General features: G+C 38.1%; 2 protein-coding genes, 1 non-coding gene and 3 pseudogenes across 3 annotated transcripts; 3 read left to right on the forward strand and 3 right to left on the reverse strand.

Annotated features, from left to right (window-relative positions):
* Positions 1-10,096: 10,096 nt before the first annotated feature.
* Positions 10,097-10,699, reverse strand: LOC149851443 (uncharacterized). The gene has a single exon (XM_090008401.1). It carries the CDS (start codon positions 10,697-10,699, stop codon positions 10,097-10,099), a length of 603 nt encoding a protein of 200 aa, XP_089864527.1.
* Positions 10,700-18,738: 8,039 nt separating this feature from the next.
* On the reverse strand, positions 18,739-20,151 carry LOC149851444 (HVA22-like protein e; annotated as a pseudogene).
* Positions 20,152-28,071: 7,920 nt separating this feature from the next.
* On the forward strand, positions 28,072-33,635 carry LOC149851445 (putative metal-nicotianamine transporter YSL6). Its single transcript, XM_090000760.1, has 7 exons — positions 28,072-28,519; positions 29,238-29,410; positions 29,568-29,665; positions 30,181-30,318; positions 30,975-31,164; positions 31,942-32,074; positions 32,539-33,635. The coding sequence occupies exons 1-7, from the start codon at positions 28,156-28,158 to the stop codon at positions 33,471-33,473; spliced, it is 2,031 nt and encodes a 676-aa protein (XP_089856886.1). The 5' UTR covers positions 28,072-28,155; the 3' UTR covers positions 33,474-33,635.
* Positions 33,636-35,656: 2,021 nt separating this feature from the next.
* Positions 35,657-43,754, forward strand: LOC149851446 (11-beta-hydroxysteroid dehydrogenase-like; annotated as a pseudogene).
* Positions 39,140-39,246, reverse strand: LOC149851447 (U6 spliceosomal RNA). The gene has a single exon (XR_016425947.1). It is a non-coding gene; the product is annotated as a U6 spliceosomal RNA (small nuclear RNA).
* Positions 43,542-43,999, forward strand: LOC149851448 (11-beta-hydroxysteroid dehydrogenase A pseudogene; annotated as a pseudogene).
* The last annotated feature ends 28,090 nt before the right edge of the window (positions 44,000-72,089 follow it).

Genomic DNA, 72,089 nt, shown 5'->3' on the forward strand with positions numbered 1-72,089 from the left:
GCAAACATAAAGCAGAAAGAGTTTTGTGCACATACTTTTGGTTAAGGGTGTCAACAGGTCGGGTTTGGTTCAGATCCAGGTGGAACCAGACCTGCAGGCCCTGAATTTTAGGTATGATATCGGTCCTAACCAGGTCTAATCAGACCCACCATAAGAGAAACCATACCCGGACCCGATAAGAACTACATGAACTAGACCCGGGCCAATCTTTCATATTGTGAAATCCACACAGAGAGAAAATTAAAATAAAACATGTTGAAATCCACATGATTATCAGTCCCCTAAGTAGGCCAAGATGATCAATTGCATGATACTAATGCTCCTCATGTGGTATGCCATATTGCTGAAGGAGTGTGGAGCCAGTTCCTACCAGAATATAAATTCATAATTTCTGCTGATCCAATTTTACAGGAAGTTGGTAGGAGTTGCAGAGAGAATCGACCCCATGACCCATGTGTTGGACATTTTGGGTTTTACGGGTCCAACCCGCAGTCTGACCCGGTTTGACACAGCCATTAGTGGGTCATGTAACTGGCCAAGTAATGGAGATAGTGGGTGGGAGTTACGTGAATGTGGAGAGACCACATTCACGTAACTGCCTAATCTCCCATTACAAATAAGGGGTTAGGGGCTACTGGGATGATGAGTGACTTGTAGCTGTTTCCCTGCCCAAATTCTGCTCCGCATTCGGACGCTGCGGAAAGGGTCCTGCTCACCGTCGACATAAGGCCTGGGCTCATTGTGGGCGTCGACCGGCTGAGGAGAACGCCGAATCACCTACACGATAATGGCGAATCCAGGTACGCACCCTGTCTATTTGTTTTCACAGGGATTTCGTCAAACAATGGGTTATGGGCCCACGGTACCACGCATTCCCGCTGCGCATGGCCGTGTAGGCTGAAACGGCGTTTTGGCGTCGATGGAGTCGCCGTGGAGCGACAACCATCGATTAGCCAAAGACTGTCGCTGTGAGGCGACAGTCATCACCGTCAAATGTCACCGGAAAAAGGCGACTTAATATTCCCGGTTCAGGCAAACAAAAAAAAAATCATTTTATACCTGTGGTCGTTGGGCTGCAGAGAGGGTTTGCCATCGCCGGGTTTCATTTGCCGGAGATATTGCCGGGGTTGAACGCCGGATGGCCGGCGTCAGGGGCTTTTACCGGAAAACAGCAGAACTGCCACTGCAGTCTTGCCGGCGCCCTGGTTTTCCCACCTCATCGCCGGAGTTACCTGTAAACCGGCGACAATAAAAAAAAAATAAAATATTTAAACCCTTACCTGTCGCCGGGGAGGGGGTGGGTTTTCGCCGGGGCTGTCGCCGGATTGGACCATCGCCGTAGGGCGATATGCCGGCTGAATCTTCCGCCGTTCGCCGGCGATCTTGCCGGCACTGTATTTCCGGCCGTGCCCTTCAGCCATCGGTCGGCTCCGCCTCAAATCGTCGCAGTGGGGCGACGTCTTCTGTCGGGGATGACGCCGGACCGGCGTCACCGTGGGGTGACGCAGGTCGCCGGCAGTTGCGCCGGTCGCCGTGACGGCGACGTGGGTCGCCGTGACGGCGACGTGGGTCGCCGTGAAATCGGTATAGGGGGAAACCGAAAACCTTTTTTTCCTAAAACCGAAACAGAAACCATCGGGTTTCTGTTTTAGGTTTTTAAAATAAGACCGGATCGGGTCCGGCGAGCTGACCCGTGGACAAACCCGATCCAAACCCTTTTGGGTGGATCGGGTCTGCTCTTTTCTTTTGGATCTGACCCGGACCCATAAAGGTACCGGGTCTGGGTCTGATCCGGAAAGGATCGGGTCCGATCTAGAACCATTAAGGACCGGGTCGGACCCGGATCCGGTTTTGTCCGGATCATACCCGGGTCCATGTTGGACCGGGTCGAACCCGGTATTTGGTTTGAACCGGGTCATACCCGGGTCCATGTTGGACCGGGTCGAACCCGGTATCCGGTCTGGACCGGGCCGTACCCGGGTCCATGATGGACCGGGTCTAACCCGGTATCTGTTTTGGACCGGGTCCGACCCGGTCCTGTTTCGGACCGGGTCTAACCTGGTTTTTGGTTCGGGCCGGGTCCGACCCGTATTAAGTATGGGTCGGGTCAGACCCGGATCCCATTTGAAACTGGGTTGGATCCATAAAAACAGGATCCAAACACTATTGAGACTGAATCGGATCAGGAACTTGATCTGACCCCTTCCGGAACCGGTTCGGAGCCATTTTTGACCGGTTCTTTCTAGTTTTTCACCGGTTCCGGGACGCTGAGACCCTGTTTTCATAGATTTAAAGAAATATAGGGATTTTGGCATATGGTTATAGGGTTTTATGAACTTTTGTTCATATTATGTATCGGTTTATAAGGTTCAGAACCAGTTCGGACCCTTAGATGACCGGTTCGGGGCGGTTTCGGACCGGTTCAGAGTGTTTTTAGACCGGTTCCTACATATGGACCCTGGGTTTTACCCATATGAGCATGCTTTTGTTATTTTTTATGCTTTATAAAGTATTTATTTTGAATAATGCATGACTTATGCATGTTAATTCATGTATTTAGCGTTGGTTAAGTTATGCATGATGATTTTAAACATGAATTATGACTAAATTTATGATAATTAGTTTATGCATTTTTGTTATAGTATAAACTAATATTATGTCATGAATATACATGCATTAAAATGTGTGCATGGGTGTGCTCCATAATACGAATAAATTTTTCGGTAAAAGATTTTGATTAACCGATTCATGTAATCACCAAAGTGATCTGAGTCGTGTTAATTGAGGATTCTTTGAACCGTATTAAGATTCGTAATTATGATTGTGTGTGAATTTATGAAACATCGATTCTACCCAAAGGTAGGTCGTTGTGTTCCAAATTTACACAGGGTGTGATAGTAGATATGCATTCCAGCCCATGAAGCATGTTCGTACCCAAAGGTACAGTGCTGAATTGCCTCTGGATTCATGATCTACTAGTTTCACCAATTGAAGTCAATTCCTTGGGAATTGAAGAGACGGAGCAATCATGAGTATTATCGTTTTCACCAAAGTGAAACGATAATGGCTCAACTATGCTTGTCTCAGAAAAGGTGAAAATAAAGGGTCTCACTTTTACCTTTTCAACACGAGTCTCGTTTGAGCAATAATAGTAACATCTTTCTGTTTTTCGTTCATTTTATCAGGTTCCTTCCATATCGACGGTTCTAGTAGTATCCCTATCTTAGACGGATCGAATTTTTCTGATTGGAAAGAAATTGTGTTGTTCACTTTGGGCTATATGGATTTAGATCTGGCCCTTAGAATTGACGAACCTCCCACTCTTACAGAGCAGAGTACAGCTGATCAGAAAGCTGCCTCTGAGAAGTGGGAGCGCTCAAACAGACTTAGCCTGTTGCTTTTGCAATCTCGGGTGGCTAAGAACATTCGAGGTGCAATTCCTCATTGTAGGACTGTGAAGGAATTTCTGGGAGCCATTGAGGCTCAATTCGTCACTTCTAATAAGGCAAGGGCCAGTACCCTTATGTCCAAATTAGTGTCTATGAAATATGCTGGTGACAGTCACATCCGACAGCACATTTTGGAATTGAGGAATATTGCGACTCAACTGAATGACATGAAGTTCGCCATCTCTGACTCATTTTTAGTCCATTTGATCTTAACCTCGTTACCTACTGAGTATGGACCCTTTAAAATCTCCTACAACACACATAATGATGAGTGGTCTTTTAATGACCTCTTGAGTAAGTGTGTTGAGGAAGAGGAGAGGTTGAAGGGTGAGAGGGTGCCAAGTGCACATATGGCCTCTCATAAGGATAAACAGAGGTCGAGGCCAAAGAAAAGCTCTTTCAAAAAGAAGAATCAGAAGAGAGCCACTGGGGAGAGTTCAAACTCTCAGGCGAAAGCCAAATCCCAGTTTGGTGGCCCTTCTATAAAGTGTTTCTTTTGCAAAAAGAAAGGGCATAAGAAGGTGGACTGTTTGAAGTTCAAGAAGTGGCTCGAAAATAAAGGTAATAAGTCATTCGTTTCTCATGAGTGCAATTTAATTCATGTTCCATTGCATAGTTGGTGGATTGATTCTGGTGCCACGGTGCACATTGCCAACTCTTTGCAGGCATTTCTGAACAAAAGGCAACCAACGGAGCATGAAAGAAGCATCTTCTCAGGAAATAAGATGCGTTCACATGTCAAGAGCGTTGGGACCTGCAGAATTGTGTTGGAGTCGGGATTCATGTTGGATTTGGTCGATACATTTTATGTTCCATCTTATAGTCGGAGCCTAATTTCAATTTTAAAACTTGATAAGTTTGATTTTATATTTAAATTTGAAAAATCTGAACTTATTATTATGAAAAATTCAATGAATATAGGTTCTGCATATATGTGTGATGGTTTGTATCGATTAAGAACCAAACTCCAAATTCAGGAATCTCACTCCATTGAGAACACAATGATTGGCAATAAACGTGGTCTAAAGGATGATCAATCCTATTTGCTTTGGCATCGGAGGTTAGGACATATCTCGAAAGAGAGAGTCCAAAGACTCGTAAAAGAGGGAATCCTTGGATCCCTTGATTTTACGAATATAGAGCCATGTGTTGACTGCATAAAGGCTAAGCAGTCTAACACATATAAGAAAGATGCCAAACGCAGCAATGGAAAGTTAGAAATAGTGCATACGGATGTCTGCGGCCCTTTTTCACCGTGTTATACGGGTGAAAAGTATTTTGTCACCTTTATAGACGATTACTCACGGTATATGTATCTCTACTTATTATCTGAAAAATCAGAAGTCTTTCAGGTTTTTAAGGACTTCAAGAAAGAAGTAGAGAAACAAACCGGTGAAGTTATTAAGGTTGTCAGGTCAGATAGAGGTGGCGAATATTATGGTCGTTTCACTGAGATGGGACAAAAGGAAGGTCCATTAGCACGGTTTCTAAAAGAGGAAGGCATTGTACCTCAGTATACCATGCCTGGTAGTGCTTATCAGAATGGTGTAGCTGAGAGAAGAAACCGTACGCTTAAAGAAATGGTTCGAGCGATGTTGAATCACTCAAACCTTCCTTTAACCTTGTGGGGTGAAGCTCTTAGGACTGCAGTGCATATTTTGAATAAGGTTCCTACGAAAGTTGTTCAAAAGACTCCTTATGAGTTATGGACAGGTAGAAAACCTTCTTTGTCATATATGCACATATGGGGATGTCCAGCAGAAGCTAAATTGTATAACCCACATATAAAAGCTTTTGATCCTAGGACAACTAGTGGTTTCTTCATTGGTTATCCAGAAAGATCAAAAGGCTTTAGGTTTTATTGTCCATCTCATACACCACAGATAGTGGAAACAGATAAAGCAAGATTTCTTGAAAATGGTTATGTTGGGATAGATGCATCTCAAAATATTAATTTTGAGGAAATGCAGGATTCAGGTTTCTCACCTGCTAAGGATAATGACCCGACTTTCTCTATCATTGTTCCTTCGAGTAATGTAAGAAAAAGTACAGTCAATGAACATCAATCCCAACTAGATCCGGTTGTTGATGAGGATATACAACAACAACAAGATACAGAGGTTCATTTTGATCCACCTATAGCACCTGTATGGAGGTCCACCAGAATTAGGAAATCTGCTATCCATCCGGACTATGTGATGTATTTACAAGAGTCAAATGATTTCATAGACATTGATGAAGATCCCTTCACATTTGCAGAAGCCATTGAAAGTGAAAGATCAACACATTGGATTAATGCCATGAAAGAAGAGCTTGACTCTATGGCAAAGAACCAAGTGTGGGATCTTGTACCTCGACCTGATGGAGTTAGACATGTTGGTTGCAAATGGGTTTACAAAACCAAAACAGACTCTAAAGGTCATGTGGAGAGGTACAAGGCTAGGCTTGTTGCAAAAGGTTTCACACAGATAGAGGGCATTGATTATAATGAGACTTTTTCTCCTGTCTCAACTAAAGATTCATTAAGAATAATCATGGCCCTTGTAGCTCATTTTGATTTAGAGCTGCATCAGATGGATGTGAAAACCGCCTTCCTAAATGGGGATCTGGATGAGGAGGTATACATGCAACAACCTCCTGGTTTCAGTATAGATGACTCAAATAACTTAGTTTGCAAATTGAATAAGTCAATTTATGGACTTAAACAAGCCTCCCGCCAGTGGTATAAGAAGTTCAATCAGGTTATAATGAACTTTGGATTCACTGAAAACATTGTTGATCAGTGTATTTACATTAAGACTAGTGGGAGTAAGTTCATAATTTTGGTTTTATATGTTGACGATATTCTTCTTGCAACTGATGATTTGAGTCTTTTACATGAAACAAAAGATTTTCTTTCCTCTCATTTCGATATGAAAGACATGGGTGAGGCTACTTATGTCCTTGGAATTGAGATCCGTCGTAATAGAACTAAAGGTGTCCTTGGCTTATCTCAGAAATCCTATATCCTTAAGGTTCTTAAAAGATATGGGATGGAGAATTGTTCTCCTAGTTCGGCACCTATAGTGAAAGGGGATAAATTGAGCTTGAAGGATTGTCCTCAGGATGATATTGTGAAGGCTCAGATGGATGCTGTCCCATATGCTTCAGCAGTTGGGAGTTTACAGTACGCGCAGACCTGCACTCGACCTGATATAGCATTTGCTGTGGGAATGCTTGGTAGATATCAGTCAAATCCAGGCATTGCGCACTGGAAGGCAGCGAAGAAGGTCATGCGCTATTTACAAGGAACGAAAGACTATATGTTGATCTACAGGAAAGCTGACCACCTAGAGGTCGTTGGATACTCTGATGCGGACTTAGGAGGGTGTATTGACAGTAGAAAATCCACTACTAGATACATTTTCCTTCTAGCGGGTGGTGTTGTCTCATGGAGAAGCGGAAAGCAGTCTACCACTGCTGCTCATACCATGGAGGCGGAATTTATTGCTCTATACGAGACTTCGTCACAGGCCATTTGGATAAGAAACTTCATTATGGGTCTTGGTATAGTGGACTCTATTGAGAGACCACTAAAGATCTTTTGTGATAATGAAGCAGCCGTGTCTTTTTCAAATAACAACAAGAGCTCAACATCGTGTCGGCACATGGAGTTAAAATATTTTGTTGTTAAAGAAAGGACTGAGAATCATCTGGTATGTATTGATACAATTGGGACGAAGGAAATGACTGCGGATCCCCTTACTAAAGGGCTAGCACCGGGATTGTATTCCCAACATGTAAAGGGGATGGGTCTTTTTGATTCCTTCTGATGTATGACAATACATTATGTAATCACATTTGTGTTTATGTTTTGATTCTCTAAAGTTTTGTGTTATTGTTGATTTTGCATAAAGAATCTCTCATATGTGTTAGAGAGAATAGCAGAATAACAATATAAAAGGACCAATAGAATAGGTGAGAGACCAACCTATTCATAAAGGTAATTACTTTACATGCCTAAGCACTGAAGGTGAATTGTAGTGTAGTACAAGAAAATATGACATTTCATAAAGGGGTGTTCATATCCTTGACTCATACGATTTATCCTTGTGATAAAGGGTGGCATGTGAACCCACATGAAGAATTAAATCGAGATAACGGTATACACCTCGATTTAGTACACTTTTGGTGTCAATGGGTCAAGTGGGAGAATGTTGAACATTTTGGGTTTTACGGGTCCAACCCGCAGTCTGACCCGGTTTGACACAGCCATTAGTGGGTCATGTAACTGGCCAAGTAATGGAGATAGTGGGTGGGAGTTACGTGAATGTGGAGAGACCACATTCACGTAACTGCCTAATCTCCCATTACAAATAAGGGGTTAGGGGCTACTGGGATGATGAGTGACTTGTAGTTGTTTCCCTGCCCAAATTCTGCTCCGCATTCGGACGCTGCGGAAAGGGTCCTGCTCACCGTCGACATAAGGCCTGGGCTCATTGTGGGCGTCGACCGGCTGAGAAGAACGCCGAATCACCTACACGATAATGGCGAATCCAGGTACGCACCCTGTCTATTTGTTTTCACAGGGATTTCGTCAAACACCATGCTCATGAGGTAGGGGTTGGGCAGGGGCGTAGCTAGGGGGGGGCAGGACTGGGCTACAGCCCAGTCCTGCCTCCCCAAACAGTTAAATTATATATTTTTTTTAAAAGCCCAGTCCTGGCCCTGCCCTGATTCCATATGAAATAGATTTTTATCCATTTTTCAGCCCAGCCCTGACTGCAGCAAATAGTTTGATTTGTCCATATGAAATAGATTTTTATTAATAATTGTAGCCATTTTTATTTTATCTCAAAAAAAAAAATTTCGGGGCCGCTGCCCCCGAACCCCCGACTATCACACAAATAAATTTTTTTTTGCTACACCCCTCTTTGCCCCTCCCCCCCCCCCCTCACATGAATCCTAGCTACGCCCTTGGGGTTGGGGATGATTTTTTTTTTAAGGTAGTTATGTAATTTTATCCTAAACTCTTTATTTTATCCAACAATGTAAAATTCTTAGACTCCTATTTAAGGAGGCATCCTCTTTTACATTGTGTATTGCAATAAAAAGAAAGAAAGCTTAATGTGATAATAAATGTAGGCAATTATTGCCGAAGCATGTAAAATCTTTGTTTTACTGATTTTTCTCTTTCTATTTTTTTATACTTTATTTATTTGATCCATCGATAGGTCGAAGCTTTGTTCCCTAACAATTGTTACCTCCAAGAACACCCTGTTACACAGTTATACATATGATGGCATCTTAGATGAACTACTTATCAATGAGCCAATCCGTCAGTTGATCCCAACCAAGTCATCCCAAGACTGTTGGTGTCCATGTGGGGGCATGACTGAGTCCTACGATTAGCCATGCCAATCAAAGCCTGTGTAATCCCTTTCACCAAACCATGAAACAAACTGCATAACATATATATTGTGCTATGCAGCCCAAGACCATGCATGGCACATGCAGCATTATAACAAAACCTTGTCTTAATCCATTGATAATTACTGTAATTTTATTATGTCAAAACCTTGTCTTAATCCATGGATAATAATTACTGTAATTTTGTAGTGAAAAAAGAGCAGGGAAGATACAAGCATACAAGTGCTTCTTTTCTAAAAGAAGGTTTGCAATTCCCACTAGTAAAAGTTGAGAAAAGCTTTCCGAACATGACTTTTCAGGCCCTTGAGTGGTGTCCAAAGCTGAGAACAATTACACCATCCCAAACAGTAAAACCTCAAATCTTAAGGAACTTAACGTTCAAAAAATTCAAATAGTGGATTTATCTAACAGGTACATCCCATTGTTCTGGTGCACCCAACATTCAAAAACACCCAAAAAAAAAAAAAGAATCTTCTGCATAGTGCTAAAAGTTGGATATCTTTTCTAGCCTCCACTGACTGTTTACCTTAGCAATCAAGGCTTCTGCCCTTCTGTTCAGTTCCTCAATTGGAAAAGTTCCTGTATCTTCTTTCATATCATGGTGCATTGGCTTTGCAATACTTTCTTTACACTCAATCTCCAAATTCCAACCAATTTCATTTCTGCAATCTATCAAAGCTTTTGTGGTCAAGTCACACCTAGGTGATTGTTGACAGTAAAGACTAAATTGAATCCGAAGAAACATAACAATGATAACAGAGATACACAACATGAAACTGGGCTTAGTGAAAGAGCTATATTCATGATGAAAGATAGTCTGAATTCTGAGATTGAACAAGGGGGACAACTTAGTCACAGAAACCAAAATCCCCACAAGTCCAGAGAGGAAGATGATGGATTTGATGATTGTAGAGAAGGCATCCTTGTTCTCTGTTACTCTGACCATGTTTAGTAAGGTAACAAGGCAAATCTGGAAGATGCGTTTTTCGCTTACCAAGAATTAATGGTCTTTGGAGAAGTTAATGGAACAGAACCCACTATTTAGGCAAGTTATATACTTGATCACCAAAATAGTAAGTGCTTCTTCTTATCTAGATTTGCACTACAAAATATAAAGTTACATCAGGTTTATGTACATAACAAGAAGGTCGAAGAAGAAGAAAACTACAATCCTTCTAATCTTGCTCAATCAATGTCAAACCTTCCTCCATGTACTTACCTTGTCTATTGGTTATTTCTTATCCTGTACAGATCAGCAGTTTGGCTTCAACCCTCCTCTGTTGGTTAACTCTAGCAATAAAATCTTCAACCCTTCTATTCAACTCATCAACAGGAAATCCACACTCTTCCTCCTCTTCCTCCATACCCTTCTTAGTTTGTATCTCCTCATCATCTTTATCTTCATTCCCCTCCTCCTCCTCCTCCTCATTTTTCTCCTGGTCTCCCTTACTTCTGATTTTTACCACAGACTCCTCAATCACAGCATTCTCTTCATAACAGTGAACTCCTTTCTCTGCTGCAGCAGGAACAGAGAGCCTCTGGTAGCCCTTCTTTCTCTTAACATACACATCATAGATGTCTGCTGGTTTCGAATTTGAAGTGCTCAAGTACTTGGATTCACCAAGAAGAATGACCACAATGAGATTGGAGACAACAAACAGGAATTTTGGACGAAGGATGCAATCAACTATGTTGGGGATTGAAACAAAGAGAAAGGACTTGATGAACAAGCAGAGGGGAGGAAGCCACAGTGGGCTTGACAAAAATAAGCCCAGCATAATGGTTGAGAGTGTGTATATGGCTACCTTATTCAGGAAATGAGTCTTCTTGTACTTTACCATAGCTCTGAATTTCTCTACTTTTATGGGGTCCATAATTCAAGATAGTAAGGGTTAATTGGTAAAAGAGAGAGAGAGAGACTCAAAATTAGAGGAAATTTTGACAGAGTAGGATTGGAAAATATTGAGTGGACTGTATAAGAATTAGAGAAGAACAAGGAGGATTTCCATCCGAATGAAAATACAGCAGTGCAGGGGAAGGCTTATATAGGATGAGAAAGGTGGTGTTGGTGGTTTGGCCTCACTACATTCTGCTTTTCTCAGAGAGAGAGGAGAGAGAGACTTTATTGAAAAAAGCAGTGGTTGATTGGTGTGATTTTTTCTCTCCCCTGCCTTTTTATTTGCTTTCCAGTTTCCACTATTGTGGTTGATGGTTTTTAATGGGGCCACTTGTGGGCATTCACCAGCCAACCTTGGGGAGTTGGGGTTAAACCAAACTCAATTATGAAGGCCTTTTTTCTTTTTCTTTTTCTTTTTTTCCTTTTTTTTTTTAATGAAGGCCTTTTTTTCACTCAAGTAGGGAAACGTGGAAGACCAATTATCTAGCAAAGTTATATTTTAGTTTTATTAGCTTTTATTTGGTTTCTATATTCCCATTGAAAAAGCACAATTATTGCATCCAATTTTGCCTTTTCCTTTTTTTTGGCTTTGAGGAGAGATGGGGTCAGGTATTATTTGGCCATTAGGAAAATGAGAGGCTTATTGTGGGACTAAGAGGGGTTTCAGTGCTGTACAAAAACTTGTGTAACAGGGACACGCCATTCAGTGCTAATAAAAAGATATGTGTCACAAGGACACGCCATTTGGATGGTGTGTCCCTAGTGAGAAGAGTCAGACACGCTTTGACATGATGACACGAACTTGATACATCCAGACACTATTTTAATTCTATTTTCATATTTTTAATAATTGAATAAGATATATTTTATTTGTTAAAATATAAAATATAGTTGTTTTATATACTAAAAATACTGAAAACTCGTGTCCAGGTGTGTTATATTGATGAGATTGTGGGGACTAAAGCAACTACTTAAGTTTGTGTGCGTTCTTTGAAGCCGGCGCCCTCTGAATTCTTCAAAAGATGGCGACTTCTCCTCCTGTTGTGGGATTCCTTCACAGTAACAGGATGCCTCTTCTGGGTCAATACTAATACAGAATGGTAAAAAGGCTTTGATTTAAGGGAAAGATCAAGAATCTCTTTGAAGGACACCCTAAAGGTACACTATGCAATTTTAGAGAGAGAGAGAGAGGGAGAGTATTGCATAAGCCATGATGATGTAAAAAATGGAATTGGTGCTGTGGCACAAAGAAGTTGCTTAGAGGCTAAGGTTCCCTTATTGGAAATAAAAATTTCATGCACATGCGCGTGCTCTCTCTCTCTCTCTCTCTCTCTCTCTATATATATATATATATATATAGAGAGAGAGAGAGAGAGAGAGTATATATATATATATAATATATAATATACTCTCTCTCTCTCTATATATATATATATAGAGAGAGAGAGAGACTAGAATATGAACTTAAATATGAAAACTAGATTATGAGAACTAGAAATATGGGCATTTATAACACTTTTTTGCCAATTCCAAATAAGTGAATGTGCTTGGCATTGTGAATTTGCTACTCTCTCTCTCTCTATATATATATATATATATATATATAGAGAGAGAGAGTATATATATATAATATATAATATACTCTCTCTCTATATATATATATATAGAGAGAGAGAGACTAGAATATGAACTTAAATATGAAAACTAGATTATGAGAACTAGAAATATGGGCATTTATAACACTTTTTTGCCAATTCCAATTAAGTGAATGTGCTTGGCATTGTGAATTTGCTAGGAAACAACCATTGGATCGTGTTGAATGCTTGAATATTTATGAAGATTATGAGCCATTGATTTTAAGACCTTAAAAAAATCCAGTTTATGCATCAAAACCAGATGATTCAAGAACGGATTCTTATAAAACCAAGCACTTAGATCACATCCGTATGGTTATATTCAAGAGAAAAGAACAAAAATTCATAAAAATTGTGTCTACAAGTGAAGAACTTAAATATGAGAACTAAAAATATGGGCGTTTTCAACACTTTCTTTGGTAAATCCAACCATGCGGATGTGCTTGGCATAGTGAATTTGCTAGAAATCAATCATTGAATCATGTATTTTTGATGAAAAAATGTGATATTTTAATGATTGAATATTTATGAAGATTATGAGTTGTTGATTTTAAAGCCTTAAAAAAATCTTATTTATGCATCAAAATTGGATGATTCAAGAGTGGGTTCTTATAAAACCAAACATGTAGATGAGATTCAAAAGTAAAGAAAAAAAATCATGAAAATCTTGGTTCTCAGATTAGTTCTCATATTCTAGTGACTATATATATATATATATATATATATATATATATATATATATATATATATATATATATATATATATGATCTATGTTATTTGATTTGATAGGGATCAGCTCTTGAAGTATTCGATTCCGACACATGGGTGGGTTTTTATAAATTTCAAAAAATCAATGGTTCAAAATTTTTGTAAATTTTTGAAGCTCCAAATATCATTTTTGTCATTGAAAATATATGATTCAGGTGTGGATTTCTCATAAATCGACCATGCCAACACATTTATGGGGTTGAAACTGCAAAAAAAACACCAGAAGGGTAGAAAAACCCATTTAGCAAGTATCAATTTTGCACCTAACTACCTATATATATATATATATATATATATATATATATATATATATATGTGTGTGTGTGTGTGTGTGTGTGAATTAATCTAACTAGTTATTTTTAACATTAGCTATATTCAGCCATATTAAAATGACTAAAATAACTTAAAAGAATAGAGAGGCACACACATTATAGGCTGAACTTTACAGTATCATACTCTCCAATAAAAACCACTTGTTTTTCTCACGTTTTCTTCATTATTTCTGCATCATACCCCACATATATTTACAGTTTATTCACCACGCTTTTTTAAGAGCTTCAAAAACCAATAATGAAATTTCACAATTAAAAAAATCATGTTCCTTGGCAGAAACCGCTCGATCTAAACAGAACCTTAAATGAACCATGTCAAACTCATGTTTTGGATTAGATTGCTTGGATAAAGCTTGTACCCACGAGCTTCTGCTAGTGTGTGATTAGACTAATTGGATAAAGTGAGTTTCTAACTTCTTTCATAAAAAAAAAGTGGAGTTTCCACTATGAATTATGATTGGTCGAGTGTAGGCAATATTCACACACAACATGCATGCTCGCACACACACACACACACACACACACACACACACATATATATATATATATATATATATATATATATATATATATATATATATAAACTTATTACCCTGATCTTTTGTCTCATTCACTGTCATTTTTTTTTATTTTGAGAGGGGAGATGAAACATTTTAGCAATTCTCACTCTCATAACAATGCCTTCTCTAGCTAGTTATCCTCATAAATGTTGGAGCATTTATATATTCCGAATATAGTAAAGAAAACTTCTGATCTGCGTGGCTCAAAACCAAGTTTAGTTATGATGCAGCCTTGATTGTAGGCATAAACAACAAAATATTCAAAATGGCAGCCAAACTCTCACGAGAATATGAATTTTTATGTTTTTTGTTTTTGGCAAAATATTGGCAAAACAAATAGACAAAAAATAGGAAACGAATGTGTACAGATGAATACAGATTTCAAATACATACAACAAAAAGACTACTTCTGAGATATAGACAATATAAATTAATGTAAATATATTTGTTGCAGATAAGCAGTAATAGTGCTGTATTTTGAAAATATAGCAGGTTTTTCATTTTCTAAGTTTTCACAATATCTCAAAAGTATCCAAAGGGTAAGTTGCTAAAATGGTTCTATTATTAAAGTGAAAAAACAAGGCAGTGCATGAAACAAAAGAGGGCCAACACCTTTCAAGTGGAAACTGCATGGCTCTACCGGTGGAATAGGTTAGGATTTCTCTTGAACAAATTGAGGTTACACCAGTTTGGTTCATTTATCAGTACTAGGGATGCACACGAGCAGAGTTTGAGCCGAGCTTGGGCTGTTCAAATTTGGCTCGCTTCAAAATGCATTTCAGGCTCGGCTCGGTCCTGAGCTAGAGCCGAGCCGAGCTTGACCGTTATTCAAAAAAATTTGCCAGAATAAACAGGTTTTGATCCCCCAATCTCTTAGGATGGAGCACAAACACACCATTAAGCCAGACTTTATTTAGAGAATAATATGGCCCAAAAATTATACATACAGTAAAAACGTGCTAGATTGTTGAAGAGTGAAAATTTTTCAAGAAGTGAAGTTCAAAGTCAAAGCCTCTTAGAAAAGAGACCAACACCCTAACCTAGGGAAACAACTACCTTCCAAAATTAATTTGCAAATATGTTGTATATATACTCTAATGCGACCCTTATCGAGCTCAACAACTTGATCAAACTCGGCTCGTTTATTTTTTGAACGAGCTCGAACCAAGCTTAAACGGGTCTAGCCCGAGCTAGCTCGGCTCGTTGTGCATCCCTAAGACTCAGCACCAAATAGCAGCATTATTCGTTCATCCTTAGTGAACAAAATCAATGGGTTTGCTTGTTGTTGGTTGTGATTATTTCTTTAAAAGTATTGAATGAGCCTCACCAAAACCCAATGGTTGTCAGTGAAGTCAGAAATTTGAACCAACTTTTTTGAGTGCCTATCAGGTGAGCAAGCTCTAACATTTGTCTATATTTCAAAAATTGGTCGTGTCATGGGTCGTGTCCTAACCATTTCTTTGTGACACGGGTACAATCTTTTATATTACAAGGTTCGGCTGGAGAGACACCAACTAAACCTCTACTAGAAAATGTTGACACCCCATTGATGAGATTGTGGAGACTAAAGGAACTACACCCTCTGAATTCTTCAAAAGATGGTGATTTCTCCTGTTCTGCGATTCCTTCACAGTAACAGGATGCCTCTTCTGGGTCAATACTAATACAGAATAGTAAAAAGGCTTTGATTTAAGGGAAAGATCAAGGATCTCTTTGAAGGACACCCTAAATACCATATGGTACACTATGCAATTTTAGAGAGAGAATATTACATAAGCCATGATGATGTAAATAATGGATTTGGTGCTGCGGTACAAAGAAGTTGCTTAGAGGCTAAGGTTTCCTTAATGGAAATAAAAATTTCATACACATGAGCGTGCTCTCTCTCTCTATATATATAGAGAGAGACTAGAATATAAACTGAGATATGAAAACTATAGGATATGAGAACTAGAAATACGGGCATTTCCAACACTTTTACCAAATCCAAATCCAAATCCAACTATGTGGATGTGCTTGGCATTGTGAATTTGCCACGAATCAACCATCTGATCGTGTATTTTTTATGAAAAAATAAGATATTTGAATGTTTGAATATTTATGAAGATTACGAGGAAAGTACTACAATGGGAGGAGGAAGCATACAAACCATCAGAAACCGTTTTGAAGTAGGTACCTCAATCGTATAGACTCAAAAAGATATTTTATGTGCATAGAGTTTTTAAAAAATACTATTTTTTTTCAAAAACTATGTTCATTTCATTGTTTTTACCAAAAAATGGTTTTGAGAAAATAGTGTAGTTTTACACGCTAGATGCAAATCAATTTTGGATATGTGTATTTATTGTTTTGTAGAAATGTTTACATGATGCTAATTATGATGTGCATAATGGTTTGATAGATATAGAAATTCGATTTTATTAAATCTTAAGTTTATGAGTGAAAAACATGTTTTTCTAAAGACGTAGTTTTGAGATCTTGGCAAAATCATGTGTTATTGGTGATATAAATGCATGTACTGATTTTTTTTTTCAAGTTACATGATTGATTGATTGTGTATATCATTTTTGAAAAATCATGACAGATGTATTTGTGCATGTGTTTTCATATAAAGCATGAAATACAGAATATGTTTATATATTATTTGTGATTTTCCTACCACAATCGCGGTAGAAAAATTATAATGTCTAAACCACAAAGAGTCTAACTATATCCTTTCTTGTAGAGCTTCTAGAGACCTAAGAGGATACTAGAAAAATAAAAGTGAGCTTAGTGGTGGCATGGATATGAGATTTGATCCATAAAATATTCATTAAATTGGTTTTATGAATTTTTGATATGTTGTATTAGACATCTTGTATACCCAATGAAAATAATAAAAAAATCGAAACTCTTGTTTAAAGTTTGTAAAATTCTAGTTTTTATAGAAAAAGAGGGGATTGACATGGGTCTGGTCCATAAAATGTTTGAAATGAATTTTCTTCTCCAATAATAGATTCCTTTGAAATTTGACGTGCAAGGCTACCTCCAAAAAAAATGGAAAATTGATACGCCTTCGGTAAAGTTGTAGAATCAGTGCTTCTTTTAGAAGCAAAATTTTACACTCGTGTTACATCAAAAAAACTTTCAGTATAAAAATGAAAATGACTGATAAAAGTATAATGAATTTTCTAGATCCGTAAAGATGTTAGGAGACACATGTAGGTGTTAACTGCAATTTTTGTGAAACACGCGTGCAAAGTTGAAAAAAAAATGTATTTTCTACAATATATTATTTTTACAAATTGTGTTGTAAACCTACTATATGTGATACATGTGAACGAAAGATATGACATTGCAAAATAATGTATAACATGAAAATTGTGTGCAAATATTATGTCAGCATCATATGTCAGGCTTCTAAGAGCTGCTTCCATGTTTGTGTTGCATTGTGAGGCATGCAGAAATGGCACGGGCGCCTATACATTTTTGCGGAAAACCCTCCTTCCTGAAGGCTAAGAGCCCCTTTTTTTCCTAAAGCTTATGTGTTCTCGATTTGAGGAATAAGTCTCTCTCTCTCTCTCTCTCTCTCTCTCTCTCTCTCTCTCTCTCTCTCTCTCTCTCTCTCTCTCTCTTTCAAAGGTAAGCGTCACTTGATTGGTTGGCGTTCGGTGGTACTACCTCGGCGTATGGGTGGTTTAGGCATTCCGGTGCCCAGACTGCGAAGCATTGTTCTTGTCACCAAGCAATGTTGGTTGGCCCACCAACCGGATAACCCTTGTGCTAGTTTTCTCTTGCTAAATATGGGGATCCAACTCTTATTCTGGTTCGTATGGGAACCCGAGGTTTGGCGCTCTCGCACTTGCGTAAATCGTGGTTGAGGGCTTTAGCCTGTTTTAGAGACCATTTTGAGGTCTCCAAAAATTTTGGTCAGTGGTTGCAGTGGGCGTTAGCACCAAGCGGAGAGTTTCTCACCAAAAAAGTCTATAGATCGTTGCTACCGCCATAGGCTGATTGGTTGCCCGAGGATGTGCTTTGGGCGAAGGGTCCTTCCCCCTGTTCTCGGGTCCTGACTTGGTTAATTTTGCATGATAGGATCCAAACCCACAGTAATTTAAAGAAGTGGGGCATTCAACTCCCGAGTTGGTGCATGCTTTGTCAAGCTGCAGAAGAATCTACGTTTCACTTGTTCTGGTCTTGCCCAATATTTATGAAAATCTTTAAGACCTGGAGGCATCCGAAAGTATTTGTTAAGGAGGAGTCCTTTGCGCTAGATCTGATCTTGGGGCCGGTTTGTATTAGGCACAGCAAGAGGTGGAGGTTCATCTGGCGGACGTGGTTGCTTACTTCTTGGTGGTTTGTTTGGATGGCGCGAAACGATGCTCATTTTCGTCATATTCGAGTTAACATTTAAAACCTGGTGCATAAAATCTTGGTAGATGTTTATGCGATGTTGCGTATGCATCTTAGTGATCTTCCACTCCCTCATGCTGATGCTACCTATCCTTTGTCGCAATCTGGGCAAGCGGCTCCGACGTGAGCCCATTTTATCTGTCTAATGTTCTTTTCTCTTGTGCTTTCTTTATTTGTTTTGGCTTTTGTTCTTGTTCAGTTCATGGGTTCAACATTTTGTTCCATCATAACTTCATAAGCCACCAAATAAAAAAACAAGAAAAGAGTACTTATGCGAACTACGAGATACCATTCTCTTCGTTCCAATGATCCCATTTACAAACATCAAGAGGAAAAGCACACAGAGCAACATAAACAGCCACACATTTTTATAAACTTCAACATCTCCTCAGTAGGCCTCGTGCTCCCCCTGATAAAATTTTTACACTTCATTAAATTAGCCCAGTTGTTCACAATTTGTCCACAATAAACAAACCAAGGTCGTAAATAAGAAAAAAAAAACTTTGTATAGAATTTTATCTAAGGAATAAACTTACAGTCTTTGGTGCAAGCAACTCTGTAAATTTGTTCTTGTGAGGAGAAGAGTGAGAGTGGTGATCCTTCCCCACTGTCCCACAGTACTTCCTCAGCTGCTCCCTTACGAATTTCTCATATATGAAGGATGCCCCCTGAATTGGGGCAACACCAACCACGCCACAAACAAGATCTTCACTTGCTGCCATATGGGTATCCTAAAGATCCAACAAAGTTTTTTGTCAAATCAATAGAAAGAAATTGTTTGGTATTCTCGAAATGTTCTACTTGGTTTGGGATCTATTGGATTACCACTGCAGTATAGGTGCTGCCACCATCTCCATCAGAGTAAAAAATGAATACAAGATCCAATATGCAAGCCACTGTTCATCATCGAGCTTAGATGGGCTCTCGATTGCTCTAACGGACGCAAATCTGAAGTCATTCAACAAATTACACACACATGAGAATATGAGAGAAAGAGAGAGAGGCTGAGGGAATGAGTAAGCCTTGTTTAATCTTGCAAAAAAGTACCCTTGAATCCATTTGATTCCTCTTTTATCTCCTAAACTGTCTTAAATGATTTGGAAGCGAAAGTTTTATGTTTTCTCTTAAGATATGCACTTTTGCAACTTATTTATCAGAAAACATGCATTAGATTAGGCATTTTTCATGTTTAGATGTGTTTTTAGCCAATTTTTTAGTAGATAAACAAAAATAAACGCATCTAAAGAATTGGATTGGGTTAATTAAAAAAAACTGCAACCATGTTTTCTAGCAGTGTTCAATATATTTAGACAAAATTGTTTGGGTTATTCTAATTTTCTTATATATATATATATATATATATATATATATATATATATATATATATATATATATATAGAGAGAGAGAGAGAGAGAGAGATTGGTTGTCACCATCAAGAGTCTTATGATTGATGAAAATCAAATCAATAATAGAAGGGAGGATTTCATGTAAAACAAGTCAAAGAGTGAGAAACGAGAATCATGCTTACAATGGATACAGAAGCATCACGGTTGGCCTGTATTCACAACAATAACAAAAAACCAAAAAAGGGGGAAAATAACACAGTCAAAAACAGTTTCTTATATAAATATATACAAGACAAAGAGGGTTTTTGAAGTTACCCTGCTAGGGAATGAAGGTAGGTCATCAAGGTCCAAAAATGCCCCATTCTTTTCCTTCTCCCTTCAGACAAAAACAAATAACAGGATTGAAGAGAAGGGCTGATGTTGAAAGGGTTGGTTATTCCAATAGGTTGGTAGGCTTTAGTATCTATAGAAGAAACAGAGATAGAGTTAGAAGAGATGCAGACTATCCTCTGGAAGAGGAGGGATATGAAGGGTAGTGATTTATAAAGGGAGGAAAGAAACTGTCGAGGTCAGGTTGACACGTGGACATTCCGGAAGCGTGTGATCCGGTAAGGATGGTAGGGCAGGTGGCGTACTTTCAGTAAGCATCGGATGCTGCCTTAGACGTGGCACCTTACGTTTAGCACCGACCTATCTGGCTGGCCGGCTCCCTTTTTCCCTAAGCATTAATTTTGAGGTTCTCTTAGGAAAATGAGTTCTCTTAGGAAAATGAGTGCCTGACTACGACCTCATGTATGAGAAAAAGCTACATTAATTATACTTTGCCACGTAAAATGTTCATTATGTATTCTCGGTTTGATTGTATATGTGGCAGAAAGTTGGCAATCGCCTTGACATATAAAAGATTTTCATGTTAAATCATGTTTTTTTTTGTATGATTCCATACAGAGACTTTCTTAGGGATGTCAATGGCTTAGAATCTGACACAAAGTTACTGGTTTATACATGTTTGATGAAAAATGGCAGTTCCTCAATCTCTCTCTCTCTCAACCAAATCCTTCTCATGGGCGTGGTTGAAATTGTCAGAAGATGAAAATTAGGTGAATAGTGTGAGTTCAGGGGTTAAAAAAAGTCTTTTTTTTTTCATTAACCAATCTTAAATTATGGTTAACCAGACTGAGGTACACTGAGGCACCAATTTGTTTTTGTAAAGCATCACACCCTGAGCAGTTAAATGTGATTATTCAAAATATGGGATCATGGGTGTGTTTTAAGCAGAAGGTAAAGCAAGTTTAAGCTATGTTTGGGAGCAGGGTATAGGAGGAGTTGAGAGGGCATTCAAAAGGATTTGGATTGTTATTTGGGAGAAGGGGGTGGAGGGAAGTGTGAATATCGGCCGAGATCAGCCAACTTTGAATACTAAAAATTTCAAATTTCAACTCATCTCATAAAAGAAGAAGGTATTTGCAACTTCTTGAATGACAAGGATTCTAGTGGGTTAGTGAGGGTATGTTTTTATTGTTTGTCCAAAATTGAATGGAACAATAGAACATAACAGATTGGTCTGGACTACGTTCGACATTTGTTTAGATTGTGCTAAAAACTGTGTTGTGTTGTTTTTGGAGTTTGATTTTTATGTTATGCTTCAACTTGACACATATGGATAATGGGTTGGATAACTTTATTTTGAATTGTACGACTCGATCTGTCTCACTATATGAGTGTTTCAACATGTTTATTATAGATTTTGGCCTCGGATATGGATCTCAGAATGGATGTAAATACAAAAAAATATCTAAATTTTAGGTAGATTGAAAAAAAAGATAAGAATTGATATATATATATATATATATATATATATATATATATATATATATATATATATATATGCTTGAATCGGTGTTATATTATATCTAATTATGAAAGTTTATCAAAAAGTTTATGAATTTTAGTCTTGAATATGAATATCAAATTGGATTCAAGTACCAAAAAATTTATAAAATTTGGATAATTTGAGAAAAATAGGAATTCATATTTTTTATATACAAATACAAAAACTATAAATAAATCATCAAACCCTAAAATACAAGAAAATAAATCATAAATAAACCAAAAATCCTTAAACTACAAGAAAAATAAAGCGCTTTAATTCAAACCTTAATAAAAGAAAAAACATGAGATTTTATTAGTGCTTGTTTTATTAACATGAGATTTATTAGTGCTTGTTTTATTAGGCTTTGAAAACCATACTATAGGTAGTTTAACCCCTAATAAACTACCTATAGTATGAAGCTTGAAATGAGATTTATTTTGGAAGCAATTGTTAAAGCGTGTGATAAAAAAAATGAAATAATGTAAGAAATGAGGGGGAAAGCCCATGAAAAGGACAAAGGAATACTATTAACATGAAAAGTATAACCAAGAGATGAATAAGATAAGAATAGAGTGGGAAGCCAGAAAGAAACGATTTGAGAAGTGGGTGAAAATTATGCTTTCTATAATATAAGAAGCCTGCTTCCCACAAATGGCATGGGAAGCAAGTTTCCTCTTGTTTTGTTTTTAGAGAGAGAAAGCTGGGGTTAGGCAGATATACAACCATACAATTGAATTTCGAACTTGCAACGTCCTAACACAAGGTGACTAGAACTAACTGCTCCTGCCAAATAAGCGGAACCCTTCCTGTTGGTGAAGCGAGTTTCCTCATGTTTTCTCTTTGGAAGTGCACTTCTCCCCTAGAGAAGGTTTTTTTTTTTTAAGGCAAGCTGGGGTTAGGCAGACCCCCACCAGTTACTATTCAATCATACCAATGAGGTTTTGAACCCGCAACATTCCACCACAGGGAGACGTGCACTGATAGCTCCTACCAACCATGCGGAGCTCCCATTGGTTCATGCATGTGTTTTTTTTACAGCAACGCTAAGACATCTGGCTCATTAGCGAGCAAAGAGGCACCTGACAAGTTTTACTTGCTTGAAAGCTGAGGGCAGATCCTGTGTAATCACATTGCATACCAAAAGTGTGTCTTCTGCACATGTATAGGCATCACTTCTAAATCCGATATTTTTCAATAACTATAAAATTATAAAAATACAAAAAAATATTTTTTAATATTTTAATATTATTTTAATGGTTTTAACATGTGTTAGTAATACTTTTTTTATTATTTTTTGGCTGATACAAAACGATTCACTTGAGTATCGGTATCGCCCCGGGATACAGCTGAATCGCCAAAAGATTTAGGGCCGAACCAATACTGACAACATTGGTATAAACTATCAGCTAGGGGGAAGCATATCAGGTCATGCTGAACATGAGCGTTTTTTCTCATGCCGACATCGTGGCGATCCGATTTGCATTTTAAAAAGCTCAAAAGTCAACAAAACCGCGTGGCATTCATCCGAAATGCAAATAGACGGCCACGATGTCGGCACGAGCAAAAATGCTCATGTTCAGCATGACCTGATCTGCTTCCGACATTCCCAGCTGTGGGGCTCAACAGTGAGATGGTAATGTGATTGCATCTGATCCACCCTCAAGTGAGTCATATGGCATGGTGTACTATTATATACTACTTACAAAAGAGGAATGTGAGGCATTAGGGAGTCAAAAGTTAGTTATAACATTTTAAAAATGTCAAACCAAATGTATTAGGTTGAATGTCACTTATTAAATGATTATCTTTTTTTTTTTGTTTTTGTAAGAAATACTCACCTCACATTACATTTTTGCAAAATGGCATGTTGAGTGGTGTGTTTTTTATGATTATTAAATTAATTGTGGTTAAATATATTTAAATAGAAAATAAAATTGCCCCAAAGGGGTTTGGCATAGTAGGATGAGCCCTTTCCTCGGCGAAAGGGGTAAGCCCACGGAGTTTTATGCTGCCAAGATAGTGACCGTAAATACCGCAGGTAAAGCCAACACGGCTAAGTCTCTGTTCCTCGGGGCAATTTCTCTATGTAAATATTAAAAATAAATAAAAAGATAAATTATAAAAACTATCCTATGGGAGGAAGAGATTAGAAAAGTTATTTAAAGAATCCTATTTTTGAGAGATAAAGAGAGATTTATTGGATTAGGAAGGTTAACTATATAAGGATCTTATAGGAGAGAGCAGGTTACCAACATGGAGACTATGGGTGTAACTGGATCAGGTTCGGTTAGAATTCGGGTTGGGTATTTTAGATATGTTTCTTGAATCAGGTCAAACAATTAGACCCAAATTTGACCTACTTTTATTTGGGTTTAGGTGTGGCTAAATTTGAAGACCCGTATGGGTTAATGAGTTTAGGAGTACATCAATTCGGGTCTTAAGTAGGCCCGTTTCTTAATCAGGTCTAAAAGATAAACCAAACCCCACACAGTTTGATTTGGGTCTAAATTCGGGTTCGAGTACGGATTCTGAGTTTGGATTGTGACTGAAAATTATGAACTTATGTGTGTTAAGATATTTAATTTAAAAATTTAAGTTGGTTCCAATTTCCAAATGGATCAGGTATTAATATTCCTGAGATGCAGACTTGTAATAGCTAATCAGTCCAGGTATAAATTAGGTTGAATATAAATGGGTGTGTTTGTTTTAATACAAGTAAGTTCTATTAGGATTTTTAAACTTTTCGAGTCAAAAAAGTTGCTATCATAAAGGAAACCTATTGGATTAAATTGGCATATAGTTGGGATCCAAAATGGGTCTAGTGTAAAACTGTTTTGGGTACATAATGGGTTCAAGGTTCGGATATAAAACCCGATATGTATTTTACATACCTAGAGCCAATTTAAACGGTTCCAAATTGTAGACCTGACCAATGTTGTCAGAAATTAGAATCTTTTTGGACCCTGAATCAATTTTCAAAACGATTCATGGAATCGGCTGAGTCCAATTCTGAACCTCGGCCAATTTTTAACCAGAAGATGACACTTGTCATAAAATATTAAAATAATATTTTAAATAGTAAAATAATATCTAAAATAAATAATATTTATGATATTTGAAATAATTTTAGCTATTTATAAAAATATTTAAAAATAAGTTGAATTAGTTTGAATTGGTATTGATTTTTGGCAATATGATAGCCAATTCAGGCTGATTCACAATGATATTGACAACATTGGATCCAACCTGAACCCATGGATCTATCAAATCAGGTCAGTTAGGGACATGGGTTCAGTTCAGGTACACCTGACTCAGTTACATCTCTAATGGTGACTAGGGATGTCAATGGGTCAGGTTTGGTTCGGACCAGGTGAAACCATACTTGGACCATATTTTCGGGTATGATATCAGGTCCAGACCTAGGTCTAATCGAGTCCACTATAAGAAAAATCATACCCGGTAAAACCATATATTTTATCATTTTTATATTGAAAAATTGCAAGTCTTCATCGAAACTCGGGTTGGGTTTGGGTCTAGTATAAAATTTCATAAACTATACCCGAGTCCATGCATTAATCAGACCTCTGGGTTCGAACTCGAGTCTTCCTATTTATCACCATACCCGGACTCTATAGGGTCTGGTTCGGGTCTAATTAAGTTCGGGTAAACCAGGCCCATTGACACCCCTAATGGTGAGAGTTAAATTTTATTATCTCTCTCTTTTCTCTTAAACATATATTAATTATTTATAAAAGTTATCTAAATTATAAATAAATTTTCAAATTACCATTAGCTTTTTTTTTATATTTTAAGTATCTCGCTTGGACGTTTGCAAGAATGAAACTCAAAGGAATTGATAGGGACCCACACAAGCTATGAAGCATGTGATTTAATTCGATGAAAAGAGAAAAGCCTTAGCAGGGCTTGATCATCATGTTGGATTAGTGTAAGTGTTTATTCACCATGTTTGACTTTTGTGTAACCAGGGTTCATTGTATTATTTATTTATTTATTTATTTTACAAAGAAAGCTGGAGTTAGGCCGAACCCTATCCGTTATACAACTAATATCATGTCGTGGATGGACAGTCTTAGTCAATGTTGTGCCCATACGTATCGGTATCCTATACGCTTTACTTTTGAATCAGTTATTTTTTTAACAAATATAAATAATTATATTATTTTAATAACTTTAACATGTGTCACATTTTGATTGACATGTAATATTTTTTAATTATTTTTTAACCGATCCAGAATGATTTACTTGAGTATAGGGTGTCATCTCACACCAAATCCTATAGTGTTTGGGCATGGTGATAAATATTAAGACCCGATTAAGACCCGGGTTGGGAATCAAAGGTTCGATTAATACATAGATCCTGATATAGTTTATGAAATTTTATATCAGACTCAGTTTCAAGGTCTGGGTTTTGTTCATGTAATTTTTATCTGATGCGCGTTTGGTTTCTCTTATAGTAGACCTGATTAGACCTGGGTCTAAACCCAATACCATACCCAAAAACTAGGTGCAAGTTTGGTTCTACCTGGGTTAGAACCAAACCCTACCCGTTGACACCCCTACTTGAGTATCGTTACCGGCCAATTCACCTGAATCGTTGGCAATCTTATTCAAAGTTTGCCATGCAATCAGCTCAATGATAACCATGACATGGGTCAAAACGTCACACTTGGTTTGGTGCTGCTGACGACTTATTTACTAGATAACTTGCAAGAGTTTGCACTAGGGGTATCATTGGGTTTGGTTAGGTTAGGACTCAGGTAAAATCAGACTTGGATCAGATTTTTGGGTAGGGTATGGATCCAAACCCGAGTCTAATTGGGTCTACTATAAGAGAAATCATACCCAGACCCGATAAGAACTACATGAACCAAACTTGGACCATACCTGATAAAATAATATTTTTATCATTTTTACATTGAAAAATTATGGGTCTTAATCGAAACTTGGTCAGGCCCGGGTGTGGTATAAAATTTCACAAACTATACCCAGGTCCATGTATTAATCGTAACCTTCGGTTCCGCACCCAAGGCTTCTTATTTGTCACCATACCCAGACCCTATAAGGTTTGGTCCGGGTAAACCCGACCCGCTGATACCCCTAGTTTGTACTTGAGAGTTGGGCTTGGAAGACTAGTTGGAAAACCACACACTGGTCCAATCATGACTTAAGCAGGGCTTTTATAAGACCAGTTTTTGACCCATTTGCATCCCTACAAGAGAGGCCAAGTATGAACCAAGCGAGTCACAGCTTGGTCAAATAAAAAAAACTTATGCTTTACTTGAATTAGCTTATCTTGTGGAGCCCCTACTCATTCATAACAAGGTCTATCTAAATTGAGTCAACCGACTCAGGATTGGATTATCAACTGTTCCACCAAGTCAATCCGAGTCATGTTAGATCAAGGCTCAGCAGATCTCAGCATGAAACTTATACATACCCTAAAAACTTCAGTTCTTACGAACCTACCATGTTGACAATCTGTGACTCGGACTGATCCGAGTCTCTTGAGCTTGAATGCCCTACAAACTTAGTCTTAATCTACGAGCAAAGGGAAATTCATTAAAAAGCAAAGGTATGCAGTTTACATAAACAAATTACTACCATTTCTTTCAAGTTTAGTTTGCATAACAATTTCATACACCTTTATTTATATATATATATATAGAGAGAGAGAGAGAAAGAGAGAGAGAAATTCAACATTACCACTCATGAAGATCAACAAAATGTTGAACCCATGAACTGGACAAGAACAAAAGCCAAAACAAATAAAGAAATCAGAAAAGAAAAAGAACATCAGACATATAAAACGGGCTCACACCGGAGTCGCTTGCTAAGATTGCGGCAAAAGAGAGGCAGCTTCAACAGGAGAGAGAGAGAGAGAGAGCAATTTCTTATACATTTTTATAGAGGACACTTTCTTGTACATTTTAAAGATGGTGAGGAAGGAAGTAGGGATGACAGTGGACCTGGGTGGAGGCAGTAGGGACAAGGTCTTCGCTCCCACCCCGTTTCAAAATTTTGCTTTTCATCCTCGCACAAGTTTTGATTTTAACCTACATCCCCGCTTTCATCCCGGTTTCATGTCCTCCACCTAGGGTTCAAAAGGGGGTGGTGAGATGGGGCTAGACTCATTTTTTTTTTAGATCCACTGCCATCTCTAAAGATATTTTAGTTATTTTACTAACAGGGATCAGGAATAAGGCAAGCAAGATGAGGCAGGAGAAAGCATAAGTTCATCCCTACAAGAGTTTTTATTTTTGACTTTCATCTCCGACTCCATCTCGGTTTCATGTCCTTGCTTCTCGGTTCAAACAAAATGAGACGGTTGGTTGGACGAGAGAGCAATTTTGGTATACATTGTAGAGATAATAGAGTACACATTAAACATATTAGAGAGAGAACAATTTCGTGTACATTTTAGAGAGAGAAGGGTGGGGGAAGGCAATTGGTTGGACGAGAGAGAGAGAGAGATATGGGCACAGGGACCGGCAAGGAGACGGAGATATCGGAGCCGTTGTTGGGGGGGTCTCAGAAGATCGGTGAAGAGTTCGAGGTGGTGGAGAGGATTCCACCATGGAGGGAGCAGATCACGGCCAGAGGGCTCCTCGTGAGCGCCCTGCTGGGCGCCCTATTCTGCATCATCACCCACAAGCTCAACCTCACCGTCGGCATCATCCCCTCCCTCAACGTCGCTGCGGGGTTGCTGGGCTTCTTCTTCATCAAGACGTGGACGGGGTTCGTCACCAATCTGGGTTTCTGGACGACCCCTTTCACCAGGCAGGAGAACACCGTCATCCAGACGTGCGTCGTCGCCTGCTATGGCCTCGCCTTCAGCGGTTTGTGTTTCCAATTGCATTTTTCATTCACACTCTTCGGTTTCTCGATTCGATCCTTTGGAGTTATCGTTTTGGTTTTTATTTTTTTTCTGTGTGGATTTCATTGGTTTTTCACGATTTGTAGTGTTTCTTCCATTTTTCTTTTTCTCGTGATTGAAAGCCTCGAGGAAATTAAGGAATTGTTCCGTCTAGTTATTTGATCCATTAAATCGATGATAAATTGTGTCGGCCATCATGTCCACTCTTTGCCTTTTTCAAGTCTGTGTTGGTTGAGTTTGATTCCATTAAGGAATTGTTCCGTCTAGTTATTTGATCCATTAAATCGATGATAAATTGTGTCGGCCATCATGTCCACTCTTTGCCTTTTTCAAGTCTGTGTTGGTTGAGTTTGATTCCATTACGAATCTACCTTTTCTTTTTTCTTTGTTTCAGTCAATGCATGAATACCAATATCTTGGATTTCTGTTTCAGATTTGGGATTTGATTGGTTGGTCATATGATTGAATACCTCTCTCATACATGTAATGATTAATTGGTCGCTCTCACTATGTAATAGGAAGTTTGATCCTGTAGCATATACTTGGAACAATCATGTAACCCTATGCTATAATACTGTTCCTACTATGATTTGAATTTGATATTATTTGTGGACAAAATGATTAGCGATTGTGAATCATCGAATTGTATGTTTGATCTCATTTACGTCTCTCAATAACAGGGGGTTTTGGTTCGTATCTGATTGCAATGGATAAAAGGACATACGAATTGATTGGAGATGACAATCCTGGTAACAGAGTGGAAGACATAAAGAACCCATCGTTGGGCTGGATGATTGGCTTTCTGTTTGTTGTTAGTTTTCTTGGGCTGTTCAGTCTTGTCCCATTGCGCAAGGTGCAATTTTTTTTTCTTATTTTGTGGACATTTTGTTTAAGTCTTTTGTGTATATGGTAATGTAGTTGCTGAGGTAGATCTTTTGGTTATATATGCATGGTTTTTTTTATTGATTTTCAAAATTGTTATTGGCTGTTTTTTGAATTGATGATCACAGATAATGGTATTGGATTACAAGCTCACATACCCCAGTGGGACAGCCACAGCCTTGTTGATAAATAGCTTTCACACAAATACAGGAGCTGAACTTGCAAGGTAGCCTATGTAATTAATGGCATCATGTATATTGTCCATCATGATCATCATGATATTCTAGCCGTATATGTTGGGTTGTCTACTTGATAATTCAGATTCTCACTTTAATATGTTGCAGACTTTTGTAATTGTCAAATAAAGGCAAGGTTTTTTTCTTATGTCAATGTCTTGCATTTTGCCCTTGTTGCTTGGCTGAAAGTCTTGACGCTATAGTGGAGATAAAACTTTTACTCCCTAGAAATGTGCATTATGGCAGAATACTTCACTTTCTTGTACAACTCAAACCTGATTCTTTCAGGCACTACATGTAGGGTTAGGAAAAATTATATTTTAAAAAGGACACCTTTTTGTTTTGGGGCTCAAGATATGTTGGAATTGTAAGGCATGATAATCATCAAATGTGGAAGTTAACACATGCTAATCAAATTCATTTTTCAATTTTTCAGTAAATTCTTCTTCTTTGTCATATTCTCCTAATAATGCATATTATTTGACTTTGATCCATTTGGTTGCAGGAAACAAGTTCAGTGTCTTGGAAAATATCTTGGTATAAGCTTGTTCTGGAGCTTTTTCAAGTGGTTCTTCAGTGGTATTGGAGATTCTTGTGGTTTTGACAACTTTCCAAGCCTTGGTTTGCTAGCATATAAGAACACGTAAGTGATTTGGTTGATTTCTTCTGCTTAATATATCAGCAATTTTTCTTCCTTTTCCTCCCTACATTTAAAGATTGTCACTAAATAAGTTGTGTCCAATTAGCTGTTCTATTGAACATGTGTTTCAACTTTTTGGCAGTATAACCATTTATTTGTGTCTCTGTTCTGTTTGCTTCGTAATTTAACCTCCTATGACACTCCATCGTTGGGTAGAACAGATGCACAATGAATGTTGATGGGTAAGATAAAATTTGTTTTTTGTGTAGTTCTAGAAGTTGACAAAGTGGAAGATTTTGTACATATTTTCAGCTGGGAAAAAAAGAAATCATTTACATGTGTGCCCTTTCTTTTCCATATAGATGTCTCAGTTGTGAAAGGGGTTGCAACTGTTTCTTTGACCTTATCAAGGACAAGGTTTTGACCATGTCTGACACATTTTTGTCTGTATTCATGTCGTCATTTGTGTGTCCTAACTCCTGTGTCATGTACGGTGTTGTGTCGTGTCAACATGAGACACATATTCTGTGTGAAGTGAGGGCTCATTTCACATTCTTACTGAAAAAGGCAATCTTTTTGACAATTCTTGTAGTCTAAAAGGCACATTTTTCTAAATCCTGTTTATAGCTTTCCTTTTTTTATTTCATTTGTCTTGGCAGGTTCTATTTTGATTTCAGCCCAACTTACATTGGATGTGGACTTATTTGCCCCCACATTGTTAATTGTTCTGTTCTTCTTGGGGCAATTATCTCCTGGGGCATTTTGTGGCCATCTATTACCAGACATGCTGGTGACTGGTACCCGGAGGGTCTTGGCAGCAACGATTTCAAAGGTCTATATGGATACAAGGTATAGAATGACTGATTTCCAAACATCCAAATGGAGGTTGCCAATTTCTTATCATAGTTCTGGATTTCTCATGCACAAAGTTATATATCGATTTCTTTTCGCACTCTCTTCAAATCTGATAGCTAGCAGTGCTGAGTGTTGTGATGTTTCCTTTTTAGCTTTCTTCCAGGCTGATAATGGGGACTAGGTTGACCGACTTACCCTTTCAATTCATGAGTACCATCCCTTATAGATATGAAATGTAAACCAGTTAGAGGTTTATAAGTTTATGCAGTTAAAAGCGAGTTCTAGATATTGTGCTATAAACCTTAGACTAACATTTTTAAGAGCTAATATGAGCTATTAAGGCCGGGATGTGTGTACAGATACTTGTTTTGGCGCCAGTGTTGCTAGTAAATTACTCTTGTTGTATGTTGAACCTCATTGATATAGATATAGGCCCGGACACCTAAATTGTCTGCTTTCTTTGACTAAACTGTATTTTTACTTGGATTTCTTAGCCTTCTCTTATTTCATCTACACTTGTGTCTTCAGTTGACCATAGGAACTTTAGTGCAGGATTAGTGTATTTTTCCTCCCACCTTATGATGGCAGTATAGTGACAGTGATTCTTTGGTTAGTTTATCTTCTTTAAATTTTCAAGAACTGTGCAGCTAATAAGTTGTTTTTTCTTCCATCATGATGGATGCTCATGTTAATGCTGCTAGTTCAAGGAACAGCTTATGGTCCTATGACAAATTGCATGCCTGAAAAGTGCATTTGTTTTTCATATCTCAGGTTTTTATAGCAATTTCTCTCATTCTTGGTGATGGTGTCTACAATTTGATTAAGATACTCATCATAACAGCAAGAGAAATGTTTGCTCAAAAGTCAAAACAAGACCAGATTCCTCTCACAAATAAATTACAAGGTAATCAAACCTTTCTATGTGAAGCATCTTGAGTGTCCATAATTACATTTGATGTGCATTAGATTATTTATACAATGAACATTTCTAGGGTGTGCATGACTTTTTTTTATTTGCAGTAAGGATATCTTATCATACATTTGCAGGGTTTTTGCCTAGTGAATATATGTAGTGTCATTAGCCCTGTGAATTTGACAGGCTTGAACATCCATACTTTTTTTAGAACTGTTTTGGAAAGCTGCAATAATTTGCTAAGTTTCTTTGTGAACTACAAATAGCTGAACTGTCAGAAGAAACAGAGACTGGCTTGTAAAAATATGGCAAAAAGTCCTAGCAAACAAAAAAGAAGAAAAAAAATAATCTCATTCTGATCTGAATGGAAAAGGAAAAAGAAAGATGACTAGTTTAGGGGATTTTTGATGTCTTTTATTTTGTGCAAAATGAGTCGTTTATCACTGTTGTAGCAGATGCTGAGACCACGAAGCTATCCATGGAAGAGAGAAGGAGAGATGAGACATTCTTAATAGACAAGATCCCCACTTGGATTGCAGCCTCTGGTTATGTTGTCCTAGCTGGTATCTCTACAGCAACCATGCCTCTCATCTTCCCACCACTTAAATGGTATTTCGTTCTTGTTTGCTACATTGTTGCCCCAGCCCTTGCGTTCTGCAATTCGTATGGCACAGGACTGACTGACTGGAGTCTGGCTTCTACCTATGGAAAGCTTGGGCTATTCATATTCGCTTCATGTGTCGGTAGCAATGGTGGTGTCATTGCTGGACTAGCAGCATGTGGAGTGATGATGTCTATCGTCTCCACAGCTGCTGATCTTATGCAGGACTTTAAAACTGGTTATCTTACATTCTCATCACCAAGATCAATGTTTGTTAGCCAACTAGTGGGCACTGCAATGGGCTGCGTCATTGCACCACTTACTTTCTGGTTATTCTGGAATGCTTTTGATATTGGGGCACCTGATGGACCATACAAGGCTCCATATGCAGTAATATTCCGGGAGATGGCAATTCTTGGGGTTGAGGGCTTCTCAGCTCTGCCAAAACACTGCTTAGAGATAAGTTGTGGCTTCTTTGTTGCAGCACTGATTATAAACTTGCTAAGGGATGTCACTCCTAAGAAGGTGTCAAGATTCATCCCAATTCCAATGGCTATGGGGATCCCTTTCTATATAGGGTCATACTTTGCTATTGACATGTTTGTGGGGACTGTGATCCTGTATGTTTGGGAGAGGATAGACAGAAAGGACTCCGAGGTGTATGCTGGTGCGCTTGCATCTGGTTTGATATGTGGAGATGGGATATGGACAATACCATCAGCTATTCTCTCCATTTTTAAGATCAATCCACCCATTTGCATGTCTTTTGGACCATCTGGAAGCAGCTGAAGAAGGATGGTGATGCTCTCTCCTCGTGTGAAAACTATGGAGGACCCTGTGTATAAAACCTCCCTGCATTTTCTTGTAAAATTTACCAACTCTGTGTATGTTGTGCTGCATGCCATGGTTTAATTTCATTTGCTGTTCAAAAATATGATACAGCTTGGTTAACTGTTGCATGTTATTCTTCTTAGAAGTATATCCATCAGTAGTGAAAGGCATTTGTTAACTTTTTAGATAATTATTGTCAAAGCCTACAATTCTTAATAAAAAACCTTCCTGTTTTGGCACCGTTTTTTTTTTCCATGAGGAATTTGGAAACCCACTTCCGGGATCAGAAACTTAGAGACCTAGGAGTCGCTTTGCTTCAGCACGAGCCCATGGGAATGGAACCCTGACCACCTAAGGCCCCACTTTCACTACGACAGCCTCTTGGGGCTTGCCTTGGCACCGGTTCAATGTGATAAATTCATAATGTAAATCCAATGATTTGACTATCTCTGCTGGACCCAATTAAAGATTAGTAAAGACCCAGCTGTCATGAGATTGGCCATGTTTTTTTCTCAATCTTCTTTGCGTCACCAAGATACGGATATGACTTAACCAAGCGACTCAAGTCCCCCAATTTTTTTTGGGGAAAACAGGACACGAGGGCACTGATTTTTTTATTTTTTAGTTAATAAAAAACTTTTTTGGAATTTAATATATAATTTTTTTTAATAAAGATTATTAATATGCATTAAAAACAATTAAAAAATTTTAAAACAATGTTTGGTATATGTATGTGTGTTTTAACGTGTTAGATTCGTGTCTATCATTACACGCTCCCTAAATGTTGTGTCTCGGTGTCAAGGAGGCTCTATGTCCCGTGCGTGCACTTCCAAAAGCTACCGAGAAGCAACGCCAACAGAGCAAGGGGCCAGCACCACCGACTACTCCCGTCTTCTCACCAAGTACACAACGTGTCCCTTAGGTACACTTTCCACTCCATCGCTGTCTGTCTAACCTTAGTCAGACATGTTCTTTCAATTATTTCAAAAAATTTCATGTCTATACTTGTGATGCTTGTGAGAGTAGAGAAGTAGCTGACGTGCTTGCTGGCAGGTTTTGTATGGTCTGGGTGTCAACTCAAGGGTAAGCGTCACTTGATTGGTTGACGTTTGGTGGTCTTATCTCGGCGTATGGCTGATTTAGGCATTCTTGTGCCCAGACTGCGGAGCATTGTTCTTGTCGTCAGATAATGTTGGTTGGCCCACCAACCGGATAACCCTTGTACTCGTTTGCTTCTTTCTAAATGTGGGGCTCCTGCTCTTATCCCGGTTCGTCTGGAAACCCGGGGTTTGGCGCTCTCGCACTTGCGTAAATCGTGGTTGAGGGCTTTAGCCTGCTTTAAAGACCATTTTGAGGACTCCAAAAATTTTGGCCAGTGGTTCCAGTGGGCGCTGGCTTCAAGCGAAGAGTTTCTCACCTCAAAAGTCTATAGATCGTTGCTCCTCCTAGGGGTTGATTGGTTGCCCGAGAATGTGTTTCGGGCGAAGGGTCCTTCTCCCTGTTCTCAAGTCCTGGCTTGGTTAATTCTGCAAGATAGGATCCAGACCCACAGTAATTTAAAGAAGTGGGACATTCAGCTCTCGAGATGGTGCATGCTTTGTCAAGCTGCAAAAGAATCTACGTTTCACTTGTTCTGGTCTTGCCCAATATTTGTGGAACTCTTTAGCAAGATTCAGAGGCATCCAAAAGTGTTTGTTAAGGAGGAGTCATTTGCGCTAGATTTGATCTTGGGCTCGGTTTGTATTAGGCATAGCACGAGGTGGAGGTTCATCTGGTGGACGTGTATGGTTGCTTACTTCTTGGTGGTTTGTTTGGATGGTGTGAAACGATGCTCATTTTTGTCAAATTTTGTTTAACATTCAAAACCTGGTGCATAAAATCTTGGTAGATGTTTATGCGATCTTGCGTATGCATGTTAGTGATCTTTTTTCGCTCCCCTGCTGACACTACCTCTTTTTTGCCGTAATCTGGGCAAGCGGCTCCTACGTGAGCCCGCATGTTCTTTTTCTCTTCTCCTTTTTTATTTGTTTTGGCATTTTCTCTTGTTCAGTTCATGGGTTCAACATTTTGTTGATCTTCATGAGTGGTAATGTTGAATTTCTTTCGGCTCTCTCTCTCTCCACCAATATATACACACAGACATGGAGTTAGTGAACAAATTCATGGACGTTGTTTAGCCCTCTTCTTCCTCACCTTCTTCGCTCCATCTTACCTCCTCTTCAAGTCTCTTGGCTGCTCCTTCTTACACTTTTTTCAAGCGAGAGCGTGCGGGGCAAGGTCGTTCTCATCACTAGTGCTTCCTTTGGCATTGGAGAGGTCTCATGCATTCACTTCTTCTTCTTTAGTATGCTTCTCATTATACGAGTAACTTTTGCTCTCTCCCCCCTCCGTATTTTCTTGTGACACAAGTTGCTTATCAGTACGCCAGGAGGGGAGCATCCCTGGCTTTGGTTGCGAGGAGGGAGCAGAGCCTCAATGAAGTAGCAGAGAAGGCTCGTGGTTTGGGTTCACCCGATGTTCTTGCGATTCCCGCAGACGTTTCTTGAGCAGATGAATGCAAAAGGTTCGTGGATGAAGCCATCAACCACTTTGGGAGATGTAAGTCATGGAAAACTACTTCTAAACCATATATATCAAAAGCTTTTTGTTACATGAGGAAGTTTGTTACTCACCCAAGAAAACCTCTTTCCTTTGAAAGAGCCACTTTGGAGGGAAAATGATTCCTTAGAGGGAGGCATGAACCCATTTTGACAGAAAAAACTTTCCTCTCTTTCTAGGAAAGAACATGAAACAAACGCCCCCTTAAAGGAGAAGCTTTGGTAAAGCCTCGTTCCAAATAAGAAAAACTTTGAAGCCCGTTTTCTCTTCATTTCTCAAATCAATTTCATTTCTCCTTTTTAACGGTGCTCTCTTCATTTCTAGGTCTTCGTGGGATGAAGCATTGGACGGTGAAGATGTCAAATCACTTTCCTAAAGTGATTTAACAGATCAACTGATCTGCTCTCAGATGCCCACCACGCATCGTTCATTTCGTTTCCTGGTAACTATGTTGTAGATGGTATTTGCTTAAATCTTGTTTTTTTTTATCTCGCTTCCGATTTCATACTACGTATCTTAACACACACTTCCCCACTTCCTCGTCACTCATCGGTTCTTGTGTTTCATTTCATTTCCTGATAACTATGCAGTAGATGGTAGTTGCTTAAATCTTGCTTTTTATTTCCTATTTGCTGTGTGTGCAGTGGACCATCGTGTGAACAATGCTGGGATCTTGTGCATCAGCATGTTTGAGGAAGCAGCAGACATCACCACTTTTGCACCGGTCATGGTAATAATTCCTACAGAGTCTTTGTTTGTTATGGTTCACCGTGGAAGGTTGCGGAGGAAGAGTTCTAATTGTGGTGCTTGGATCTCAGGATATCAAGTTTTGGGGATCCATATATCCCACCTACCACGTCCTACCTCACCTCAAAAGGAGCCGAGGGAAGATTGTTGTTAACGCAGCTGCTGGTGCTATTTTGGCAATGCCCAGAATGAGCTTATATAATGTAAGCTATGAAGGTTTCATGGACATGTTATTTTAGGGCGCCTCACCTAAATATTAGGTTTGTCTCTTTCAAAAACAAAAGATCCAGTCGTTTGATACTATTTTGCCTCTAGAGGGAGCTTTTCCAAAATACAAGTTCTGTATCATAAGAAAAATTGGTCCTATCATGCACAACATATGTTTTTTTATATATATTAGTCCTTTTTTTTAGAATAATATAGATTAGTGCTATTGAAGGCACCAAATTATATGGAGCTATTGAGCTGAAAATCCTAGATTTTAGTTTTTTTTAGTAAATTAAATCTTATGGATGTGATCTACAATATTTGTAATGTTTGTTTAGTGGGAAATGAATATTGAATCATATGATTATGACATAACCAGGTTTCTTAAGGGCTTAAAAAAAATGGTTCACTATGCACTAAAATTTCATGACAGTAGATCATATTGTTGGATTGAAATAACACAGATCCAAGGTTTGATCTTTAGCAAACCTTCCTAAACACATCTATGTGGTCAGATTGAGATGATAAAGCTTGAATCTATGATTTTCAGCTTTGTAGTTTCACATGATTTGGTGTGTTCAATAGCACCAAATATTAATCACCAAATATATATATATATATATGGTATTTTTTTCAAAATTTTATTTTTATAGGAATCAGTTTTCCAAGCATTTGATTCCTGGATATGTTTTTATAAGTTTCAAAATCAATGGTGTACAATTTTCATAAATTATTTATGAGGCTTCAAATACCATTTTTCCATCTAATATTCATGATCCAAATTGTATTTATAGTAAATCAATCAATATAAATACCAAAAAATTCATTGAAAAGGTTTGTGAGGGTCTCTATTGGGGAGGTTTTCATTCCTTTTATATATATATATATATATATATATATATATATATATATATATATATATATATATATATATATATATATATATATATATATATATACTGATTAACTTGGATTTTTTAATAACTTCTTTTGTAGGCAAGCAAGGCTGCATTGATAAGCTTCTATGGGACATTGAGGGTGGAGGTTGGTCCTGAAATAAAGATCACAATAGCAACCCATAGCGTGATAGAATCAGAGATGACACAAGGGAAGTTCCTTGACAAGAGTGGCCAAATGCAAGTAGACCACGATGTTAGAAATGTAAGGCATACATACATTCTTTCACCATGCTGCACACAGCTCATCAGACCAAAGCTTCAATTAATGATCTGATAGTCTTGAAGCAGAAATTTCACCAATTCTCTCTTTTTTTTAACCAAAATGCTGTAATGGGCAGGTGGAGATTGGGCCGGTTCCTGTTGCTTTTGCTGAGGAATGTGTTTATGCAGAGGTAAGAGAGGTGTAACGGTTCCTTCCTGGTTTAGGGTTCTTTTCCTTTACAGGCTTCTTCTTCCTGAAGTTTTAGAGTGGTGCTACCGGATGCTCTATGTCAAAAGACCATGGTCCTCCCTAAAGCACCCCACTAATAAGGTCATCTTGGACACTACAGGGGCCAAACAGGTCTTATTCCCCCAGTTCATTCAGACAGATGAGGTAAAGACTTTAAAAGAGATGGGTAGATTGCTATAGAAAGAGAGAACCGAAACAAGATTTTAACATAGCCACAAAAAGGGTCAACCCAAAGAGAACAAAACAAACAGGCAAAACAAACAAAAAACAAGCGGGCAAAACCAAAAATGTCTGGGGGAGCGGAGCAACACCAACAGGAAAAGTAAGATTGGGAAAATGAATAGGCAGAATCACGTAAACGTCCATTAGGATTTTGTGCGCAAGAAGATTAATGTGAACCGGAGATTCTCAAAAAATGCCATCGTTGCGCGTCATCCAAATGAACCACCAAGTGGTAAACAACCATGACCTCCAGATTAACAGCCATAGCATACTGTAGGCAGACCGGACCCAAGATGAGGTCGAGCGCAAAGGACTACTCCATAACCAGGACCTCTGGTTGCTTTCAAGCCCTATGAAAGATCTCCACAAAAGTAGGGCAAGACCAGAAGAGGTGGAAAGAAGATTCTTCGGCAGCCTGACAAAGCATACAGCAGCTGAAAAAAAAAGTAGACCATTTCTCGATTTGTGTGTGTCATCCTTGCGCAGGGGTCATGCTAATCTTCTTTGTACCGTTTCAATTTTATCAGATGTCTCCTAAGAGAGAGACCCACAGTGATGGCTTCTAAAGAGTTTTGCTTTGTTCAACTCTTCAGTGGATTGTTTGTGGTCATGCTGAGTTCAAAATTGTCTCAACTATAGTAGTAAGGAGCATTCATGAGAGTATTTTATGGCTGATTAAGGGCTGTGACAAGACCAAATATGTCTTAAGGGATGGAATTTGTTTCGTGACACAATGGCTGGAAAATGGTATCTAGGGCAGTTAAGTACGGAATCTGTTCCTATATATATATATATATATATATATATATATATATATAGAGAGAGAGAGAGAGAGAGAGAGAGAGAGTGGCTTCTTCCAACAGTAGGAGGGCGTGGATGGTCAATTTTTTATTTTTTTCAACACTTTTTGAAATCTGACCTTACACGTGATCTACATTAGTTTAGTAAAAATAAGCTTTTGAATCATTTAAATATGACGTGAGTAGGATTTTATAAGAATTAAAAAATCCAGGGCTCAAAATTTTATAAATTTTAAAGCTCATAAAAATTGTCAAAAAGATATTATCCAACAATTTATTTTTAGCAAATTGAATTAGATTTATCGAACATGGCCTGAAACATCAAAACCATCATCCTCAAGGTTATTGGTAGTTGCTCAGACGTTAGGTGTTCAATGAACGTGCTTAATGGTTTTTTCAGTTTTTTTAACTTTATTTATAAATCCTGTCCGTACAGATCTTATAGGGATCAGCTCTTAAGCGTCGATCCTTGGGTGGGTTTTTTATTAGGTTCGAAAAATCAACAAACTAAAAACTTTGTAAAATTTTGAAGCTTTAAACATCATTTTTTTAATAAAAACACATGATTTAGGTGTGGATTCTTAGTAAATTGATCATGCCCAACACATTTATAGGCCCGAAACCCCTTAAAAAGCATAGAAAAAGCCAAAAAACCCATCGGGCATCTAACGTTTGAGCTATATAGTGCCTTTGAAGCAAATTATGTGTAACTATTGAGCTAAAAATCAGAGGTTAAAGATTTTTTTTTTTTATTTAATCTTATGGTTGTGATCTACAATGTTTGTTTTTGTGAAAAATGAGCAGGTTTTTTAAGGGTTTTAAAAATAAACAGTGTACAATGCATTAAAATTTTATGTCTCAAAAATCATATCAAAGTCTTTAAAGCAATTTACAAAACGTCAGATGGTTTATCAGTAATTAAGAAAAACAAACGATCACTTAGCATTTTGGGTTTATTACATTTAAGAATGTAAACAATTTGGATTCAGGTGGGATGTGACCAATATCAGATCCCACCAATCCGATATTGACTAATGGCTGAACAGATTTAGATTCGAATTCGGATTCTGCTGAAGAAAAGCTCATACTGAAACCCATTTTTTACATGTAACTGAATTCAGCAAAAAACAAAAACTAAATCCACATCAGATTATAATCATGTGGCTTTAAACAGGTCTGTTTCCATTGGATGACCGATCAAATCTGATTAAACTGGGGTTGGGGGTTGGTTGGATGTACGATAAATCCTTAAGATTTACATTTACCTCTGCTTTTTATAGGGCTGGCAATCGGGTCGGGTTGGCAGGTTGGCGTGTCAGCATACCTCAACCCGAACCCGACCTGTTTATTAAACGGGTCGGCTGTGGCAAACACGAACCCGACCCGTTTAATAAACGGGTAACCCGACACGACCCGCCAACCCATTTAATAAATGGGTTGGGTCGGGTAAACAGGTTTTCAGGTTCGCAGGTCAGGTTCGCGGGTCGGGTTGGCGGGTTGACGGATCGGGTTGGCAGGTAGGCAGGTTGGTGGGTCGGGTTGACGGGTCGGGTTGGCGGGTTGACAGGTCGGGCAGACGGGTTGGCGGGTTGACCCACCCGCCTAACCCGTTTATTAAACGGGTCAGCCGGGTTGGCGGGTTGGCATACCCCCAACCCGAACCCGACCTGTTTAATAAACGGGTTACGCGGGTCAACCCGTTTATTAAACGGGTTGGCTTAAGCCCAACCCGAACCCGCCTAAGAGGCGGGTTGGCGGGTCGTGTCAGAAATTGCCACCCCTAGCTTTTTATAATATAAGTTGCAGACAGGCTCGGTCTTAAAATCAACAAACCAAACTGCTCTTATGGTTGATTTGTTTATTGAAAGACCATAAGATGGATGATATGAAATGAGCTCTTTTGCAGAGAGACAAAAATATCACTTTATACATTACGGTAGGGCAACTAAAAACGAAGATGGTTGAATGGAATAATGCAAACGGTGGTCAGTTTTATGTTTGCTAGTCATTTGTATGTGCAAACGGCCTCACAAATGAGGCAAAACTTTTTTATTTCACTGAACGCCATATATTTGATCTACAGGTTTTGTTTAGATCACCAAAATCTGACATGTATACAAGTTTTTCCAGTGATTCAAAAATCAATCGCTATGAAAGCATTGAAAAAACATGATCAAAGAATAGATTCCTACTAAATCGAGGCATGCTGAACACATCTACGAGATTAGGCTGTGCCAAAACAACTAGCATCGTAAGATTCAAACTAGATTGGAGGTACAATCGTTTATACCAAACATAACCCCACTTTTTAATTACTCAAGTATCCTGTTCTTAGAAAAGTGAGCAAGAGCCACGTGACCTGGCCCGACCAGCCCAGCCCAATCTGGACCAGCGTTGTCCCATAGTGACCTGTTTTTTTCGCAAAATCTCGTTTTTCAAAAACTCATGAGAAATTTAAATTTTTTCGTAAATCTAGTGTTTTTCCGGCAAAATCTCAGCAATAAAAAAATACAAAAAATAATTTTTATAAGAAAATATTACTAAAATTTATTTAAAAATAAAAATACACAGTTTTTCACAATAAATAGCCGTTTAAAACGTAAATATGGCATTTAAATTGAAGCATTTATGTTTTTTCATAAATCTCGCGATATTTTGAAAATCTCGCAAGAAATTACCGTTTTAAACTTTTCAGGCAATTTCTCGTGACATTATCACAAGATTTTCATAAATCTTGCGATATTTATCACTATCCAGCCGTCAAGTCGGTGCGACACCCCGTCATCCGAACTCTTGTAACTGTGAGACCCATTATTGCAGAAGAACGTATGAGGGTAAGTCACAGAAAGCCGATTGAAATGTACTATCAGTCTTACAACCTTTCAGTTTTTGGCTACCAACCTTGCATGGCCAACTTGTCTCTATGGTACGTGTTGATGCCTCATCACAAGCCCACCGCAGAACACGAGTTAATAGGAATCACATAATGGACAGAGCCTCCTGCAAAAGTTCTTGTCGCCTTCATCTTCTTCTTCAACGTCCGAGTGACTTTTTCAACCTGAACTTGGTGGCTCCCCCTGCTGCCCTCCTCTTCCCTCTGCCTCTTCTCAACACCCTACTCCCTGTTGAAGCTTCTCTGCTCCTTCCGCCTCCTTTTCAGTGAGGACGGCGCTTCCTCCGGCATCGGCGAGGTCTACTTCACTGCCCTTCATGTCCTTATTTCTTTGCCCCACTTTCTTTTATCAGTAGTAAACTTAGTTGGATTCGGATTACTTGCTTACCAATATGCGAAGAGAGGATCATCCATGGCTCTGGTCGCCTGGAGGAGTGCCTCCATAAAGTGGCAGAGATGGCTCAGGTTCGAATCGCCAGGCGTTCAGGTCATTGCAGCGGATGTTTCTCAAGTGGAGGACTGCGAACGATTTGTTGAAGAAGCCATCAACCATTTTCGGATATGTAAGCAAGCAAGAATTCATCTACAAAATGAACGGTATTTCCGACATATTTTCTTCTTTTTTTATGGTCGTTTCTCTTACTGGGCAGTCGATCATCTTGTGAATAATGCTGGGATCACCTGCGTCTGCATGTTGGAGGAAGCAACAGACATCGCCACCTTAGGACCACTCATGGTAACGACAGATTATCGTTCTTTTTTTTTCTTCACTGATAATCGATTCAGCAGCTTCTGATTCTGTTTGTCTCAGGATATCAACTTCTGGGGATCCATATACCCCACCTACTATGCCATTACCTCATCTAAAAAGACACCCAGGGAAGATCGTTGTGAATTCCTCTGCAGCTGGGTGGTTGCCAATGCCCAGAATGAGCTTATACAATGTAAATTCAAACAACCTGAAACCAACAATTCCAGACTGCAAGAGAAACTTGATTTTTTTCTCCGACAGGCAAACAAACCTGCACTTATAAGCTTCTGTGAGACGTTGAGGGTGGAGCTTGGGCCTGATATATTCATAACAATAGCAACACCAGGTTGGATAGAATCAGAGATGACACAAGGAAGTTCCTGAACAGGAGCGGTGAAATGCAAGTAGACCAAGAAGTTAGAGACGTAAGACAGCACTTCTTAACTTGTCTAGTAGACTTGAGACAGGAACCCATCCTTTTTTTCACCGACCTTGCGATGTGCAGGTTCAGGCCGGGCAGTTTCCCGTCGGGTACATACAGGGATGTGTGAAAGCCGTGTGCAGAGGGGAGAGATCCGTGACATGGCTGTTCTGGTTCAAGGTCATTTTCCTGTACAAGCTCCTTGCTCCTGAGGTTTTAGAATGGCGCTACCGGATGCTCTATGTTAAAAAGCCAGGGTCTTCGCAGCAACCTACCAGTAAGGTGATTCTGGACGGTACTGGAGCCAAAAGCGTCATGTACCCTGAGTCGATCAAATCAGAGGAGCCAAAGTCGGACTATAGAAGGGTATTCATGCTATCAAGAAGAAAATTTAAGTACAGTGGTATGGCTTGCGAGAAAGACCTGTCAATCTAATAAACAATGTAAATAAATAATGTCAAGTTTTAGGCAGTTTCGAATTTACTGGTATCAGTGTGGTGTATTGGTGTACTTAGTTGTAATTTTGGTAATACTTCGAAGTAAAGAGTGTTGGTTGAAAATACTTGTTCGTGCGAGCTTGTTATTAAACGGCTGATATGAAGTTCAAGGTGAGATGTTGATGGGGCTTGGACGGCACTCTAGACTTCTTGGGGCGGTGTACAGTTTTAATCTTCTGAGCAGCATCCATGCATCGGACGATGGACAACCTTGGTTCATCTCCAATGCTACAGGCACGGGGGTGGTTTCGTTTATCTCCATCAGCATGGTACCCTGAAAAAAAGTATTTTGATTTAAGCCAAAAACATTCGAAATATGAACCTGATGCCTAATGTTTATCGTTTCTACTTCTGTTTAAAGTCCCACATCTTGATGCCTGCGAGCTAAATTCATCTGGTTATAATGTATCAGAAAGTTCTTCTAAACATCGTTCTCAACAGAAAGCTGATTGCTCTATTTTTCAAAGTACCTCGAACTTGGCCAAGAAACTCTGAAATCTCCTCATGACGTCTTTCATTTTGGCTACCTTATCCTTGTCTGGAGAAGAAAGGGCAGCAGTCACCTCCAGTGTGGAGTAACCTATTCCATTCTGCACGACCTGATTGAGCCACAAGGATCATGCACCATTGATTGAAAGCAGGTTTGTATGTGAAAGAACAATAACCATCATAACTAATAAAGCATAGAGCAGTGACACGACGACTCAAAGTAGAAGGCCCAATTCATGAGGCACTGCTGCCAATTGTGGAGGTCAGAAGAATCTCTGGAATCAACAAATAATAGATACAGAATTTTGAAGAGAAAAGCCAGTGAGTTATACAAAAGACAGGAGAGTCATTTTTCTCATGCACAGCTATTGGGCCTGAGAAAACATTTTCTAGAGAAATGTACTGTGGCATGAATGTTGGTTATATACAACTCACATTGTGATCGATTAGGACTTCGGAAATGAGGCTGCCATCATCAACATAAACACGCAGCTCAAACTGGTTCCTACCCTTGAACTGAAACCCTTTCACCCCGGTCAAGAAGCACTGAGAACATAGTTCATACGATAAATTAATCACATAGAGATCACAATGAGCACAGCCTCTGGAAACGGTCAGCAAAGAAGATTAATACAAGCATACCTTAATGTTCCCTTGTGTCATCAGCTGGTGCTCCTAATTCATCATATATTTCAGTCAGTTACACACCATAATAGTAATAATGGCAAGAAAAGTTCAAACAGAGTCGTTTGATACGTTTCGAGATTACCTTCGTTATTCCTTGCGCTTTCTTCAGGGCATGTTTTGCTTGCAAACAAGCCATATATGTGAATGGGATCTCCTTCTCCCCACTTAATATGTGGGGATGTGCCACCTCATCGGTCAATTTGACACCAGTGTCAAAGGTGTCAAAGTACATGGGAGCATCCAAGGTTGATTTTGAATCTACAACCGCCATGCGACTGGTATCGACATGGGCCTTTGAAGACGATCCAAAGTCCTTGTTTGTGACAAACGCAGATCTCGTGGATTTTGCACTAGTGCTATTTCTACTGGGAATGGTATTTGAGGGTCCGTTGCACAGCTTGTTGCCAGTTAAATGTCCAACAGCTGAATCAGCAGCAGCGCGTTCTTCACCATCCGTACACGTTCTCGCTGATGCCAAAGCTGCAAGAGTATAACATAAAATATTAGATCTGCATGGAAATAACAGGAGGGTTTCATCATGCAGAATCTGTTGGAAGATAAACAATTCAATCGAATTTCATAGAATGCTAAAAGTGTCACTGCCATTAACCATGAGCGTGTGGGGATGTCAATTTCGGAAAGGTATCCAAGGGGTCCATAATGCACGTCTAATGGTAAACCATCACAACCGTGACTCAAATAACCATGGAGCACCTGAAATTTTTATTTTGATTCATTCAACTTATATTCCCAACACATAACATAACAAATAAAACGTGCTTGGCTTCTTGGAATTGAGAAATACCCATCATCAATATCCATCCACTGATGGATGGCAGGGAGAGGGAACATTGGCAATGCAAAAAAAGTCATAGGAGAGACTCACGCATCTGGAAGGATAGTAACAAACCACCACTTTTCATTACTTTTTTTGCTGTCAAATACAATAAGCTTATACAGGCTGTGGGAGTTCAAAAGAACTCATAACAGGATGATCTGTCATGCGTTTAAGTCAAGATGAACTGCACAAAATTATGAGAATCAAACCTGGACAATGCAAATTAATCAAAGATTATGTTGCTTGCATGAAAACAATGTATCTTTGGCAACATTTTTATGCTGTTACTGGGTCCATGCAGAATATCCCAGCGTTTGTTGAGATGCTACACAGCCACTGAGATCAATAATACATGCTCATGCTATAGATATTGTTGGGGCAGAATGGGCTAAGCCCAGGGTGAGTATGCTGTAGAAGGAATTCAACAAACTATCTAAACAGTCCTAAACATTATATCTACTAAAATGGCACCCAAATTTAAATTTATGGCAGCAGAATTAAATCATGCAAGACCATAGCCAGCCAGAGTGGACCAGACACAGAAATGGTTTCAAAAGGCTAACTAGTGGGAACAAAAATAAGATCAGCACAGAAAGAACCTGGAAGAAACAGTTTTGATGAGTACAGATCACCTTGGTCCAGCCGTCGTTGTGGTAGCGATGAGTCCAAGCTGTCTAGAGACTGACAAGGAAGGTGAGCTTGTTTAGCCAAATGATCAGCCACTTGTAATCTCTGTTTTCTGTATTAAATAAAACACTGATTCTATAAATAAAAGAAAATAAGACAAGTCAAATCCCATTACAATTCAAAGCACGCTTCTCCAAAGCTTAGAGATAACATACATCTGAGATTGACTCGTTTCATTAGCTGAGTGAGGATCATCAACAGTGGCAATGATATTTGAGGCAGTTTCAGAGACCCTGTTGCTAGTGACCCTTCTGGAAGAAAATTCATCTATGACCGTTTCTTCATTGTTCCTATTAGGTGTGACCAAAGAAGTACCTGTATGCACATGCAGTTACCAAATATTAACCAGACAGACCAATAACAGTAATGATAGCATCATCATGAACCAACTCACAAGGCAATGGCATAATGCAGTAAAAGGTGCACAGCAGAGGAGCATAGAGAAATTCAGATACTGTGGGTGCATAATTCTGTAGACACAAGAAATCATCCAAATCATCTTTCTGAAGAAAACATGAAGGATGCAAATTGTGTAAGTTAAACAAGCCATACATATTCAAAAGAATGTGTGGTTGCTAATTTGGATGTGCTAGGAGTCTAGATGTCATTCCAAACTAATATCACACAAGTACCAACTAATCCTTAACAGTTACTTGGAAACTAATCGAGCAAACTAAACCCCACGCATTGATGTGCCTTCATACAAGTAGCATCACCAGTTATTACACCCTTACTCTCCCTCTGATTATGTCCTTGGGAGATCCAAATTGGCAATTGGACAAGATCATGATGGCAGTAATATCTTTTAGGCTCAAATGAATTTTGACTGAAGCTTTACCATTCCTTTTTATTGATGATACAGACGACAGGCATATTCAATTTCCATTGGAGCCTTTTCCTCATCATGTTGCTTCATTATTCAACTTGTACCATGGCTAATTTCTCACTAGAAATAAGTTTTGGCCCTTCTACCACTGAAAATGGCCATTAGTATGGCTTAAAATTAGTTCTATAGGCTTCTTAGAAACTGTTAACAATCATGCTTCATGCTTGATTCTTCCAACCCAAACTTGAACATCTATGTCACTAGTATTACCTTTCTAAGAACCACTTGCTTTACCAAAAGGAAGAAGGAAAAACATGTAAGCTCCTGCAAATAGTAACAGAAGCCCACTGGCCACCATTCAAACCATGTCAATTGTCAAGTAAGATAATGTTGTGACCTGATCACGTGCACAAAGTTCCAAATATGTGTTGCTTATTTCATTCCAAAGTGGCTCTAGCAACCTGATTCATCATCTAAGACTCAACTCTATCAAGAACTAAAAACCTTTCAGGAAAAAGGAAAATTTTGATTCTGTACAAAATACATGCTGGCATGTTCAAATGGTATACAAAGCCATTGAAAACATCGGTACATGTTCATACTGGTCTCCAATAACAGGAAATAGAACTTTAAAATTAGCTGGGTAATCTACTGCCTAACTCCGCCTGTGTATAATTGTTTAGTTATACATTGCCGGTCCCAAGCCCGGATAAAGGAGAAGGGTTGTGGTAGGACAGTGACAGCCAGCATAAAAACTTAGTCATACCCTATGAATATGAACCAATATGAGAATTTCGTTGGGGCGTTCCCTACTGAGCGACGCATTGTACTCTATAGGCCCGAAGGCAGTGATAAATGGGCAAGGGTTGCTAGGTCGTCGCCCAGAAACGACGTGTCACACCGGCGCCCGGGTGTGGTGTCAAATAGGCAAGGGTTCCCTCACCTTGTTGAACGGGTGGAGGTAAAGAAGTTAGTCCAAGACCATAAAATTAGGTTAGCCACTTGGAACATAGGGTCTTTTACTGGTAAGTTGGTAGAGTCAGTAGATGTTATGTGTAGGAGAAAAATTGATATTTTATGTCTACAAGAGACCAAATGGGTAGGTGAGAAAGCAAAAGTGATAGAACCTTGGGGATATAAGATTTGGTATACAGGAATAAATATGAATAGGAATGGAGTAGGGATTGTTATGAGTCGTGAGTTTATAGATAATGTAGTTGAGGTCCGTAGGAAGGGTGATAGAATTTTAGAATTTTACTTATTAAATTAGTATTAGGTACGGATATTATTAATATTATTAGTGTTTATGCACCTTAAGTAGGTTTAGATGATTCCATTAAGCATCAATTTTGGAAAGATTTAGATGGAGTAGTACAAGGGATATCTTATTGGAGAAAAGCTCTTCATCGGCGGTGACCTTAATGGACATGTAGACATTAGTAGGGATGAATTTGAGAGTATCCATGGAGGCTATTGTTAAAATGTACACTCAAAATCAATATTGTAAGTATAAATATATATACTTATATACATAGAGATACGTATACATATATTATATGTATACGTATCTCTATATATAAGTATACATATTTATACATTTTTATCCTTTTTTTACCTGAAAGGGTATTTTTGTCATTTTACATTTTGCGCATATTCCATTTGGAATATGCTGTAATTTTTCCATTATTTTTGTAATTCTTTTAATTTTTATTTTTTTCTTTTTTGCACTCTCAAAAAGTGCATTGGGGGTCTCCCCAATAGAGTCGTTGGGGAGCCCCCAACGGTCACAATTGTGACCGTTGGGAGCTCCCCAACGACTCCTTTGGGGAGCCCCCTCTTGCCTCCTTCCTTCTTGTATAAATAGGGGTGTTCCCCCTTTGTATTTTCCTAAGCTTGAGAGACTCAAGCATTTGCTTTTTATAAAGTACATCATTATTGCATGTTTATTATTTATACGCTTTTTGCGTATTTTGTTCAAGTGTTGTGAGAGTGCTTTTGTGCACTTCTTTTTCAAAGTATTTGTGTGTATATGCGTATTGTCTCTTCGTAGACAATTTCACATGGTATCAGAGCTCGATTGGTGATCAAGGATCGTGGGATTCTTCTTTTTTCAAGTGCCTCGAAAACCGTGCCTTCGGATTCTTAGAAGTAGAAGTGGTGGATCTCGCTTCTCAAATATTTTAGAAGGATCTTGTGCAAGCTAGAAGTTGAAGCATTGTGTTGGTACGCCCCCCTCTCCTTTTCTTTTCTCCATAATGGGTGAAAAAAAGTCTCACTTCGCGCTTGGCTTCAAGTTGAATGGGACCAACTACCATATTTGGGCCGGGAACATGGAGGCTCACATAAAAGGTAAAGGATTATGGGGTTATGTGCAAGGTTAAATTCCGGAACCGGAACCCAAAATAACCATGATGGACGGAAATGAAATCAAGATTCTTGAGGGAGAAGAAAGGATCAAAGCTCTTGAAGAATACTCCAAGAAGCACGACGAATGGGAGATGAAAAACTTCAAGATTCTTTCTTGGTTCTTCGCATCCGTCGAAACAAAGATTAATGCCAACATTATCAAGTTCAAGAAAGCATCGGAAGCTTGGCATTATCTCGAAAAAATGTATACATCAAGAGATCTTTCCCATAAGTATTACCTTCAAAAGAAGGCTCTCTCCCTTACTCAAGGTGAAATGTCCATTAGAGAATATTATGCCGACCTCTCCTCCATTTGGGATGAGCTTTCCATGCTTGAACCAAAATGGAGTGGAGAGGCAATTGAACTCCGCCACAAGCATCTTGAAGAAGATCGGTTCTTCAATTTTTTGAATGGGTTAAGACCGGAATTTGAGCAAATAAGGTCATCACTTCTATCCTCATTTACCCCTCCATCTCTTGAAGATGTTCTCACCAAATTAAGTGGTGAGGAAACTCGTATGAGTTTATGTAAACAAGGACCAAATGTTCTTGTGGTTCCTTGTAATCATGAAGAAAACAATGAGGTTAATGCCGTATCAAGACCCGGAAATAATGTAAAGACCTATCGTCCTCCTCATTTTAAATTCCAAAATCAAGGAGGAGATGGTGGACAAAGAGGAAAGAGGGACTATAGCAAGACTATTTGTCACTTTTGTAAGGAACCGGGGCATATCAAGCCCGTATGTCCCAAATGGAAGAAACTTCTAGCTATGGCCACCACCGGTGTACCACAAAAGGAAGAAGCCTCATCAAGTGGGTCACTCTCGTTGAATCAAATTGTGGAGGCTCTTCAACCTCTTCTCAAGGGAGCTACATCCGGCGCCGCCGTGTCTACCTCTTCCATTCCAGGTAAAGTCTCTTGGCTTTTGGACTCAGGTGCATCTTTTCATATGTCCCCAAACATGTTTTCACTTTCCGATTTTTCAAAACATGCTTCTCCATCTTTTGTTTCCACTGCGGATGGAACCGCTCTTGAAATTAAAGAAATAGGTAATTTTGAAACTCAAGATTTTTTCATTCCAAAAATTAGATTTATACCTAAACTTAACTTAAACCTTCTCTCTGTTTTCTCAACTCTCGGACCATGGCTGCGATATTAAATTTTCATATGACAAATGCTTAATACAGGATCGCCGGTCCGGGAAATTGATTGGGGAAGGCTTTAGAAAAGGAGACTTATACTATATGGAATCTCTCCAAGTTCCAAAATCTTTTTGTAATGTTGCCAGGATCAAAGATATAAACATATGGCACAAAAGACTTGGTCATCCTAATGTCACCAAGTTATCTTATCTACATTTTGCAAAGGATCTATGTAAAAGTTCTTTTTCCTGTAATGATTGTATTCTCGGAAAAATGCAAAGTTTACCTTTTGAGCAAAGAACTATGTTCTCATCTAAAACCTTCGAAATTGTTCATTCCGATGTTTGGGGACCCGCACATGTTGTCTCAAAAGGAGGCTTCTCTTACTATGTTATCTTTGTGGATGATTTCTCCAAGTATTCATGGATATATTTCCTAAAACACAAACATGAAGTTTTTACATGTTTTAAAACCTTCCACTCAATGATTAAGAATCAATTCAATAGTAATATAAAGATTTTTAGAAGTGACTCTGGAGGAGAATATCTATCCAACCAATTTAAAACATATCTTGAGGATCACAGAATTATTCACCAAAGGTCTTGTCCTAAAACCCCTCAACAGAATGGTTTGGCCGAAAGAAAACATAGGCACATCATTGAGACCACTAGGACCCTGCTTATTTCTCAAAACATTCCTAAAAACTTTTGGGCTGAAGCAGCCCTCGCTGCTGTTTATCTGATAAATCGCTTACCCTCTAGGATATTAGGAAAAATATCCCCTTTTGAGATACTATATAAACTTGAGCCTGATTATAATAGGTTACGTGTTTTTGGGTGTAAATGTTTTATACTTACGGATAAAAACGACAAGCTCTCTCCCAAAGCTATCCCCTGCGTCTTTCTTGGGTATTCCGAAACTCAAAAAGGGTTTCGTTGCTATGATCTTCGAGATGATAAGTTATATGTTTCTAGAAATGTAACGTTTTTAGAAAATGAGAGTGGTTTTGAAAAAAATGTTTCTCAACAAGAAAATTTTGATTACTCATTTCTTTTTGATTTATTGGCTAGTAACGATGATGTATCTAGTGATGATGATGTATCATCAAACCACGATGAGGATGGTAATGTTGAAGAACATAAGCCTCTCAATGATCAAGAAAATAGGATTTCAAGTGATCCGATAACCTACTCCCGTAGAAACCAAGACACCTTTAGAAGTGCCATTGACCAATATAGTGAGCTTGTTCTTACTCTCGATCACCGAAGATCTGAGAGAAATAGGAGACCGCCAACTCGGTTTGTCTCTTTTGATTCCTTTTCACCCCGGTATAGGGCTTGTCTTAGTGCCATTCATTCTTATTTTGAGCCAAGGAATTTTGAAGAAGCTAAAAAATGTATAGAATGGCAAGAAGCCATGCGGAATGAACTTAGTGCTCTAAAAAGGGCTGAAACTTGGGATTTCCAAACTCTACCCATGGGAAAGAAAACTATAGGTTGTTGATGGGTTTTTAAAGTTAAAACTAAAAGCGACGGATCCCTCGAAAGGTATAAAGCTCGCTTAGTTGCTAAAGGGTATGGGCAAGAGTATGGAATTGATTATGAAGAAACTTTTGCTCCTGTAGCCCGAATGGTTACAGTTAGATGTCTCATTACTATTGCATCTATTAAAAATTGGAACATTTTTCAAATGGATGTGAAAAATGCTTTTTTAAATGGTGATCTTAACGAAGAAGTATATATGGATGCCCCACCAGGCATGAAGATTCCTGAAAATAAAGTTCTTCGTCTTCGAAAGGCTCTTTATGGATTGAAACAGGCTCCCAAAGCCTGGTATGATAGATTTACCAGTGTAATGTTGGAAAATGGTTTCTTCTCATGCTATCCTGACACTGCTCTATTTACTAAGAAATCTAAAGCAGGGATTGTAATATTATTGCTCTATGTTGATGATATGTTAATTACAGGTGATGATGTTCAAGGAGTCAAGGGTATTAAGTCCGTCTTGACTTCAAAATTTGAGATGTCAGACTTGGGTTTTCTGACATATTTTCTTGGAATTGAGGTTGCTTATTCGCAACGTGGTTATTTTTTATCTCAGTCTAAACTTGCTTGTGAGATTATTGACAGATCCGGGATTTCTGATGACAAAGTATGCGAAACTCCTGAAGTTGTGGGAGCAAAAATGAAAATTGACGATGGTGTTCCTTTAACCGATCCTACCTCTTACAGGCAGCTGATAGGTTCGTTAATGTATCTTAGTATTACTAGACCTGACTTATCACATGCTATACACATCGCCAGTCAGTTTCAGCACGCTCCCACAACCGTTCATATGAGTGTTGTTCTTCGCATCGTCAGATACTTGAAGGGCACAATAAATAAGGGAGTATTTCTATCTTCTTCTTCTGATTTAAAATTACTTGCTTATACTGACTCAGATTGGGGAGGTGACCCTAGTAATCGTCACTCCACCACTGGTTTTTGTGTTTTCCTAGGTGAATCTTTGATTTCATGGCGGTGTAAAAAGCAACAGAAAGTCTCTTTGTCATCCACTGAAGCCGAATACAGAGCCATGGCATCCACTACCATGGAAATTGTATGGATTCGACAACTTTTGGAAGATATGGGAGTACTTATCCGCGAACCAACAAAGTTGTGCTGTGACAATAAAAGTGCAATCTATATTGCCAAAAATCACACCTTTCACGAGCGAACAAAGCATATAGAGATGGACTGCCATTATGTCAGAGAAGAATACTTGAAGAAGGTCATTGATCTACCATACGTCACGTCTGAGTATCAACTTGCGGACTTCTTCACAAAAGCTCTTTGTTCGCCTAGATTTCATTTCCTTCTGGACAAACTTGCGGTTATCACACCGTAAGTTTGAGGGGGGGTGTTAAAATGTACACTCAAAATCAATATTGTAAGTATAAATATATATACTTATATACATAGAGATACGTATACATATATTATATGTATACGTATCTCTATATATAAGTATATATATTTATACATTTTTATCCTTTTTTTATCCGAAAGGGTATTTTTGTCATTTTACATTTTGCGCATATTCCATTTGGAATATGCTGTAATTTTTCCATTATTTTTGTAATTCTTTTAATTTTTATTTTTTTCTTTTTTGCACTCTCAAAAAGTGCATTGGGGGTCTCCCCAATAGAGTCGTTGGGGAGCCCCCAACGGTCACAATTGTGACCGTTGGGAGCTCCCCAACGACTCCTTTGGGGAGCCCCCTCTTGCCTCCTTCCTTCTTGTATAAATAGGGGTGTTCCCCCTTTGTATTTTCCTAAGCTTGAGAGACTCAAGCATTTGCTTTTTATAAAGTACATGCATTATTGCATGTTTATTATTTATACGCTTTTTGCGTATTTTGTTCAAGTGTTGTGAGAGTGCTTTTGTGCACTTCTTTTTCAAAGTATTTGTGCGTATATGCGTATTGTCTCTTCGTAGACAATTTCACAGCTATGGTATAGGAGAAAGAAACGAAAGTGGAGAAAGGATTTTAGATTATGATCTTAGCAAATACTTGGTTTAGGAAGAGAGAGTCTCACCTAGTAACATTTAAAAGTGGGGTTAATACGAGTCAGATAGATTTTTTCCTACTTAGAAAGAGAGATAGGGGTTGTTGCATCGATTGTAAGGTTATACCGGGAGAAAGTGTAGCTACACAACATAGAGTCTTAATTTTAGATCTTAGAATTAGACAATGCCGCAAAATGGATAGACATATGATAGATTCTAGAATTAAGTGGTGGGCACAGAAAGGAGATAAACAATGAATGTTTGTAGAGCAGATAGTTAAGGAAGCTGATTGGTGTCTCGAGGAGGATTCATAATCAATGTGGAATAAGATAGCGGATGACATGAGAAAGGTGGCTAAGGAGGTATTAGGTGAGTCTAAAGGTGGTGCACCGCTAGGTAAGGATACATCATGGTAGAACGAGGATGTCAAATTAGCTATTAAGGTTAAAAGAGAGTGTTATCGAAATCTAAGAGTCGTGATAATGAGAATTTGGAAAAGTATATGATAGCAAAAAAGGAAGCTAAAAAAGTAGTTCGAAACGCGAGGGATAAGGTATATAAGGAGGTTTATGATAAGTTGGATACCAAAGAGGGCGAGAAGGATATGTATAGGCTTGCAAAGATGAGAGATAGAAAATCGAGGGATCTGGGTATGGTTAGATGCATCAAAGATGAAACGCAAAGGGTTTTAGTCAAAGATGAGGAGATTAAGGAGATATAGAAAGATTATTTTGATAAGCTATTTAATGGAAGTCATGCACAGGATGTTGGAGACTTTTCCATTCCTTTTCATAAGATAAATCGTGATTTCATGCGCAAGATTCAAAAGAAATAAATTGCAGAGGCTTTGAAGAAAATGAAATCAAGAAGGGCAGTTGGCCCAGATGGTATACCTATCGAGGCTTGGAAATGCTTGGGAGAGAAAGGTTTAGAATGGTTGACAAATCTTTTTAACAAGATTTGGCGGACAAATAAGATGCCTAATGAGTATAGGAAGAGTACTTTGGGGCCTCTATATAAGAATAAAGGTGATATACAAGATTGCACAAACTATCGTAGTATAAAACTCTTGAGTCATACTATGAAACTTTGGAAGAGGGTGATTGAGTATAGGTTGAGGAAGGTTGTCATGATACCAGAGAATCAATTTGGTTTTATGCCTGGAAGATCAACTATGGAAGCTATACATCTTCTTAAACAACTTATTGAGAGATATAGAGAGAGGAACAAAGATTTGCATATGGTTTTTATTGATTTGGAGAAAGCATATGATAAAGTACGTATGGATGTTCTCCGGTGGACAATGATGAAGAAATGTGTTTCTCTAAAGTACATTAGTATAATTAAATATATGTATGAAGGAGTAGTAATCAATGTCCACACTTATGGAGGGGTAACAACAAATTTTCCTATAACGGTTGGGTTACATCAAGGATCTGCTTTAAGCCCTTTCCTATTTGCTATAGTGATGGATGAACTTACGAGATCAATTCAAGAAAATGTGCCATGGTGTATATTGTTTGCTGATGATATTGTTTTGATTGATGAGTCTAGAGCTGGGGTTAATGCCAAGTTAGAATTATGGAGACAGACATTGGAAGCAAGAGGTTTTAAGTTGAGTAAGAGTAAGACAGAATATATGGAATGTCAGTTTAGTAAGCAACGAAGTAGTGATGGGAGTGTAGTGAAGCTTGGTGAGCAAGAAATACCGGTTGATGATTGTTTCAAATATCTGGGATCTATCATTTAAAAGTATGGAGAAATTGATGGGGATGTAAATCATAGGATAAAGGTTGGGTGGATGAAATGGAAAAGTGCAACTGGAGTGTTGTGCGATTGTAGAATGCCATTGCGGTTGAAGGGAAAGTTTTATAAGACGACTATTAGGCTCGCTTTACTATATGGTACAAAATGTTGGGCGGCCAAGAGACATCATATTCAAAAAATGAGTGTAGTTGAGATGCGTATGCTTAGATGGATGTGTGAAAATACAATAAAAGATAAGATTCAGAACGAGGTGATACGTAAGAAGGTAGGAGTTGCACCCATTGAAAATAAGATGAGAGAGAATCGTTTACGATGGTTTGGACATATTCGGCGAAGGCCTAATGATGCTCCAGTTAGAAGGATGGAGAAATGGGAAAATATATTAGTTAAAAGAGGTCGAGGCAGGCCTAGGAAGACTTGTATGGAGATGATAGGAAAGGATATGAATGCTTTGAACCTCACCGAGGACATGGCATTGGATAGAAATGATTGGAGGAGAAGGATTCATATGGAAGACCCAGAATGATTTTCTTTTTTGGTTCATAATGCCGACCCCAATTGTTTTGGGATGAAGGCGTAGTTGTTGTTGTTGCTGTTGTTGTCGTAATCTACTGCCTAATGGCCTTTATGGCTCTAACTGGATTATTTTTTATATGCAACGGCAATTCCAGTAGGTGATTAGAAGGCAGCAGAACTAAAACACCACAACTTGGTATCATTTTGACTGAAAGAAACTACAAAAGAGGTTCACCAAACAAAAAGGATACCCCAAACACCTTGATGTGGTGGATCTGCATGTTCTGGTACTATAGTGTCAGGCATTGATGAGCCATCAAATCCATCTGGAGGCCTTGCAGCAAGATGAGCCCGTTTAGCCAAATGAACAACCTCTTCGCCTCCATGCCTTCTGAAAAGAAAATATCGAGATTCTATATCGAGGAAGAAAATATAAGTATTCAAATTCCTATTATCCATGAAGCTATGCATCCGAAACATAGTAAAGAACGTAGTCGTACCTCTGAGCTTGATCAATTTCATGATCTACAGAACTGCTATCAACACCGGTACTGGCATTTTGCAACTGGTTAGAGATCATGTTCTCAGTGACACTTCTAGAAGCAGATCCCTCAGCACTTCTTTCTTCATAATGTATAGCAGTCTCAGATGGCAAAGCAGCTGCACATGTGCATGATATCAAATGTCAAACCAACATAATGATAAAATTATTGATCAGGTACTATCATGTACCCAAATCTCAAGGCAATGACTTAATGCAGTAGTTGTAGATGAAGGGCATACAAGCATGATTAAAATTTGTAGATGATGTACTGTTGGTGGCTGATGTTATGAATAATCAGAGTAACCAACAAATCATGTTCATCAATAAATTCATAACAAAGGTTTACAGTGCATTAAGATTGACCTAGAAGCGGTAACAAATTCACCATGAAACTATATTAGAAGCAAGAACAAACCTGCATCACCAAATCATCCTGCCCATTCGGACAGGAGCATGGCCACAACATCCTTCAGATTTGCTGAATGTTGTCAGTGCCTTTGCTTCCAATTTAAATTCAGTTAGTTTGGTTTGTTTATGAGATACAAATGGTGTGCATTAAGACAATGTATAGAAAAGGTTGTATGATCCAAGGGGATCTGGATGCAGATTACTTAATTCACCGACCTTGATGAGTGCTATGAGATTGGATATGGAACACTACAGGATAATTCGGATCAATAAATGGACTTGCACCTGAAGTAAATTAAGATTCCAAGTTTATCCGACAAAGCTATGTTTTAAATCATTAAACTAGTTACATCAAGATAGATAGAGACCTCACCCTGAATGGAGTTGTTTTCAGGATCAGGAGCAACCCATTTACAACAACCTGAAATTAAACCTCACTAACTTCTCAGAACAATCATGAATTTGGCCCTTTATGAGTATAGGCACTGCCCAACAACATCTATCCAAAGACATAATTGAGTGGTAGATTACATTATTGAAATACAATCACGTGATCAGAGAGCAATTCACAGGTATGCCAGATAATGATCTCCAACAAATTCTCTCAAAAAAATAAAAGGAATCTCCAACAAGGTTAAACCTGAAATGGCATACATTAATGGCACCGGAGAACAGAATCATCTAGCAATATAAAATAAGAGAAGAAATGGTTTCAAACAGTGACTTAGCTGACAACAGAAATATAGCTACAGAAACTTGACAATCAACGTCCTGACTGAAAGAGGATACAAGGTACCTCGGTTTGCTGGTTGTGAATTCGAATGTTCTGATATGGTAGGGTCTGGTGGTGGCAAGTCACTTAATATGTTTGGAGGCCAAGCAGCAAGCCGAGCTCGTTCACCCAAAGAAGGAACCACCTCTCCTCTCCGAGTTCTGCATTGAATAGATTATTACGATTCTCATTGACTGTCATGATAAAGCCTGACATCAGTCAGAACTTTAGCATCATCAGCACAGTTGAACTTGAATTCAAGGTAGGCATACTCTAGCCTCTCATAATAAAGCATAAATAAGCAAATCATGGGTAAGGAAGAACATGCAGCCGCTGTACGATTTTAAATTGCTTCAAGATATATTTAATAACAGGTACACATTTCCAATATAGAAAATGTTTCTCCAATTATACAAACCCTTTTACTGTTTCACTTGATGGATATAAATAATCATCTAAAAACAATCAAGGCTGACATGAGCACACATTAACTAACATGCTAATCTTGTATGTGCATGATTCTGTGCAACTGCAAGCAGAGCAACTACAACCACCGAATGAAAAGTGCCCAGCACATATTGCAGCAGAAAGCATGGTTCATGCCACTCTGCAGGAACAATTGGTGGCTTTGTGACCAGTCATGAATGAAAGGATGACTAACTTCCTAACATTCCATTATCTAGCTCTTACCAGCGTCACATGTATCGAGTGTAGTTAACATTCATGGACTTTACTGAACATCTATGAGTTTACCAAATGTTTTTGTCGCTAACAAATCTTGAAATACCCCAGCTGTTCTAAACATCAATTGTCACCACTGGAAGTAACTAACTTAATAAAAAAGGAATTTGGCACATTTATTAGTTCTAATTTGAGAATTTATGGTTCTTACAATGAGCATATTTACAATTTACCAATATATCCCTGGGTGCAAACTGTTAAGTTTATATATATATATATATATATATAATGAATAATGTAATTTGGGTTGCCCACCAGGGGCATTTTGGTTATTTTGTACAAGTTAGAAAATAGGTTTTTTATTTATTCTTTTTATTTTTTGCATTTTTTATTTCTTTATGTAAAGGCATTGTTGTATATGCCTCCACATAGTCGTTGGGAGCCTCCCAACGTCTATTTTGGAGGCTCCCTCTCTTGTGCCCCTGTAAGCCTCAGTGCTTTTTGGATTGTCATATAGTGGACTTGTGCATGTGCACTTTGTGGAGTTCTTCATAAGCGCTTACTGGTTTTTATGCTTTGGACCATTTGTGGATGTGATTTGTGCTTCTTGAGTGAGGTGTACAAAGATTCCTTGTTTCGTTACATGGTATCAAAGCGAGGGTGTTCTTAGACCTTCAAAGTGTGATCATCATGTGCTCATGGTACTCGTGTGATCGTGGTGATTGTGGTGCCCAAGAAGATGTGTTGTCTACATCTTTCTTTCTCTTATAATCTTTTAAGTTAAATGGATCTATATAATGTGGGCTTCGATATATATTCTAAAATCCTTATATATATGACTATTTTTTAGTTCTCTATCTTTAAAAAGGGTATTTATATATTTTTAAAAAAATTGTTTGAAATAATATGATGATTTCTTAATTGTGTGAAATGTGTTTTCTTTAAAAATTAAATTGAAACTAGAGTTTGTGTTTTGGCATTAACTCATAAGTAGCATATTGTTCAGCTCTTTATGATAAATCCTCTATTTTTACTTTTCTACAAAAATATATATTTTCTATGCTCTCGTGTATATCCATTAGTAAATTTGTGTAGGTGTTTATTCAAAGTATACATTTATTTGAAAATTTTTAAACACTCTTATGATTATTGGTAACTTCATGCATATGTCAAGGCATGTTTCTTTGAAATCTTGGTAATTTCATACATATTGCATTATTTCATCATTAATAGAATATTATTGTGTTAACCACCTTGGGTGGATTTGGTGTGTGATCCCATTTTGTGGTTTGTGGTGCTTTGGTGGAACTCTTTGAGTGTCCGCTTTGTTGATTGATGAACATCTTTGAAGACTTTCATTTCCTTGCATATTAATTCAAAGTTTATTTTAGGTATATTATTGTCTTTATGATTATTTGTGCATTCCTATAATATATTAAAATTTATGTTCTAAGTATGTAGTTTTTTAAGAACTCTAATTACTATGATTATATGTTTTTATATACCTCTACCTTTCTTGTTGAACAAATGAAATTTTTATTTTGAGCCTTCTATGGATGCCCTTTTGTGGGCTTTGTTGGTGTGCCCGTAATGGACACTAATTTTCTTGATTAACAGTTTTTGTCATTTATAAAATATTATAGTGAATTTTATGTGGCCTTAAAGTTATTAGATTATTGGATATGCTTTTGGTCTTGTGTATGGTTCGTTGAGAATCTTTATAGTTTTGGCCCCTTTATGTTGTATACCATTGTTGTCTCATAATAGACTAAATTGCGCTATCTTTCTATATAGTTTGTTTATATTGGTCATACTCATTCTTCATTGTTATTGATGTAACTTTGATTGTCTTTACTTATGAGGTTGATGAAAAATTATAAATTAATATCGTGTGTATATGATTGCACAAAATCTTTATAAGATTTTTACCTAACTTTATTGGACTTGATTTGAAACTTGTTTTTTCAAATCGGATATTTGATATGAACTCACCTATTTGAAAATTGAATTATGTGTGTATGAATTGTCTTTTGTGGCATTTGCATTGTCCATCACAGAATTTTATATGATGCATCATTCTCTTGGTCTTGTTATTTGTTCAGAGATGTTTGTTGGGGTGAGTTGTGTGCACCTCATTTTATGTCAGTTTAGATTGTCAACTTGTGATTTGGCTCTAATTGACGGTTGATTTATCTCTGGATTTGTGAGTGTATTGCATCACTTATTTGTTGATTGGACATTGTTATTATTATGGATACTTATAATTATGTTTCTCTATAATGGTTATCTATTTTTGAAACCATGGTATTTCAAAATATTGTTAAGATTCTTATTGGTGACATTAGTTATTTTCATTACAAGGTTTTTTACCTCGTGTGTATTCTTTTTTTTATGCATTTTATTTAAGTGTTATTTTATGTAGACAAGAGACATTGTTTATCAGTGTGGTGAGGTATGTGCACCCGTTAAAACCGATGTTGTTTGTAAGAGATTTTGGATTATCAGTGTGGTGAGTTATGTGCACCTGTTGAAACTGATATTGTTTATAGTTTTACAATCATTTGTAAGGTGAGTTATGTGCACCTCTTGTGGGTTGTAACTATTTTATATTGTCAAGGAGCCATGTATTGCTTGTGCATGGTTATAGAGATAATTGTTGCTGATATTTGCGATTGATCTCTTAATTTGTATTGTCAGGGAGTCTTGTATTGTATGTGCATGGACACAGAAATGATTGTTGCTGACATTTGTAATTGTGTTCTTGTTCTAGTAGCTGATATATTTAAATTTTAACGTTTGGAGGTCTAGTGAGGTGGATTTATAAAATTCATTCATTATGATGTATGAGATTTCTCATAATTTTTCTAAACTCATTTTCTCTTTTACAAGAAATGGTTGTTGAAATATTTTCATGCATTTTGCATTATATATGTTTTAGTTGCATGAATTCTCCATAATTGGTTGTTTTGCATAATTTGCATAAGTTTATACATTTCCTTAGTAAAATCTCTTATGTATATGCCCATAGTGGCTATTGTGTGCATCTAATTACTCTTGAGATTGTTTTCACTGTGTATTACTTGTTGGTAAATTAGTGCTTATGCACTCCTATTGTATTTGTATGGATTCTCATTGGGATCCCTTTTTTGTATTAACTCTTGTTTCTAAGTAGGGGTGGCAATTTCTGACACGACCCGCCAACCCGCCTCTTAGGCGGGTTCGGGTTGGGCTTAGGCCAACCCATTTAATAAACGGGTCGACCCCCGTAACCCGTTTATTAAACAGGTCGGGTTCGGGTTAGAGGTATGCCAACCCGCCAACCCGGCTGACCCGTTTAATAAACGGGTTAGGCGGGCGGGTCAACCCGTTTACCCGAACCCGACCACCCGCAACCCATATATGTTGCATTATCTAACCCTAATTTCCTAAAGTGAATCCATTCTTCCTACCCAGCCGCAGCCGAAGAGTCGGAGACCTCTCCTGAGTCTCCTCTGAGTCCTCTCCACCTCTCGTTGCCATCACGATTCACCGGACAGGCGCACACCACCACCCTCTTCTCTCCTCCCTCTTGTTCCTCCTCTTGGTTTGGCAATGGCACCCAAGCAAAGCAAGTTCAATCCAACGTTTCATCTCTCCCGTTGAAGGCACCTCATTTTTTTTATCTTGAAGGAGGAGTTGGAATAAGTATGGGGTTTGTTCTTCGCTTTTTTTAAAGGTCTTCCCATTCCCATCGTTTGGCAGCACTGTATAGTCTATGAAATTTCGTACCAGACCCAGGTATATTACTGCTCTCTCTCTCTAGTGTTGGTTGAAACCTTATGACGGTAATGCTTGGGTCTTTTTATTTTTCTTCATAATAGGCCACCAGAAATCCGGGATCACCAAGGGTCTTCATAAGACTTATCAATTTCTGTTGCATATAGGAGCCGTTTTTTTAGTGATTTTAATCGTGTGCTCTGCATACTATGATTCATGTGCACGTTGTGTTGCCAATAAATATACATTATGGGCTAAATAGATTCCAAAACATTATAAAAAGTTGCTAATGGTTTTATTTTTCTCATCTTTTTTTATGCAATGTTTTGTCATCTTGTATATGTCCATCTTCATTTCCTAAAAATTCTTGCCTGGCCACTTGAATTGATTCAACTGTGTTTTCATCGATAATTCAAAAAAACATATCCTAGTATGGCATATGGTCATGTTGATAGATGAGAATATACACATTTGCTGATATTTTGGTATCACTTCATGCTTTTTAGGTGTAGTTACCATCAAAAATTGGTGTTCAAGCTATAAGTTGGCACAAACATAAGAACATATTAGCATTTACATCTGGTCCTAATCAAATATCTGTGCACGATTTTGAAGAATCAGGTCAGTGGCATATGAAAAGTATCTTCTATGTGCTTTTCTTTTTTTCTACAATATGTTTTTCTCATTTCAGGGGTGGAATATGCATTTGGTCTACTTCTTATCCAGGGAATACAGCTTCTCTAAGATCTGGGTTAGCCTCTTAAGATATATGTATCATACCTCTGACTCAACTATTAATTTTTCCCTATGTTCTTTTACTCTATTCAGGCAACATTAAATATTACTTTCAATTAGTAATGGACAACGTTGTGGATACATCTGCTGAAGGTCCAGAAGAAATTAATTTTGAGGATGTTCGTGTTACGCTATCTACAGTATTAGGTGGAGAGAGTTCTAGTACTAGACGGAAAAGAAAACTAACCTCTAATGTTTGGGAAGCATTTAAGCAACTTGCAATGGGAGAAGATGGGATAAAGAGAGTTGTATGTAAATTATGTAACAAACCCTACCAAGCAGATAGCAAGAATGGGACCGGAAATTTAAAGCGTCATATGCTTGCATGTCCAAAATTGAAAACTAAAGACATAGGTCAATTATTCCTTGCAAAATCAGAGGGAACTATGTCTTTACAAGTTTCTAAGTTTGATCAACAAAAGTATCGAGAATTGGTAACAACGATGATTCTTAAGCATGAATTGCCTTTCCAATTTGTTGATTATGATGGATTTCGTTCATTGATTACCTATGTATGTGATGAGGCCAAACATATTAGCAGAAACACAGCTAAGGCTGATGTTTTAAAGATGTATAAAAAAGAGAAAGACAAACTCAAAGATTTGTTGCAGTCTATTCCAGGAAGGATATGTTTAACATCTGATTTGTGGACATCTATAACTACTGATGGGTATATATGTCTCACTGCACACTTTGTTAATGAAAATTCAATATTGCAAAAGAAAATTCTAAATTTTTCTGCAATGCCAACTCCACACACTGGAATAGCTATATCTGAGAAAATTTATACATTGTTGACTGAATGGGGTATAGAGAAAAAAATATTTTCGATTACATTAGACAATGCTTCTGCAAATGATGTATCTGTTGAGTTGTTGAAGAGTCAGCTTACATTGAAGGATGTATTATTATGTGATGGTGAATTCTTCCATATTCGTTGTTGTGCTCATATCCTGAATTTGATAGTTCAAGAAGGACTGAAAGAGATAGATGATTCTGTTAAAAAAGTCCGAGAGAGCATAAAATATGTGAAAGGGTCACAAGGTAGAAAACAAAAGTTTTTGGAGTGTGTTAAGCAAGTTTCTTTGAATAATAGTAAAGGATTGAGACAAGATGTCCCTACAAGATGGAATTCAACTTATTTAATGCTTGAAGGTGCTATTATATATCGTCGTGCATTTCTTCATTTACAATTGAGTGATTCAAATTACAAGCATTGTCCATCAATAGGAGAATGGGACAAAGTTGAAAAGATTTGTGACTTCTTGAAGTTGTTTTATCGTGTGACATGCTTATTTTCTGGATCTACAAATTCTACATCAAATTTATATTTTCAAGAAGTGTTTCTAATTCACTTAAGCATAGTCAATGGTATGCGAAGCTCAGATAGTTTTATTAAATGCATGGCAACACAGATGAATATCAAATTTGAGAAGTATTGGAAACATCACAGTATGATCTTAGCTATGGCTACTGTTTTGGATCCACAATACAAGCTACAGTTTGTGGAGTTCTTATATAATAAAGCAGGAGACTCTTGTGAGGCGATACAAGTTCGTGAGAAGATATTTGCTCTTTTTGATATTTATATGCAGAACAATCCTAAAGCTTCAAATGTTGAATCTTCAATTCCTCTGGATAATGGTTTAGAACGTGGTTCAAATGATAACTCACTTTTTATGGTAATTACTTCTAATACATATTTTTTCAAATTTTCATTACTATATTTGTTAATGTTTTTTTAATAATTTTTTTTGTGTGTAGGAGTTTACTTTATTTGAGAACTCTGGGAGTGTGAATAAAGCACAAAAGTCACAATTAGAATTATATCTAGAAGAGCCTCGAATTGATTGGAATTCACAATTGAATGTTCTTGATTATTGAAGAACAAATAAATTTTGATATCCAGATCTTGCTCTCATGGCGTGTGATGTATTGAGTATTCCTATCTCCACAGTTGCTTCAAAATCTGCTTTTAGCATTGGTGGTAGAGTACTTGATCAATATAGAAGCTCTTTGAAACCTGAGACAGTAGAAGCGTTAATTTGCACTCGAGATTGGTTGTTTCATGCTAATGGTAATCCATAATCTTATATTTTTTTCCTTATACAAAGTATCAAATAATTTGTGGAGTTTGATTAGTGAGTTCTATGTTACTAACTATTTTATGATTTGTTACTAACTATTTTATGGTATAAAAGAAAATTTAGTATTATTGGAGGAGCTGACGGAGGATATTATTGATTTGAACCCAACTGTGACCGCGAGTGCAATTGTAGAATCTGTTGAATGCTCAAATTAAAAACCAATATTTTGTAAGGTACTTGTAAAAATCTTGATACTTATGTTTTTTTTTTGTTTCATATGTTGTATCTTAATAATTTAACTTACTCTTTTAATTTTTTTGTGTAGGGTCATGATCTTTGGAGGATTGAAACAATTGATAAATTGATCTTAATGTTGATTGTTGACACAATGTATCGGATGATTAATGTTTAATTGTTATTGTGATGTGGAAGTTTAATTATTTATGTTTATCTTGATGACTGTAAGACAACTTGGTGGATATGTTTGTAGTATGGTTGTAACTTGTAAGACATTGTGTTTATGTTGAGTAAGGATGTGCCTTGCTTGGTCCAGTGGCATCAATTAATTCACATGGATGATTGATTTTTAGTCATGTATTTTTTCCGTCTGTTGGTAGCTTGGTATTCTTAGTGGAATACCAACTTGACTGTTCCAGGTGTTTCTTAGCCTTACACCAACTCAGTGAGCCATAGTAATGGAATATGCTTCTGACGGTGAGCTAATGTTGAGAGAATATGCAATGCTGGGAGATTCAGTGAGCTTTTTGAGAGAATATTCCCTTAGTCTTTTCTGGTTTCTTATTTTTATTTGTTTCGTTAATTGGTTTGGAGACTGCATTTTGGTTAGGCTTGAGGAAGCTGAAGAAAGTGAAGAGTAATGGGCAAACACTTGCAGTTAATGAGGTGTGTGTTCTTCCTTTTTTCTAATTCTCAGTTATCAAACCTTTTGCTATTCAAAATGCATTTTTGTGCATGTATCGAGTTATTGTATATGATGAACATGCAATTAAAAGATATAGTTCTGGCTAATAGTGAGTGTTTTTTTTCTGATCAATAGTGTAAGTACAAATCATTTTGATCAATTGCAGTTTTTGCCTCCATACATCTGGAATAAGTTTGTTGTTTATTGGTGCCTTAGGTTTCCTAACCTCTCTTGTTGATCAGTTGCGTTTTCAGCTAATGTTGTTTTGCAATTTTTACTGATTTTTGAGCAGTTATATTTATGCACAATTACTGATTAGTTGCCAAATTCCTTTACGTTTTCAAGTGCCTTAACAGCTTGTGCTGGATTGGAAGAACTGGACTTGGGTCAGGGAATTCATGGTTGGGTAATCAAATGCAATATGGAAGATGTCTTCATTGCAACTGCACTGGAAGATGATGTCTTCATTATTAGGCGTGAGGATGTTGGTTTTTTGTGTGATTTTTTTGTCATATTGTGATGTTATGCTCATCTTAGATTTTGCTTTCACATAAACCAGCTAATCTCGATGGAAAATTTTAGATAAATTAATTGATGTGTGACCTGCTAGATGTAAAGATAATTTATCAATTTTATTTTCACCCAATTAGAAAAATGTGTATTACCGATGGGGCATCACCAGCGGAAATATTATTCTAATAATGAGTTTGGGTTCAAGTATTAAATGCAAAACTTTTCGGCTCAAGTTGAAATATATTCAATTTTGTGGGAAAATATATAAAAACTCTGTTCTATTCTTGAACTTGTAATGGCATGAATCCCTCTACTCGTATAAAGAAAATTTTGGGCAGAATACAATTTGTAGTTTAAGGTTATGGATATTGCACGTACATGATGACATCTTGGGAGATTGATGTGCCAAAATTTTCTTGTATAACTGCTAGGATTAGTTTAAAACCATGTCCTTTTTTTATGTGCAAAGAGGTACGGTCATTGTTTCATATATATTTTTGTACTTTCTAGTGCTTTACTTTCATGCTGGTGTTTGGGTGATTCAAAGTCAGAGTAGATCCAAGATGTTGTGAAAACATGTGTTGAACACATTGTATAATCCATGATAGCCTGTTGTGAATCTGTTTAGCTATCTGGTCCACCTCAGAAATGATGAGTGCTCATACAAATGAAAAATAGACTGTCATTTTCTTTTAACTTGGCCAACATGGAACAGGGTATCTCTCGACTATCATATGAGTTGCAATCTGCTTCAGGTGAAGAACGGGATAGTGATCACAAGATTGTTGTCTCCACATGGTCAACCATGGTTGCTGGTTATGATCAAAATCAGAATACAAGAAGATGTATTGAGTTGTTTCAGCAAATATCTCGAGAAGGAATGAAACCAAAAAAATATGCAACTTCAAGTGCTCTGAGTGTCATAGACTGTGAAGAACTGGGGAAAAAAATATGCAACTTCAAGTGCTCTTTTCATTTTGCTTCGTCAATTGGTAGTTTTAGACTTTAGTTTAACTCATCAGTCTGAAGGCCAATATGAATCATTAGACAGGTTATTCAGGTTACTCGGGTCGGTTATCGTGTCTACATTATCGGGTTGACTCGTTTAATAAACGGGTCCGCGTGTCGTGTAAACGGGTCGTGTTGACCCGACCCATTTATTAAACGGGTTAATCGGGTCGTGTCGGGTTACCCGTTTAATAAATGGGTCGGGTTCGTGTTTGCCACAGACGACCCGTTTAATAAACGGGTCGGGTTCGTGTTGAGGTATGCTGACCCGCCAACCCGACCCGATTGCCACCCCTATTTCTAAGCATGTGCACTTGAAAGTTTGTTTATTATTATCTTTTAAATTTGGTCCATAAGTGACTTTTTTAGTTGCAATACTGCTATTGCTTCAAAGATGTAATTGATCTTTGGGAATTTGACTTCTCTTAATTAAGTGATGGAAATCATTTCTTGCATCTTTTGCAGTGTAAAAATATTTTGGGATTTAAACTTGTGTAGGTTTTGTGTTCATGGTATTAATGATTGATTGAAAATTTCCTATTTCAGGTCAATTATGCATTAATGTGATAAAAATATGTGTGTATTGAATAATGTATGTTTTCATGAATGTTTAAAATAATTAGTGAGTTATGAGCTTATCCTTAAGATATTTTGTACATGCATTTCTCTTTTTGATAATATGCAATTATGTTCTCTTATGAATTAAGAATTATGATTTCTTTATTTGAAGTGAGTCATTTATTCATAGTATTAATGATACTCCAAATCCTATTTCATGTCTTGCATGCATTAATGTGCTTTTTCTTGATAAATATATGTGTTGATTAACTTAAAGTTAACTTTCTTCTATTTGTTGGTTGTTTCTTGAGTTTTTCACATCTTATGCATGATTGTGAAGTTCTCCTAGTAGGTTTTACTTTCACATTTTCAGGTATTGGGGTATTATGCATATTGCCATAAATGTTTTCATGAATGTTTAAAGTGATTAATGATTTATTAGCATGCCTTCTTCCATAATATCAACATTTTATGATTCTTTGTTTTTGTGATATATATGTTCTTTTGTATAGTTGGGATATTTGGCTTGCTTTATTTATAGGTTCCCAAGTATTAAAGAGCCGATTAAAGCAAATGATTGACAAAAATATTGAAGACTCTGTATATCCTTTAATAGAAGGAACTAATGAAGAAACATGATGAAGACTTTTAATGTAAACTTCATAGAATTGTTAAGGGGTTTTAAAAAAAAAAGATTTGGATCCAGGTTGGATCCGATCTAGGTGGAATGTCGACTAAACCCCCCATTGGGGGGTTTCTTTTTAAAAAGGAAACCCCGATGCACCCCCCCCCCCTCCCGACTTCCTCTCTCTCTCTCTCTCTCTCTCTCTCTCTCTCTCTCTCTCTCTCTCTCTCTCTCTCTCTCGTGCGCGCACGCTAGAACCTCCACGCTGAAGCTCACCAGGAGGATCTCTCTCCTTTTTCGTACCCCCCTCTCACCAGTAAGTCTTCTCTCTCAATCTCACTGCTCTCTCTCTCTCTCTTGCTCCACCATGAGGAGCTATCGCACCCCTCGGGTGCCGCCCACCCTCTTCCCTTTCTCTTTACGTCACCGACAAACCCAGAGCCACCAACATCGGTGGCTCTGGCTCCGCTAGGAGAGAGGGTTCCGAGCACCCTCTCCTTTTTCCTTTCTAGCAAGATCGCAAGATCGGCAACAGCCTTTGGTTGTTGCCATCTTTCCAAGAAGGGACAGACGGAAGGAGGGCTTGGTGCCTCTCCCTCATGCCTTATGTCACATAGGTGCGAGTGTGGATGCGACGATGCAGCACTTTAAAAAAACTTGGGTGCGAGGAGGATATATATATAATTTTTAACATTTTTAAGTTAACACTACGTGTATTTGTGTGCATTTATGTATTTATATATAATATAGATATAAATGAACTTGATTAGGGTTAACTTAATCTACTTTTAGATAGAAATGGACCTCAATGTGGTTGACTTCACCTAATACAAAGGAAGTTGTGTCCAAGTGTCGCACCCGCCTGAGTGCGGGTGCGGTGCCCTGTTAGAAGAGTCAATGTGACATAGTTCATGCCCCTTCTTGACCCACTAGGGGGCAGGCGCCACCTGTGTTTGCCTCCTCTTTTTTGTTTTGAAAGACAAGTTGAGTTAGGCAGACCCCCCAGCAGTTACTCTTCAACGTACCACTGGGTTTGAACCTGCAACATTCCAGGAGACATGCGCTGACTGCTCATGTCGGCCCTGTTCACCATCATCATAGGATGGTCGGATGACTGCTGCACCACCAGTGGCGAGCAAGGGCCTTCGGCCCTGCTCTGCTCCTCTCCCCCTGTTGGTGGACCGAGCTAGCTCGATCCTGTCCCAGTTTGAGACTGGGCATGGCTCAGCCTGACTACCTAGCCATCATCTTGTCCCCTTAGTTGTGCTTGAGGGGCAGCAACTTTTGTTGCTGCTATCTCGAGTCTAGCCGAACTGAGCTAGGCTTGGCTAAGGCCCGGCTCAGCCCGATTCGGTCCAACATCCCAGGCCGACTTGGGTGTGCCAAGTTTAGCTCGTGATGGAGCCAGCTCAGTCGAACCTTGACAGCCCTCCCTCTGCCTGCTCTATAAAGAACAGTCGAGCTGAGTTCGGCTAGCACCGAGCCCAGCTCGGTTCTCCTTGTCCCGGAGTTGCTAGCCGTCGAGATCGGCTCGACCTTGCACCCCGGGTCCCTTAACCAAGTATGACTTGGTCTAGTTGGCCCAAAACTAGGTTCAACCTCTGCGACGTGATCATCACTTCTTCTACAAAAATGAAAATTTAACTTCGTTCTTTACACAGTGTAACAAAAATATTTTGAGCACACCACATCGACACAACAAACGAGACATGATTATCGAGGCACAAAACCTTTAAGAACCTACACTCAATATCGCCAGGGATCTAGACCATCTCCGAGATAGGGAAAAGTTGCATACGAGAACAATGTCGGAATACCTCTAACTTATACATATTATATATATATATATATATATATATATATATATATATATATATATATATGTGTGTGTGTGTGTAACTCAAGGACGCAGTTTTGAGTACTCTTGTCCAATTTAAATTACCTCATTTACTTTGTCGTCGTGCTATAATGTGAACAGGCTCCAGCTTTCTGTCATTTATTTTGCCACCGCACTGTAACATGCACAGACTTATGCTTTATACAATTTACTTAGCCCAATGTACGGTTTTGTACATCGGGCCTCACTTACGCAATTTATTTAGCTCAATGTATGGTTTCACACATCGGGACTTGCTTTACGCCATTTATCTTGTCATCGTGTTGTAATGTGTAGAAGCTTATGCCTTAATATATATATATATATATATATAATTTTATAAAGTATGCAGTTTTGCGTATTACTGCCTACTTTAGATTACGCTAGTATACATTTAAAGATGCAGATTTATGCATCCTCGCCGAAACTCAATTTTTAAAAGATTTCACATGCTCAAACTCGCATTGTCCGATGTCTCAAAAAGCAAAACAAGTGTTTTGCGTTTGCATATTCGCAAATGAGTTTTCTCCTCGAACCACATAACAAAAAGGCCTTGACTACGTAGCCTTCAGTGGT

Source organism: Nuphar pumila, chromosome 1 (genome assembly GCF_984573655.1).
Source record: "Nuphar pumila chromosome 1, dmNupPumi1.hap1.1, whole genome shotgun sequence".
Taxonomy (NCBI): Eukaryota; Viridiplantae; Streptophyta; class Magnoliopsida; order Nymphaeales; family Nymphaeaceae; genus Nuphar; species Nuphar pumila.

Excerpts from the sequence above, each read along its gene's own strand:
- LOC149851443 (XM_090008401.1), bottom strand. The coding sequence starts at position 10,699 with ATGGTAAAGTACAAGAAGACTCATTTCCTGAATAAGGTAGCCATATAC.
- LOC149851445 (XM_090000760.1), top strand. The coding sequence starts at position 28,156 with ATGGGCACAGGGACCGGCAAGGAGACGGAGATATCGGAGCCGTTGTTG. Across the intron at positions 28,520-29,237 it reads CTATGGCCTCGCCTTCAGCG|GGGGTTTTGGTTCGTATCTG; the intron begins GTTTGTGTTTCC and ends TCTCAATAACAG. Across the intron at positions 29,666-30,180 it reads ACAGGAGCTGAACTTGCAAG|GAAACAAGTTCAGTGTCTTG; the intron begins GTAGCCTATGTA and ends ATTTGGTTGCAG.